General features: G+C 47.1%; 1 pseudogene; it reads right to left on the reverse strand.

Annotated features, from left to right (window-relative positions):
• Positions 1-17,288: 17,288 nt before the first annotated feature.
• Positions 17,289-54,573, reverse strand: LOC147123419 (uncharacterized; annotated as a pseudogene).
• Between the last annotated feature and the right edge of the window lie 17,516 nt (positions 54,574-72,089).

Here is a 72,089-nt window from a genome sequence, read left to right on the forward strand (position 1 = left end):
GCTAGTGCTGTTGGGGAGGGTTTAAACTAATTTGGCAGGGGGATGGGCACCAGGATGTAGCATTAGAAAGGAAAAACAAGGTGCACAAAGGATTGGGAGAGACAGATAGCACTGAAGTGTTATGGTATTAGGTGGGGTCAGACTAAGAGAGAATACAAGAAGGTCTAAGATAGGTTTACAGTGCAGGTGTGTGAATGCACAAAGTGTGGTAAATAAGGTTGGTGAGCTGCAGGTGCAAACAGGCACATGGGAATATGATATTGTGGCGATAATGGACATCTGGCTCAAAAAAGAACAGGATTGGGTATTAAATATTCCTGGATACAAGGGGGGATAAATTCAGTATCGCCCCGTTTGGGGCGCCAGTATCGGCCGTGTGCAAAGTTTAGCGCCTATCGCTAAATAGCGCCTCCGACAGCAAACTTGGCTTTTATCGCCTCTGGAGGCGATTGGAGTGCTAAATCAGGTGCTTCACACCTGTCTTAAGGCGCAAAGGCCGAGGAGTGAGGCGCTACCTCAGAGCGCTGGCGAAGCAAGGAAGGGCAAATCAAAATGAACCTTCAAAGTGCTGCTCAGTACTCAAAACTCCTTCACACAGTGTTGAATCTCTCCAGAAGCCTCTCTCTCTCTCAAGAATGCGTGGTGCAAAAATGTCACCGGCAAAAAAAGGCAGGAAGCGGTCGCCTTTAAATAGCGCTCCTCCAGTCCCTTTCTGACAGCAAAATGCTCCCCTCAACCTGTCGTTGCTAGCGTTAGGTGTTAAGGCAGGGGACGCCACTCAATATCCGGTCCGGAGCGCTAACAGGGCGCTGCGCACTCAACTGACGTCATGATCTGCCAGTGCAGGAGATCATGGCGGTAGTGTTTAGCACCGCCGCAAAATGTCTAGTTAATTTTGCGAGCGGCGCAAACATCGCCGCGCCCGGCCTCTAGTTGCTTTGCAACCCAATTGGCACTAAGGCGCTAATGGGAGGCGCAAACAACTGAATTTTTCCCCCAAGGTGTTCAGGAAAGAAAGGAAGTGGGGTGGCAGGATTGATTAAGGAGAATATTACAGTGGTAGAGAGAGAGGATGTCCTGGAGGGGTCAAGGACAGAATCTATTTGGTCAGAGTTAAGAAAAAATAGAGGTTTCCATTACACTACGAGGTGTACTCTATAGGCCACTTACTAGTGGGAAGGATATAGAGGAGCAAATTTGCTGGGAAAATACAGAGAAGTGCAAGAACTGTAGAGTAGTGATAATGGAGGATTTCAAATATCCTAATATAGACTGGGATAGTAATAGTGTAAAGGGCAGAGAGGAGGAAGAATTTCTGAAGTGTGTTCAGGAGAACTTTCTTGATCAGTACATTTCTGGCCCAGCAAGGAAGGAGGCATTGCTGGATCTGGTTCTGGGGAATGAGGTGGAGCAAGTGTCAGTAAATGAATATTTAGGGAACTGTGATCATAGTATCATAAGGTTTAGATCAACTATGGAAAAGGACAGTATTATGTCCGTGTATAATTGAGACACGGACTGCAGGAGTTGATTATAACAAGTCTTTACTGAATGGAGACTACCTGGAAACTGAAACTACAGAAGCCTGATAGGGCCTTTTATACAGGGGTGGTCACTGCCAGTACTGCAGTCTGAGACCAGTTATTCCCTTAAAGGTACATACACAACAATTCCTCCCCTTTTAGATAAACAGTATATAACATTCATTTAACAACTAAATAATAACTAATTACAATTACAATTACGGTTGCTAGATACATTGGTTGAAGTTAAGCAATTGTAAGTTCAGTCTTTGAGGAGGCTTCCTGATTCTGTCTGGATAACGCCTCTTTGGGATATCAGGTTCTTCTGGCAAGGTTAAGTCGGGATCAATGTCATTGTTTGGTTCGTCTGCTTCCAATATCACCGATTCTGTGGTAGATGCAATTGATACTTCGGTTTCATCGCCAGGCGTATCAGATCGTGGTGTGGAGTTGACGTTTTCCAGTGACTCTAGAATCTGGTCAGCATGGCACCTTACAATGCTCTCTCCAACGTCCATGGTATACATTAGAGGTCCTTGCCGTATACAGATCGTTTCTGGCTGCCATTTCTCTGTGCGGTAGTCCCGGGCCAAAACTGGTTGACCTATCTTAAAACTCCTGGTCGGCCTTTCATTCATATTCTGAAACTGCCTGTTCTCCACATCTCTTCTGACATTTGGCTTAACCAAATCCAAGCGGCATCGTAGTCTTCGATTGAAGAACATCATGGCTGGAGTTTGGTTGGTAACCGCATGTGTCGCATTCCGGTAGGCAAACATGAAGTTATCCACCTTGTGTTGTAGGGGTATATCTTCATTACACATTGCCTTGATAGCCTTCTTGAATGTTTGAACAAACCTCTCGGCCAATCCATTAGTGGCTGGATGATATGGGGCAGATGTGTAATGCTTAACACCATTGTTCTTTAAGAACCTCCGGAACTCTTCAGACACAAACTGTGGTCCATTGTCAGAGCAAATCTGTTCAGGCAGCCCATTCCTGGCGAATATGGTTCGTAAGACTGTGATAGTTTTTTCTGTGGTGGTTGAGGACATTTTTATTACCTCTGGCCACTTTGAATGTGCATCCACTGCAATTAAAAACATCGAGTCCATAAAGGGACCAGCAAAATCAATGTGCACCCTTTGCCATGGAGATGAGGGCCACTCCCATGGATGTAGAGGGGCTTGTGGTGGGGCGTTTTGGACCTTCTGGCATCCTCAGACTTATTGTTTAACGTTTTCTTCATGACAGGAACGATGGGTGTCGCCCACTCGCTCCAGTCTACCTTAGATAACATGCCTGCATTCTCCAGATTCTCCAGCTCTGCCTCGACGGCTGGGCGAATTGCAGATGGTACCGGTCTTGCTTTGAAAAACTTGGGAATTGCATTCTCCTCTATTTTTATTGAGGCGGTTACGCCTTTAAGAGTGCCCTGTTCTTGTTCAAATACCTCTTTGGCGTCAGCTAAGATTGTTGACAATCGTCCAGGAGTGACGTCATCATCCTTTTTACCAGCCACCGTCACTGCCTGAATGGAGTGCCAGTCTAAACTTATCTTTCTGATCCATTCACATCCCAATAACGGTGGTCCACCATCTTGCAGAATGTAGAGATACAATTTCCGTATTTTCTTGCTGTTGTATTCGACAGGCACCCTTATTTTTCCTCTGGGGTATACTTTTTGCCCCGTATATGTCCTCAAGACAATGGATGTCTCTCTCAAGGGTATGTGTGAGAATAGCCGCTCGTAGTCTCGTTGATTCATGACGGTTAGAGCTGATCCTGTATCCAATTCCATTTTGACTTGGGACCCTGCTATCGTGAGGGTGACCCAAATGGTTCGGTGATCCTCTTTTGCGATTACGTTGTGAAGTTTGAGACAGCTTAGTCTCTTGTTCCCGGATTCACTATCGCTCATCTGGTCTTCGGAACTACTGTCCGTCATCTTTTGTACTTTCCTGTACGGTTCCTTAGTTGCCTTTTTGTTGTCGTTGGTCTTCTTCCCAGACCTGCAAACTCGTGCAATGTGTCCCATCTTTCCGCATTGCCTGCATATTTTGTCCTTGGACCAGCAGTCCTTCTGGTCATGGTTTGTTCTGCCGCAGCGATAACATTTTGCAAATCCCCGTGTCATTTCGTGGGTGCCGTATTCCTGTGGCTTTTGTTGTATTTCCGCAGCTCCCCTTGCTGCTGCTTCGTACGATACTGCCACGCTGAAAGCCTTATCTAGCGTCAGCTCTTTCTCTGAGAGTAACCTCTTCTGGGTTCCTTCACTCAGGAGTCCACAGACAAATTTGTCCCGTAAGGTATCTGCCAGTCCTGCTCCGAACTGGCAGTGCTTTGATAGCTTGCGTAGTTCCGTAAGGTAATCAGCATTGCTCTCATTTTTATGCTGATTTCTCCTGTGGAATTTAAATCTTTCTGCTATCAGCAGCAGTGTAGGATTTAGGTGTTCCTGTAGGATAGCAACAATTTCGTTAAAACTCTTCGCCTTCAGTTTGGCTGGAGTAATCAGGTCCCGCAATAGGCCGTACGTTCTTGCGCCCATTAAATTTAGCAATACCGATGCCTTTTTCTCATCGGCTATTTCGTTTGCCTCGCAATATACCTCAACTCTTTCCACATACGTGGTCCAGTCTTCTATTGCATTATCGAAGGCAGTCTTTGGCATCTTGAAAATCTAAGATGGCGCCTCCCGCGCTTTGCCTTCGTCCCCGATGGATCAAAATGGCGCCTCCCGCGCTTTTCCTTCTTCCCCGCCGAGTTAAGATGGCGCCTCCCGCGCTTTCCCGCCGCTGCCGCTGCTCTCCGCGGTATTTTTATTTTTCTATCGCGCTTCAATATTTGCTCCGTTAATTGAAGAACTGTTCCCGTCGTGGAGCGGACCCTCTGGGACACTTCCCTCCCTTTTCTTAGGTCCGAACGCTGCCCGGCTTCGAAGCACCGGCTGTGCCCTGTGTGCTCCACCCTCTCTCTCTCTCTTTGCTTCCCGACTCGCTGCCTGGCCCCGTTGCAGAGCCACCCGATCGAGCTCTAGCCCGCCGCAGCCCAGGAAGGATCAGTGCACTACCTACCACCAGCCCGATTAGCTGGGAAACCACAGACTGGAGAACCAAGCCTTGCTCTCGACAGTCTCTCCTGCACTTTTCAATTCGATGATTTGGAGGGCGGTTACCCACGGTCGACGCCCGTTTCTCGAGTTTCTTTGGATTATTTTTTTTTCTTCTTTCTTCTGGCTTCGACCTTCAATAACGCCGTCTGAGGTGCTGCCGAGTTGCAGGTAAGTTCGTTTCTTACTCGTCGCCAGTATTATGTCCGTGTATAATTGAGACACGGACTGCAGGAGTTGATTATAACAAATCTTTACTGAATGGAGACAACCTGGAAACTGAAACTACAGAAGCCTGCTAGGGCCTTTTATACAGGGGTGGTCACTGCCGGTACTGCAGTCTGAGACCAGTTATTCCCTTAAAGGTACATACACAACAGACAGGGAGCAATCTAGAGTAAAAATACTTAATTGGAGGAAGGCCAATTTTCAGTGGGCTGAGAACGGATCTGGCCCGGGTAAATTGGAATCAAAGATTGGCAGGCAAAACTGTAGTGCAACAATGGGCTGCCTTTAAAGAGGAAATAGTTCGGGTATAGTCGAGGTACATTCCCACCAGGGGGGAAAGGCAGGGCAACTACAGTCAGAGCTCCCTGGTTGATGAAAGAGATAGAGAGTAAGATGAAGCAGAAAAAGGGGGCATATGACAGATGTCAAGTTGACAATACAAGTGAGAACCAGGCTGAATATAGAAAGTTTAGAGGGGAAGTGAAAAAGGAAATAAGAGGGGCACAGGTGGTTAAGAAGGCATACAGAATGTTTGCCTTTATTAGCCATGGCACAGAATACAAGAGCAGGGGGGTTATGCTTCAACTGAATAAAACACCAGCTAGGCCTCAGCTAGAGTACTGCGTGCAGTTCTGGTCACCACATTACAGGAAAGATGTGATTGCACTAGAGAGGGTACAGAGGAAATTTACAAGGGTGTAGCCGAGAGTAGGGAATCTTAGCTATGAGGAGAGACTGGATAGGCTGGGTTTGTTTTCCTTGGAACAGAGGAGGCTGAGGGGACACCTTATTGAGGTGTAAAAATTATAAGTTGCATAGATAAAGTGGATAGAAAGGTCCTATTTCCCTTAGCAGAGGGGTCAAAAACCAGGGAGCACAGATTTAAAGTAATTGGAGGAAGGTTTAGAGGATATTTGAGGGGAAATTTCTTCACCCAGAGGGTTGTGGGGGTCTGGAACTCACTGCCTGAAAGGGTGGTAGAGGCAGGAACCCGAAGCACATTTAAAAAGTACTTGGATGTGCACTTGGGATGCTGTAACCTGCAGGGCTACAGACCAAGAGCTGGGAAGTGGGATTAGGCTGGATAGCTCTTTGTTGGCCGGCGCAGACACGATGGGCCGAAATGGCCTCCTTCTGTGCTGTAACTTTCTATGGCCTCGAAATTCAGTTGTTTGCGCCAGCCGTTAGCGCCAGAAAAGGGTATATTTCCGGCGCTAGCCACTTAGCGCCCGGGCGCCGCCGGATCTGCGCCTACGCCGAAATTCAGTTGGGATTTAGCGCCGGCGCAAAGTGTTAGCGCCCGCTCAGCTGCGCGCGCATCTTATGACGTCATTTGGGTGTGCAACGCCGTTTGTGCGCCCCAAACCGGAAATTCAGTGGCGCCCGCCCAATGTGGGCGTGGCGCTGTTAAGAACTGTGAAGTGGAACTCAACAGAGGCCCTGTGGGATTCGGGGAGCGCTAATTAAAGGGCACATCCACTCACCCATAAAGGCCAGCCATTTCGCTGCAATGACTTTACTGCTTTGGATTTCTGGACAGAGAGCAAGGCACAGAGATTTCTGATTTCGGACAACATAGGAGAGGTATTTTTGGCTTCTAGCCAGTGCTTTGACATTTGCATCCTTGTGATTTGGCTGTTTGGAACTTTATAATGGGGGCTGTATGGGGTGCCAACCCTCAGTTGCAGCATTTTGTGCGAAGGGCTCGCAGACGCTGTGACAGAGGGCCAGCCATGCCTAGACGCAGAGGGGCCATCAGGCGTCGCCAACGTAGGCCTTACCCAGTCAGGCAATACCGGCAGCAGGTGTCCTATCTCACCATGACTGCGGCGCATTGTGTGAAGAGGCTGCACTTAAGGAGGGAGGTGGTTGCAGAGATCTGCCAGCTGCTTCACGCAGATTTGCGGCCACAGCTCATGTGTAGGACATCTCTCTCGGTGGAAGTGAAGGTCACGGTGGCTCTCAGCTTTTATGCAAGCGGCTCGTTCCAAGCCGCTGCTGCGGACATAGCGAACATCTCCCAGTTCGCCGCGCATCGCTGCATCCGGCAGGTCACCGATGCACTTTACGCGAGGAGACACCAATTCATCTCCTTCCCCATGACCCAACACAAGCAGGAGCAGCGTGCAGTCGGATTTGGCAGGATCGCGGGCTTCCCCATGGTGCAGGGCGCCATTGACTGCACGCATGTGGCTATGCGGGCACCTATCCACAATGCCGAGCATTACCGCAACCGCAAGGGCTACCATTCCCTAAATGTGCAGCTGGTGTGTGACCACAGGCAGCGCATCCTAGCTGTCAATGCCCGCTTCCCAGGAAGCAGCCACGATGCATTTATCCTGCGCCAGACTACTGTGGCTGACATGTTCGAGGCACAGCCTCCACCAAGGGGATGGCTTATCGGGGACAAGGGCTACCCTTTGTGTACATGGCTCATGACCCCGCTCCGCGCGCCCACGACCCCAGCGGAGGTGGCATACAACGAAAGCCATCAAGCCACAAGGAACCTAATAGAGCAAACGATAGGCGTCCTCAAGCAACGGTTCCGCTGCCTGGATCGTTCCGGAGGAGCTCTTCAGTATTCGCCGGATAGAGTCTCCCAGTTCGTCGTCGTGTGCTGCATGCTCCACAACCTGGCGATCCGCAGGACTCAGGCACTGCCACCTGACATTGCCCCACCACCTCAAGAGGATGAGCTGGAGGACCATGAGGAGGAGGAGGAGGAGGAGGAGCAGCCTAGGAGGGAGCGACAAGGTCCAAGGGCCGTCCGCCGGTGGCTTATTGTTCGACACTTCTAGGCCCCCTGTCAGGGAATGGCCTGGGCCAATGAACGCAGCTGAAGGCAGCCGCTCCGCAAGCCCTCAGCCGCTTAACCCAACAACCAGTTGAAACATGACACCTGCACATGGTGAAAAAATAAAAATCTTTATTTCACAAACTCAGGGCCCTTCCCACATGGAACAGCAAAACAGAGAAGACATCCAAAAAACAGTCGAAAACTTCTGTCACTCCCAAAACCTGGGGAGGACTAACAAAACTTCCACATGCAAATGGCCTTCCTCACCGGCCTTACAAAAAAACGCCCCCCCCCAACACAAACACCCCCATAAAAACAAACAAGATAATGCCCCCCAGAACAGAAGCCCCCGCATGACCAAAACCCGCGCTCGCCACACTCTACTCGGCGTGCCGAGAGGGCGAGTCCTTAGAGAGCGTTCTCTTGCCCCGGCCCGACCTGCAGCTGCGCCTCAAGCTGGGCCCTGAGGCTGGGGCAAGGCTGGGGGAAGGCTCATCAGGGCAACAATGCGTCTCGCCAGATGCCCTTGGGGGTCGCCCTACACGAGGGCCGGCCCGGGAGGGGCCGGCTGGTGGCTGCTGCAGCTGTGGGTGGCCATCTTCAGTTCCTGCAGCAGCTCGTCGCACCCTGGCTGGGGGAGTGGCAGTGTCGCCTGCACCAATGGGGACAAGCTGGCTGATGGCAGGCGCGCGCTGCTCGCCAGAGACACTGGCACTCGGCCGGCCTGGCAGGGGAGCAAGCGCACCAATGTGTTGGCCGCCAGACCACTGTGCTGCAGCAGGGTGGCGGCTCGCCTGGCGACGCCTCCGCGCCAGTGCGAGGGTGGCAGAAGTTAGTGCCCCAACTGCCCTGGCATGTGCCCGCAGCTGCTGTGCCAGTGCCTGCCCAGCACCTCGCATGTGGCGACTGGCGTGCTGCGCTGCGGCGAGTTGCTGCACCCCCCTGTCGTGCACTGCCACAAGTAGGTCCACCCCCCTGTCGTGCGCTGCCACAAGTAGGTCCACCCCCCTGGCGTGCGCTGCCGCGAATTGTTCCAGGCCCCTGGCCTGTGATTCGGCGAAAGCCACCACACTATGTGCCAGGCTCTCCATGGCGCGAGGCATCTGCTCCACCACCTGCATAAACTCCACGTGGCGCCGCTCCGACGCTGCCGACATGTCGTGCAGGAGGCGCACCTCCTGGGCGACGTCCGACTCCGGACTGGAGGGCGGACTCGCCCTCTGGGCAGAAGGCTGGCGTGGCGCCGGACCCTTGCCGCGTTCGGCCACCCTACTGGGACCAGGTTCTCCCCTCCCCTCCACCACCTGCCCCCTCTGGGCAGAAGGGCGGCGTGGTGCTGGACCCTTCCCGCGTGCGTCGACGCCACTGGTACCAGGTTCTGGCCTCCCCTCCACCGCCTCCCCCCTCTGGCCAGAAGGCTGCCCTGCTGCCGGGGCCTTGCCGCGTGCGTCCACGCCACTGGTACCAAGTTCTGGCCTCCCCTCCACCGCCTCCCCCCGGCTCTCCTGCACGCCAGACGTCTCCCCTCCATTGCCATCTGCTGGCGCGGAGGAGGGTTCCCCGGAGGTGCCGCCTTCCTCCTGGTCCTCCACGTCCTCCTCCTCCGAGGGCCTGGCTCTCTGTGCTTCAGGGAGCACCTCCTCCTCAGCAGCTGAAAGCAGGAAGGCACAAGTGTAGCTTTAGAGTGAGGACAGGCCGACAGCCGGGGAGGCCGCAGTGGTGCATTATGCGCATTTTGCGGTCAGTGGGGAAGGATGTACATCTGATGCGCGAGGGCAAGGAGAGAGGTGCACCCGGTCATGTCCTTACCAGTGGGTTCCAGTACAGGGTCCGCATCGCCGATCGCGACAGGGCCTGTCACCCGGGCACGCAGGAGTCGTGCCACCCTCTCCTCCAGATCAGTCAGCTCTTGGTAGTCGGGACGCCCTCCACCAGTCGCTACCTGGCTCCTGGCGTTCCTCGCCAGCTTGGCCTGCAAGAGAAAGGAGGGCCTCTAAGTACAGTGTGGTGCCCTGCTGCTGTGTGTGAGGCCTCCCATGGTTGAATAGCTTGGACAGTGTGCTGCCCTGTTGCTGTGTGGGAGCCCTCCCATGGCTGAATAGCTTGGACAGTGTGCTGCCCTGTTGCTATGTGGGAGCCCTCCTATGGCTGAATAGCTTGGACAGTGTGATAAGTGCAGAAAGAGCTTTGATTAACATGCAAGTGCCATTGCAGCGGGAGGAGGGCTGGGCATTAGGCCTTTGATGTCCCTTTGGCCCTAATGGGAGGTGCACATGCAAGGATGAGGGGGACAGTGGAAAGGGTACTCACCTTCACCATCCGACTGAGGTCATTGAATTTCTTGCGGCACTGGTCCGCACTCCTGGGAACATCGCAGTTGGATGAGACCCTGCGGGCAATTCTGCTCCAGGCGTTCCTGAACTGGCTCCTGGGAGCCTTCCTGCCACTAGCCGGGCACACAATCCGTCTTTTCTTGTGTACCCCATGGATGAGCACACTCAGCGCATGCTCAGAGAAGCGCTGTGCTCTGTCACGGGCCCTCTCCATTCCTCCAGGCGCTGTTTTGGCACACCACCAGTGCTGAGGCCTAGTTGCAGCGCTACAGCATGCAGGGCGTGGCAGCAGTCAAAGTTGACCCTTCCCCCTTTAAGAGCTGGCCGGCGTCAGGGTGTCTGCTGACACTCAACACATGACCGCACCTGCGCTGCGCCCGGAATCGGCGATATCAAGCCGCATCGCCGGATTAGCGCCTGAACACAGCATTGCAGCGCCAGTTTCAGCGCTCGGCCAGAATCTGGTCCAACTTCACTGAATTTCGGCGAGTTGGCCTGCAGTTTCCGGCGGGCGCTAAATTTACCGAGCGCCCGACTTTAGCGCCCCAAAACTGTGCAAACTGAATTTCTAGGCCTATGATTCTATGATTAGAGTCATGGCCTAGAAATTCGGTTGGTAGCGCCAGCGATTAGCGCCTAAAGAGCCTGAGAATTGGGGCTTTACCCAATTTTCGGGCGGGCACAGTGAATATAGCGCCACCTCCCATATTGAGTATCCTTTTAGCACCGGCGCTAACTCTTTGCGCGCGCCCGCGGGCGCAGGCAGATCATGACGTCATTTCAGTGTGCAACACCTTTTTGGCGCCCCGGACCGGATATTCGGTGGCGCCCGCAACCTTTCCGCCTGGCGCTAATAGTGACAGTTGGATGGAGCATTCCCAGGCCCTTCTTGGACTCGGGGGGCGTTATTTAAAGGGGACAGCACTAGTATAAAAGCTGCAGCCATTTGGGCTGGCCATTCTGATCTTCGCTGGAGAGAGTTGCTGACCTTCTGTTGGACAGTACTTTTCTCATTGAGCCTTTGGAGGCACTGGCACTGGCAGCTTGAGGGCCCGGCTCCTGAGCTGGTGATGCAGCATCTGAAAGCAGGGAGGTGGAAGAGTGGCTTTAGCAAAAGGACAGCTTGGCAGCAAGGGATGCCAGATTGCGGCAAGGCTATGACATGGGTCCACAGTAAGAAAGCATGCTGGCGGGGGGAACAAGTGGAAGGAGACAGTTGTAAAAGGTGAGAACCTTACCATCGCTGTCGACAATGGGGTCGGCAGCTGCAGTGGTTACAGGACCACTCAGACGTCCTCCAAGAATCTGGTGGACTCTCTCCTCGAGGTCCGTGAGAGTGACCACTTGCGGAGGTCCTCCACCGGTGCGAAGCTGGTCTTTGCCAATCCTCGCCAGCTTGGACTGCAGGGGAAAGGAGGGGAAGTTATGTTACCTGATGCCCTGAGTGATCATCTCATGCCCCCCATGGTGGAAGAGCCCTTACATGATGCCCTGAGTGATCATCTCATGCCCCCCATGGTGCTAGAGCCCTTACATGATGCCTTGAGTCAAATGTGCATGTGTGTGCCCAGAAAGGGCCATGGGTGCTTGCTGGCAGATGGCCAATGGGGCACAGGCCACCCTGTAGCCATAAAGTCAGGTGCAAATGAAGGGATGCAGAAGTTTGCAGAAACAACACCCACCCTCACGACCCGAGTGAGGTCGTTGAATTTCTTTCTGCATTGGACAGGGCTCCTGGTCACCATGCTGCTGGAGTTGACCCTCTGGCATACATCCCTCCAAGCTCGTCGATAGTCCTTATGATTCGGCCTCCTGCCATTGTCTGGGTAGAGAACATCTCGCTGGCGCTCCACTGCGGCCACCAATTGCTCCAGAGCCTCATTGGTGAAGCGCTCTGCTCTCTGTCTCACCTTCTCCATCTGGTCCAAGTTTTTAGCGCCAGAGAAGGGCCTGCGCCGATTCTGATGCCTGCAAGGCGAAGAGTGTGGATGCTGAAGCTGACTGACCCACCCCTTTAAGAGCTGGCCGGCGCCTGGAAGTCTTGTGGTCATCAGTAATTGAGAGCACCTGCGCTGCGCCCGTCCGCTGGGATATTGGGTTGCGGCAGAAGTTTAGCACCTTAGGGCCTAGAAATTCAGTTGTTTGCGCCAGCCGCTAGCACCTTAGGAGGAGGAGATGTGGGGCGCTAGGCGGCTAGCGGCCGGGCGCATCGCGATCTGCGCCTCTCTCCAACTTCAGTAAAGATTTAGCAGCGGCGCAAAGCCTTTGCGCGCGCTCAGCTGCGCGCGCAGATCCTGACGTCATTTCATCGTGCAACGCCCTTTTGTGCGCCCCAAACTGGAAATTCAGTGGCGCCGGCCTACTGTGCGCCTGGCGCCCATAGCGACTGGTAGAGGGGAACGGTTCCCAGTCGCTGCGGGGCGAGGGGGGCGCAAATTAAAGGGCACTCCTCCTGCAGTAGAAATGGCAGCCATTTTGCAACACTCCTTCTTTGTGAGAGACGGATCTTTGCAGAGAGACAAAGGTAGAGAGCTTTCTGGTTTGGCTCAACACTCGCACAGGTACTTGTGGCTTCAGGCCACAGCTTTGCACTTGTCTTTACCTTCAGAGCCATAGCATTGATTGGAAACATATAATGGGGGCTGCAATGGGTGCAAACGTTGGCCTTCTCCATAGTCCTGGGCGTTGTACAGATCAAGCAGCAGTGGTCAGGCCTTGCTTCAGGGCTGCAGTGTGCAGGGCGTGGCAGGCAAACAAATCCACCCTCCCCCTTTAAGAGCTGACCGGCGCCAGAGTGTCTGCCGTCAATCAGCAACTCGCCGCACCTGCGCTGCACCCACCCTCGGGGGTATCGCCCCGGGCCGCCGGCTTAGCGCCTAATGATAGTCGTGCATCGCCTGTTTTAGCGCAGCAGCAACCTCTTGGGGCGATGCCACTGAATATCGGCGAAGGTGGCGCGAAGTTGCGCCGGGCGCAAACTTTAGCGGCCGCCCAGCTGTAGCGCCCTAAACATGGCTATACTGAATTTCTAGGCCCAGGAGTCCCGTGTAACGCCTGAATTCGCGCCTCAATCACCTTTAGGGGCGATGCAACCCAATATCGCGCCAGGTGGCGATAAGTTGCGTCTGGCTATAAACTTTGCACTGCGCCAATTCTAACGCCCCAAGCTGGGCTATACCCAATTTCTAGGCCATAGAGTCATAGGGGGAGAAATTCGATTGATAGCGCCACCGATTAACGCCTAAAGAGGCTGAGAAGTGGGGCGCTAGTCAATTTCCGGGCGGGCGCAAGGCGCCTAGCGCCTCGCCCCATATTGAGCATGCATTTAGTGCCGGCGCTAAATCTTAGCGCCCGCTCATGGGCGCAGGCTGATTATGATGTCATTTGAGTGTGCAACGCCTTTTGGGTACCCCGGACCGGAAATTCAGTGGCGCCCCCCTCCGTAGAGCCTGGCGCTAATAGTGACAGCTTACCTGGGCCTTACCAAGTCGCTCTCGGGCTGGAGGAGCGTTATTTAAAGGGGGCTGGTGTGGTTTAAACGCGGCAGCCATTTTTGGAGCACAACTTCCTCGAGAGCTACAAAGAGTTGCTGAGCTGCACACTGAGAGCCATTTGACCACTGAGCCAGCGCAGGCAGATGATCTTCAGCCTTCTGACCATCACCTTGCTGTTGGTGAGCCTTGACAACGGGGAACCTTCCTGTGGGCACTTATTATGGGGGCTGCATTGGAGGGGAACGTCCTGCTGCTGAATCATCTGGAAAGGGCACTGAGATGCAGGGAGAGGGGGGCGGGCATGGCCAGACGGAGGAGGGCCAACAGACGTCGCCACAGCAGACCTTACGCTGGCAGGGTTATCCAACAGCAGTTTTCCTACATGAACATGCCAGAGGAGCAGTGTGTCAGAAGGCTGCGATTTAGAAAGGAGTTGGTGACTGAGCTGTGCCAGCTGCTTCAGCCAGATCTGCAGCCTCAGATAAGGTGCAGGACATCTCTGTCGGCGGCTGAGAAGATGGCTGCTGGCCTGAACTTCTACGCGAGTGGCTCTTCTCAGGCTGCGCGTCAGAGGCTGATCAGAAGTAGCTTCTAGGCCCCTCTCACGGAATGCTTGCTGCCATTCCAAGAACAGGAATGGAACCGGTCTGATACCCCCAAGCCTGTGAAGGGCAAGATGCATGTAAATAGAAGGCATGGCCATTGTAAATGAAGAAAGTGTTTCATTACACAAATGTGGTTCCTTCAAACATGAGAAAGCTATGGCAACAGAAAGCAAAACTAATACACTGACACATAACTGGCTCTCACACCTGGGAGACTGTCCAAAACATAAATCACATTCCGACCATCTTCCTTGGCCTTGATTCCACTGTGCCAACCAAAGCATCCAATGCCCCATCAGCGAGGCGTTCCGCCCTATGCCTCACCCTTTCCATGTCTTGCTAGGCTGGTGTGCCACAGGTAGGCTCCCACCGTTTTGAAGGCCTACAAGGCAGTGAGTGTGTCTGGTGATGCCAATTGACCTGCCCCTTTAAGAGCTGGCTGGCGCCACTGTGTCTCAGGGAAAGTGATTATTGACAGCACCCTCGCTGCGCTCCGCCGCCACAAAATTGGGTTGCGCCGCCGGGCTAGCGCCTTAAGAGTAGCGTGCAGCGCCTGATTTAGCGCCGCAATCACCTTTAGGGGCGCTGCAACCCAATATCGCGCTAGGTGGCGCTAAGTTGCGCCTGGCGCTAAACTTTGCGCATCGCCAGGACTAGCGCCCCAAACGCGGCTATACCGAATTTCTAGCTCATAGAGTTATACAGCACAGAAAGAGGCCCTTTGGCCCATCGCGTCCACGCTGGCCATCAAGCCCTGTCTAATCTAATCCCATTTTCCAGCATTTGGCCCATAGCCTTGTATGCTATGGCATTTCAAGTGCTCATCCAAATGCTTCTTGAATGTTGTGAGGGTTCCTGCCTCTACCACCCTTTCAGGCAGTGAGTTCCAGATTCCAACCCTCTCCCTGGGTGAAAAAGTTCTTCCTCAAATCCCCTCTAAACCTCCTGCCCCTTACCTTGAATCTATGCCCCCTTGTTATTGACCCCTCTACTAAGGGAAAAAGTTCCTTTCTATCTCCCCTATCTATGCCGCTCATAATTTTATACACCTCAATCAGGTCCCCCCTCAGCCTTCTCTGCTCCAAGGAAAACAACCCCAGCCTGTCCACTCTCTCTTCATAGCTGAAGCGCTCCAGCCCAGGTAACATCCTGGTGAATCTCCTCTGCACCCTCTCCAAAGCAATCACATCCTTCCTATAGTGTGGCGACCAGAACTGCACACAGTATTCCAGCTGTGGCCTAACCAGCGTTTTGTACAGCTCCATCATAACCTCCCTGCTCTTATATTTTATGCCTCGGCTAATGAAGGCAAGTATCCCATATGCCTTTTTAACCACCTTATCCACCTGTTCTGCTGCCTTCAGGGATCTATGTACATGCACACCAAGGTCCCTCTGATCCTCTGTCTTTCCTAGGGTCTTACCATTCATTGTGTATTCCCTTGCCTTGTTAGTCCCTCCAAAATGCATCACCTCACACTTTTCAGGGTTAAATTCCATTAGCCACTGTTCCGCCCATCTGACCAACCCATCTATATCGTCCTGCAGACTGAGGTTACCCTCCTTGCTATTTACCACCCCACCAATTTTTGTGTCATCTGCGAACTTACTGATCATACCTTTTACATTCACATCCAAATCATTAATGTAGACCACAAACAGCAAGGGACCCAGCAGCGATCCCTGTGGTACCCCACTGGACACAGGCTTCCAGTCACAAAAACAACCTTCGACCATCACCCTCTGCCTTCTGCCACTAAGCCAGATTCTATGACTTCAAGTGGACATAGACAGGCTGGTGGAATGGGCGGACACGTGGCAGATGAAATCTAACGCAGAAAATTGCGAAGTGATACATTTTGATAGGAACAACGAGGAGAGGCAATATAAACTAAAGGTTATACAGTAGTTCTAAAGGGGGTGCATGAACAGGGAGACCTGGGGCTATATATGCACAAATCATTGAAGGTGGCAGTCCAGGTTGAGAAAGTGGTTAAAAAAGCATATGGGACCCTGGGCTTCATAAATAGAGGCATAGAATACAAAAGCAAGGCAGTTATGATGAAGCTTTATAAAACACTGTTTCTGCCTCAACTGGAGTTTTGTGTCCAATTCTGGGCACCGCACTTTAGGAAGGCTGTGAAGGCCTTAGAGAGGGTGCAGAAAAGATTTACAAGAATGGTTCCAGGGATGAGGGACTTCAGTTACGTGGATAGACTGGAGAACCTGGGGTTGTTCTCCTTAGAGCAGAGAAGGTTGCGAGGAGATTTGATAGAGGTATTCAAAATCATTAGGGGTTTAGACAGAGTAAATAGAGAGAAACTGTTCCCATTAGCGGAAGGGTCGAGAACCAGAGGACACAGATTTAAGGTGATTGGCAGAAGAACCAAAGGCGACATGAGGAAAAACATTTTTACGCAGCGAGTGGTTAGGACCTGGAATGCACTGCCTGACAGGGTGGTGGAGGCAGACTCAATCGTGGCTTTCAAAAGGGAGTTGGATAAGTACCTGAAGGAAAAATATTTGCAGGGCTATGGGGAAGGAGCTGGGGAGTGGGACTAGCTGAGGTGCTCTTGCGGAGACCTGGCATGGGTTCGATGGGCCGAATGCTGTGACCGTTCTATGATTCTCTGATTCTAACGAGCGAGCTGCAATGGGGTGCCTGCTTGGTGCCTGCAGGTCACCTGTGGCATTGAAACAAGGCCCGGCGTCACCTTTGGGCAGGCGTGCAGCCCGGCTGCTGACTTTGTTTGTTTCTCCGAAACTTAAAGCTGAGGTAAAATAATGAAATAATTGTATTTAACTGTTCCAGCAGCTGCAGATGTGAACATTATTTAATAGTCTATAATACCACAGAGTGGTACTTGTAAATAAATAAATAAATAAAAATGCTGCTCTCAACCAGATATCAACAGTCTCTTGCTCCTGATGTCCTCGTTCAAGTAACCATTAGCCCCATTGAGAATCCTTCCACTTGATAGCCTGATTTTTCTAATTTGCTGTCCTGGCTTTTTTTTCTTGTATAATAGTTTTTACAGTAATGTTATTCTGGTCCGTCAGGTGTGATCTCCCACTGTGCTCTTTGAAGTCGGCCCAATGCATGTCTGCCCCCGATATAATAATTCTATGTGTGCCGGCTACAGTCCTGGTTTCTGTCATTTTTAGTTACCTTTCCTCCAATTTCCTTTTTGTATCTTTTATTTCCACAGCTTTCTCTGAACTCCGACTCTCAGCATCTCAGAGTCCAGCACATTCCCATTATCTGATTAAGAAGCATGTATGCAAATCAAAGCCCACAGATTACACTAATTACTAATTGGGCTGGATCTTGATGGAGCAGGGCATTTTGTAGCATGCCCCAGTAGTTAGGCTTTTTTCTGCACCCTTCAACTCAAAAAGTTTTTGCGGTGTAACTTGCTGGAAATGCGAGCTGATAATGGTGTGGCGAGGGCAGCAGGGCATATGGGGCCTTAATGAATGACGGGACTAACAGTATCTCTCCTTAACCAATGAGATTTAAGGAGTGTGAAAGAACCAGAGGAAAGACTGAGAATGGGGGTAAATTAGAGTGGGTGAATTAAAGTCAAATCAGGTACAGAAAGAGAAATAAAGAGAGGAAAGGAAAGATTGGATTAAGAAAGAAAGAAAAAAGAGGCAGAAAGGAAAAGTAATAAAACATTTAAAAATTAAAAATTTGACATTTTTAAAATGTCTAACAACAATTGACTACATGCAGGAATGAGATTGAACACCTTAAATTGTTTCCATTCTGGGCCAGAGAGGTCAATTGGCAATGTATTAAAAATGATCATGTTGTTAGAAAGGTACTTTCGCTCTTAATTATAAGACTTAACTTTCTGTGGCAAGTTTAATGGGCAATTAATGTGCAAATTCAGCAAGTTCTTAAAAATAATGGGTAGGCTAAGGGCAAAATGCCGTTTGTGTGAAGCAAATGGCAGAGAAATGTAAATCGACCAGCAAGTTCTGGAAATTCGCAACTCACGGCATATCTCTTAATCCCCTGAACTTACTGGGCGATTTGCATGTTAATAACAGTGTGTATCGTTAACATGCCATTATTTTTCCAGCAAGATCCGGCCCATTCTTTTACAATTTACTGGGGTAGAAATTGTGTGGGTGTTCTCCCAATTTTCAACCGCAATTCCGGTGGAAGATCAGCAGAAACTCTGCAGAAATTATGTAAATGGCCATTTATGCTAATTTTAAAAATAAAAGAAGGAAAAGGAGAGAGAGAAGCAAAAAATAGGATGAGAGAAGAGAAGAGAGAGACAGAAGCAAAGAAGAAAGATAGAGGAAAATAGTTGCTAAAAGACATAAGAGACAGATTAGAAATTGACCTTTTTGTATTTACCATGTGCAATGCCACAGAAGATTGACTGGTGTATTACAGACATTAGTGTGACACTGTGCATCTGCTGCATTTTGCTTATTAGGAATAATTTCCTCTCAGTGAAAATGAGCCCAAGTTAATACAAACAAGCTTGGACCAGGTCAGATTTATGTTTCAGATTTAGCACTGACTATGTTAAAGGAAGCTGGGACTAATTGATTTATAGATGCTAATGACACTGTCTGACTAATCCCAATTGGAAAATCTACGGCCGCGATTTCGCCGACCGAGGCAGGTCCGGGGTGGCCAGGGTCGGTGTCGCAGTCCCAGCCCGCTGCCTACTGCAGCCTGCACTCTCCAAGCAATTTTTCATTGATTGGGCTTGTTAGGCCCGCCCTGCGAGGTTCCCAGCCAATTAATAGGAAGCGGGTCTGGTGATGTCATTTGATGACGCGTCATCAGCTGGTTTCCTTAAATGGACCATGTCCAAATTGATCTTGACATTTGAGCTGTCAGTGTTCTACAGCATTAAGGTGCTGCAAACACTGACAAACACTGCACAGAGGTGCATGGCTGCACCCAGGCTCTCCCATGACTCCCTCCATATGCTTATGGAGGGAGTCACAGCACGCAGGGAGGTCCTCTTCCCTTCCCATGGACAGAAGAGACCTCTCTAGGAGATCAACACAGCCTGGTTGCACATTGCACAGGAGGGCAGAAACAAGGAGGTCGTCAGGATGACTAGGCTGCTGTGGCGCAAACCTTTCAATGATCTGAGCAGATCGCGAAACGTTACTGCCAAGCCACACTCAACCTCATCCTGCTGTGCCACTTATCACATCCACATCACTCTGCCTTCCCCACCCTACTCCTGCACATCTTTACTCACATCAACTTACCTTGCACCTCCGCCCACCCCTCTCTATCTACATTATCACTTCTCCATCTCACTAGCCACCCCTCACACTCCCCCTCAACCTACTGCAAGCATACAAACTAACAACACACAAGGGTAGGCACTTGGGTGGTTTAGCCAATGTTCGTGTGAAATTTCTGTTAATGTGTTGTCAAACATTGAAATCTATATTTTTAACAGTTTAGCTTATTGAACAGCTCTGCGCTCACCTTTGGAAGTGTCTTAGTGAGTTCCAGTGAATGTTGGGACATAACTTCTCTCCCCCCCACCCCACCCCCTGCCCCGCAATTGTGATGAGTGTGAAAGGAATGGCTTGGACTTTGTAGGGATGCTTTATGCTGCTGGTGTGGGGTGGTGTCAATCTGGTGCATCATGTGGCAAGTGTTAAGTGAAGTAAATCTGGCCATGGTGATGCCATCACTGGCCTCCTGGGCAGCAGTGATGTCGGGTGCTGATGCCCTGTGTCCTGTGATTGCGAAGAAGGTTGGTGTTGTTATTGGTGCTATTGGTGTGCCTGGTGATGTTGGTGTGGGGCTGATCTTGGAACAATTCAGAGGACCAAGGTGAGATTATTTCAAGGGCAAAGATATTGCTTGAATAGATGGCAGCTGAAGTTGAGATGACAGAAGCGATCTGTCAATGGTGAGAGAGCTTGCCCCAAGGAGGTGACAGCGGATAGAGAGTTTACTCCAAACACTTCCAAACTGCATAAAGCTCAAAAGTGTCTTCCAAGTCCTGAAGGCTCAAGCTTCTGGCATTGGAAAGTGACCAGCTGTGAAATGGTAGCTTTCATACCACTTTTGCAGCTGTCACCAATTCACAGCAATGAGGAGACATGGAGAACCTGACGTGATCTCTGAACGACGTGAACCCTGTTAAAAAAGTGGGAAAATAGAACTAGGCTGGCAAAATTTTAGTTAACAAGTATTTAACAAGTAGTTAACTATCTTAAATGCCTCCCCCGCTGCTTGGTGTCAGGTCTGTTCTGAAATCGCAAACTCGACACTTTGGAAACTTACATGGAGGAGGGTTTGTAGCAGGTTCCCAACCCGCTGTCAATCATTTCAATTTTGACAGCGGACCCGCCTCCGAACCCGCACTCTGGGCGCTGGCAAAATTGCTTCCTACTGTTAAGTATGTGTATTGTATTGAACAATTAACACAAAGACTTAAACGTATAACTCAAACAGGCCTTTACTGGTTGGAGGTAGGGACTGCACATAGGTCTTTACTTCATGCCCACAGGCGGGAACTGAGGGGAATCAGTACCCACAGTACTATTTATACCCCTATGGCCAGGAGTGGTACTGCGTATCACTACGCCCAACAAGTAGTGCAGTCCTGTCCATAGGTTCAAAGTAGCACACATATTACATACACAACATTCCTCCCTTCCTAGCTTTACAGTCATCTCCCCATTTAACATAACGTAATAACATATATACATATATAACTTCAGGTTTACATAACAGAATAACATAGATACATAGATAACTTCATGTCAAAAACAGATCACAGATTCAGTCTCTGCGGAAAACAATTCACAGATTCAATCTCTGTGGTGTAGTCGGTTCACGTTGCTAGAGTGACTCATTCAATAGTCCTTCCATGGATTTAACAGTTTGAACTTCCGAACTGAATTGGCTCCGTTCGGAGGGACCACGTGTGTGATCTGGTAGAGGTGATAATGGTTCAGATGGGTCATCTTCTGTTTTTACTTTTCCTTTTCTGCTTCTTGGAGACTCTCTGGGCTCCATTGTCAGCTGCCACAGCTGCCAGCTGCATGCGCAGTTCCTCCTTCTCTTCCTCCTGTTTCCGTCGTAGAGCCAGCTTCTCCCGATGTTCCGTAGACTTTTGGTGCTCCTCCATGATTTCTGCACTTTGGGAGTCGAAGTTACAAGCTGGGCAGGACAGGACATCGTAATATTCGGTGTCGTCCTGAGCTAGACCAGTGAGAGGGTCGTCTATTTCCTCCATACCTAGCTGGACGTTAGCCAGCTCTTGTTCCAAATCCAGACATCTTTCCTGAAGAGACTTCTTCATGTGTACCTCTGCATCCAGCTTTTTCTGGGCTTTCAGCAAGTCGTTTACTAATGACCTCATTTGTGATTTTAATACTTCAACTTCCTTTGGAGATTGATTGATCGGACTATGCAATCCCTCTACCGGAGCAGCTGTTTCAGCGGTCTGTTGTTCTACGTTGACGTGAGTCAGCGTACTTTTGGCATCCAAGGGCTGCTCTGTTGCAGTCATCTCAGTCTGTGTTGCCACCTCAGCTCTTCCAATAACCTTTGAGAGCTCCGAACCCCTTTCGTTTGAATATTGAAGTTCATGTTCAAGTTTTTCCCATTTCAGAGTCCTGTCCTTCAGCATATGCAGGAGTTGGCTGACCGTTAACTCCTCTGACATCAGACGTTTTGTGTGCTCCTGCTCCATTTTCTCCATCAGCTGCTTCTGTTGTCTTTCCAGATTCTCCAACTCTATATCAAAGAACTCTTTCGTTGCATTCAACTCTTGCTCAAAACGGCGAAGCATTTGTTCTAATTGCTGTTGTAGTTTGAAATGGAGTTGAGTTCGAGCCCAGTGTCCCTCAGAAATGGGCACATCAGTAGACTTGCCAGACTCAGAATCCACAGTTAAACTATGTTGTTGTTGCTCAGTGGAATTCTGTGCTGAAACTTTGTCTTTTGCACCTGAGTTGGGCTTACCATCATCCGTTCCAGAGTCTGGGCCGACTATCTTCACCGAGTTCTCACTCGTTATTGTTTGTAGGAAATGCCAGTCCATATTCATTTTCCTAATCCACTCCCGTCCTAGTAGTGGAGGACCTCCTTCAGATATCACATATAAGTCCATTATTTGACTGTCTTCGCCCTTGTGGGCCACTGCAACCTCTATTTTCCCGATGGGGTACACTCTTTGCCCCGTGTATGTTTTCAATATAATCCCCGTATCCTGTAGGGGAATATGTTGGAATAACTTTCCGTAATCTTTCTTATTTATGACCGTCAATGCCGATCCAGTGTCCAATTCCAGTTTTACTTGGACTCCTTCTATCTGAAGAGTGACCCAAATTGTCTGGAGGTCTGCACCCTTACCAGCGTTGAGTACTCTTAAGCTAGCCAGTTCATTACAGCTTAAGCTAGCCAGTTCATTACTGCTAGCGTCTGAATCGGACTCCTGTTCGGTCACCTTGTGTACCTTTGCGTATTTTCCTTGCGGTGACTTCTTGTTGCTGGTCTTCTTCCCTGACCTGCATACTCTAGCTATATGTCCAAGCCTACCACAAGTTCTACATTCTTGGTTTTTAAACCAACACTGGTTCTGATCATGCGTTGTCTTTCCACAACGATAACATTTGCCAGAACTCACACCCAATTTGTGTGCACTGAGCTCCGGTGACCGTAGCTGCATTACTGCCGTGCCTCTCGCTGCGGCTTCGTGTGCTGCTGCCATAGTGACCGCCTTCTCAAGCGTCAGCTCATTCTCCTCGAGCAGTCGCTTTTGTGTATCCTGTTTAAATAAACCACACACAAATTTGTCTCGTAGTGCATCTGTCAATCCCGTTCCAAACTGGCAATATTTCGCTAATTTACGCAATTCCAGCAAATATTCAGCATTGCTTTCATGCTGTAGCTGCCTTCTGTCGTAAAATTTAAATCGTTCCGCTAGCATCAGCGGCGTGGGGTTTAGATGATCTTTCAGGACAGTAACAATCTCATCGAACGTCTTATCCGCCGGTTCATCTGGTGATAACAGGTGTTTCAATTGCCCGTACGTCTTCGCACCCATTAAATTTAATAATGTTAGAGCTTTATCTTGGTCACGAATTTTATTGGCCTTACAATAATTTTTTACTCTTTCAACATATATGGCCCAATCTTCGAGGTTACTATCAAAGGTGCTAATATTCCCGTGTTTAGGCATTGTAGATTTGCAATTTCTCAGATTTTATTTTCTTTACTTGTTATCAAAGATGGCGGCTTCCCGCTCTTGCCGTCGTCCTCCGCCCACAAAATGGCGGTTTTCCCGCGCTTGGCGGTCTTCACCCGTCCCCCGACGCCGTCTCCCTTCAGCCCTCGAGTGCGGCCCTTATCTTCGCCGCGATCGATAGCCCGCGCTGTGCACCGCGACTCTCGCACCTTGAGCTTCTGCAGCCGCCGCGCCTTTCAGTCCGAGTGCGGCTCTTATCTTTGGTCCCGATCGCTGGCCCGGCTGCGCCCCTCACTTCAAAGCGGCCCGGCCCTTATCTGCCGATCGCTATCGCCCTACCTCTCTCTCTTCCCCAGTCCTGTCTTTACTCCGGTTCACAAGCTGATGGAGGCTTCAGGGTCCTAATGCCTGTCACTTCCAGTCGCTGGAAGCTGTCAGGATTTCTGCTGCCCTTCAATTTTGAGTGGGGTGTTGAGGATTGAAACCTCTCTTCAACGTCCTGTCTTTGGACGAAGCCGCCTGGAATAACTGCCGCAGGGTAAGAGCCTGACTCGTCGCCAGTGTTAAGTATGTGTATTGTATTGAACAATTAACACAAAGACTTAAACGTATAACTCAAACAGGCCTTTACTGGTTGGAGGTAGGGACTGCACATAGGTCTTTACTTCATGCCCACAGGCGGGAACTGAGGGGAATCAGTACCCACAGTACTATTTATACCCCTATGGCCAGGAGTGGTACTGCGTATCACTACGCCCAACAAGTAGTGCAGTCCTGTCCATAGGTTCAAAGTAGCACACATATTACATACACAACACCTACCTCTTTATCTCACCAATACTTCTAGAAGTGCTAGACAAATAACTATTATTATCACCAACTTGTGGCTTTATGCACCACTGTGCATGAAGAGCATGCCATAAGCCTATTGGTGATGTAGTTTGGTTTTCAGCACAATGGATTGTCAAACACAATAGGTGACAAAATAAAGTAAACACACTCGTCATCAGAAAAGATAACAGGTGTGCAATTTATCTTCAGATAATTAAGAACTGAAATGACATTTCCTGGAAACATTTTTTTTAGATGCCTAGTACCGTTGTATTACAGAGGGTTTCACATTACGGTTGGATAAGACTCTGTGGACTTCTAGACCACAGGTTACTTAGCATAAGTTGAACTGCACAAAGAGAGCTTACAGGTAACAGCCATGAGGTCACATTCCCCTCCATAAGGTACTGGAGAGAGATCATGTGGACACATCTCCATGACATGTTTACCCCCTCATCATTAGGCTGTCAATGATCAGACATACACACCTCCCTCTTCACTACCCTAATAGATACAGCACAGATGACTGCTCATCATGAGGCTGCATATCTCTACCCCCTTCAAAGATTATTAAGGATTAAAAGAAGTATCTGGATTTATGCTCTCCCTGGATTTTGACATTGTCCATTCGACATGCAAGAACTAACATTCCCCTATTAGTCCACTGGATAGAAATAATTTTTAAAACTTAACTTTGTCACTGTGGCTTTTGCCATAGATTCTCCTCCAGCAGCCAACCTGACAGTAGGGTCACTTGTGTTGGTTCAGGAAACTGCTGGAGTGCATTTGCAAAGGGACAAGATACATTGCACATCAACCCAGAGTCAGGCTTGGCCACCCAGATGAAAAGCCTGCTGACACGCATTAGCTAGAACCACTCATGGGGAATGGCCACTTGGAGCGATGTGCTGAAAGACTCTCAGCACCTGTGGAGCATTACAACAGTACAACGTCATTGACTTCAAGAGAGGAGAAAGGGAGAAAGTAGATGGGGAAAAAAAGGCAGGTAAAATGAAATATGAGATTTTATCAAACTCAACTGAACTAATTTAACTCTAACTAAGCGAACACGAGTCAGTTTGATAGAGAGCTTGTTCCCAGCACACATTTAGATTTGAACTTATAACCTCAGCTATTTGTCTAGTGGCTGTCTGGTGCAGTGTGGTAACACCAGTATACGGTTCAATTGCTCCACCCTCAGCTTTGAGTTATAAAATCCAACTTCTGAATTTTCATGTAAATATTTATTATTTTCAGGAGGCCAACAACAAATTATATATATTGCATAAATATAGCTGGCAAATGTAGTAAAATTATGGGTTCTATTAAGAAGACTGGTAAAAAAAGGAGCCAGAGCACAATGAAAATATTAAATGACAAAGTTTAATTCAAACTGTAACTTCCAGTTTGAATATACAACAATTTCAATGTTAGACTTTGCAGCAATTCTTGAGTAATTACACTTTGCGTTACTAAAGCTGATGAAGTGTTACTAAGGCTGATGATAAGGGTGCTTCAATTTTCTCTTTTTTCTAAATGTGCAGACCTGTTGCACATATAATTATGCTCAGACAACTCTCATTTATACACCATATTATACAGGAAACCTTTCAGGAACCTTTAGCACTTAGATTGCTGGCAAATCCAGGGAAATTCCAGTCTTCCGAGGTCAACTGGGTTTCATGAGTTCTCAGCTCACACACTCTTACTGAAACAAACATTAGTATTACAGTACTGAAGCTTTCCAATATGAGGAATACCTTTATCACTGTAATATTGGGCTGGATTTTGCTGTAAAAATAATAGTGAAACTATCATCCCTCACTGTTATTTATGCGCAAAACAGACAGAAACCTCTAGCCACCACACATGCTCAGGTTAATGCGGAAATCCGGAAGTTGCTGGCTGAGGTGCCCTGCTCCTCCAAAAGCTACCCAAAAACACCATCTCTCCATCTGGTTTGCTATTCAAATGTATTGAATGGTATGAAGTTGCTGCACTTACCTCATAGATACAGACTAAACTCGTCAGAAAATGTTAGGGTTTGTCCATTCCAGTGTCAGTATCCTTTTAACAGTGTGGTAAGTCTTAATTACTGCCAAATAACCCCTCTGGCACTGAAAAGTAACTTTTACAAGTGTGGAGTCACATTCCTTCAGCTTTAAATTATTGCTGGAAATTAAAAAATTTAAAAAATAAAAACATGTTACTACTTTTCCTTTCTGCCTCTTTTATCTCTCTCTTAATCTAATCATAGGAACATAGGAACAGGAGTAGGACATTTAACCCCTCGAGCCTGTTTTGCCATTCAATGAGATCATAGCTGATCTTTCTTTCCCTCTCTTTATTTTGCTTTCTGTACATGATTTGACAGTGAGTTCACAATTCTAACTGAAATTTCCTGGTTCAGACTTGGCTTTGCTCGTTAATGATTTTTAAATCTAATTGGTTAAGGAGATACAAAGTTGCTCACCACAGGTCCCCAGAGGAACTTCCAGTGCAAAAGCCCACAGACAGTCTACGGGCAAGTGCAAGTCTAATGAATGTTTCGCTGCTCAGAGCAAGTTCCGGCCCATTAAGTCTGTAAGCATAAAGCACAATCCTAAATCTAAAGAAAAATTCTCAAACACTTTTCTTCTGCTAGCTCTATCTTCCTTTTTCACTCCTTTTCTCTCTTGTTCCACATTTTTGCTTGTACCACATTTTTTCTCTCTAGCTGCTACTTTTATTATGTTAACTTTAATTTCATATTTCTATCTAATACACCTCTCCTTACCCCTTTCTCCTTAAAAAACTGTCATCCAAGGTTGGAGCAATTTGCAGAATCCTGGCTAAGAAACAGCTACAAAGGCAGGCTAACAGGCCAATGGAAAGTCAGAAGATCAAAGGTTAAATCATAGACTCACGGTTAACCTCTGATGCACAAATACATGTCAAAATAGGAATGTCTGTTATCTCAGTGTAGCCCACAGAACCTGATTCCACCAGTTCAAGAATGGTAAGTGTTGATATTAAAAGTGAGCTTTCTGAACTCAAGTATATCATTAAATGGAGTGCTGTGCACATGAAGACAATGATTATTTTTTTAAACTAGAACAGCTGTCATTATTTTCTCAGCTGTATGAAACACACACCTCTGCCCACAGTTTGTTATTTTATTTACATATTTAAGGTCTAATTTTCCAACTGTGTGCTCCTCACTGCTGCCTAAGGGAGGGTACAGAAGCTCTCTATGCACAGAGAGACAGCTTCATCTCATTCTCTCTTGCCAGTGACAAGCAGGCGGAGCGAGCATGAAGGTTTGTACGGAATGCAGGCTGACTGCCTGCACATTGCCTTGTGTGCGCCTCATATGAACTCAGCCATTTTCATGATCCGAAGGAGATTTCACTCCCTCAATGTGCAACTGGTGTGCGACCACAGACAGCTCAAAATGCAGGTGAACGCCCATTATCCTGCCAGCAGTCATGATTCCTTAATTCTGCGGCAGTCCTCTGTGCCACCTGTATTTGACCCACCACGCCAACTCAAAGGCTGACTGTTGAACAACAAGGGTTATCCATTCATGACTGGCTCATGACCCTGGTCCGGAACCCACACACATGTGCACAGCAGTGTGAGGGGTTTTACTGTGTGGGTGTCTTGGGTTCGTCAGTTATGCCTCTGACTACCCCCTTTGAGCGGTTCAAATCGCTCGCCCCTTTGAGTTCTGACCACTGGACTTATTTGCAGGTAGCGATTTAGAAAACGAGCAGACCAGTGGTTTGGTGCAAAGAAAAACCAAGATTTTATTACCAGAGAACAATTCTATACAAAGGATAATATGGATGCAGTACACTTACACTTAACAGGGATGGGAAATAAATGGCACATCGAGGAAAAATGACAATTTTAGCAATCCCCTTAACTCCCACCCTCTAAACCTCGCTAGGCTATCTTATGAGGGGTCAGAATTCCATGCTCAACAGTCCGAGTCGTTTAAACAGATGATAATCTTGCTTCTTTGCCCTGCTGCCTTTCGATGTCACGTGGTTTCAACGCTGCACAGGGTACTGTCCAGGTGAAAATACCCCAGTAATAAAATAGTCTCTGGCAGGGTATTTCACCTCTCAGGATGGGCTCTTCGTCGTAGGTCCTCTTCCTGGGGTGGTGGCAGGCAGGGCGTGGGAGGCGAGGAGCGAGAGCAAGCATGGCTTCCTGAGGGGCTATAGTTATACTCCTCTCGGTAGCCCTTATCTCACGCGCTAAATCAGCTCATCCTTTGTCTGATTTGAGCAGGTTGGAATTAAACAAAAGGTGTCGATCTTGGCCCATCGACTTAGATGGCCGGTGATAGCTTCTAACGGTCCCATAACTGCTCTCCTTTGTTCAACAGATTCCTTGATGGGGTCGGCCTAACCTGGATGGCTCCACTGATCGTTTGGATCATTTGAGTAAACAAGCTTGATGGCCTGTAAACGGGGGCCTGAATGTAACAGAGTTTGCTCCCAATACATAAATGTAAAAGTTCTGTCTGGTTTCATGATTTTGCAGACATCAAAAATACCCAAGCTGTTAGCTTGTCACAGAGTCCACAATTGGAACTTACAGGCTTTTGGTCACGAGGTTGACCGCAGCCATTTTGTGTGCCCTTGGATTTTTAAAATCAGTCCAACCAGGGTCTCTTTTAATTAAATAATCTTCGGGGGGGGGGGGAACTGCCTGAATTTTGCGAAACTTACAGTCCCCCCTAGGATACTAAAACTTGGTTGCAGTATCCATGTTCCAAAAATGAGCAAGATTTTCTGACCCTCCATAAACAACCTTCCCCTGTATTTACCTATCCATAATCCCTCGACACATGTATTTCCCGTACTTAGAGAAAGCGCAGTGTGCGATAGGCATCTATAGATGAAAATACGGTTCATTACGAAATCCAAGGGCGGAGGGGGTCCAACACCCCTGCACCACTTGGTACATTACAAATGTTTTATTCTGTAGTATCAGTCACAATCTTTATTAAAATAACGCAATAAAACGAAGAAACAATCTTTATTAAAAATAACAAACAATGACCATCACGTTTAAGTGATGCGACGCAAAACTCAAACAGGTGTCTCTTCTTCCACCCGGGCATAATGTTCCTTCCACACCTTTTTAGTTTTAAACTCTAATCTGGGACCCTTTCTCCTACACTGGATGCACACCAGGTAGAGAACTATCCCTAACTGACACACCACCAGGATGTGGGATGCCATACGGATCCAGGATGGGACCTCTATATTTTCAAAAGCGTCCCACTAGGGTGGGGTCGTAATATCTAAAATGTCGGCCCCTATCTGGACAGTCTTCTGTTCCAGAGTATAGAAGTGTTTTTGTGACACTAAAACGGCTTTCAGCAATTTGGTGAGGTGTTCTGGGAGAGGGGGAATCTGATAACCGAAATGCACAACATATTTCTGCAGGTGGGAGAAATGCAACTCGGAACCCACCATCTCATTCTCATCGGTTAATATTTTCTTTAATTGCGTTTTTAAACCATTAAACTGGGTCTGCAGCTCGATGTCGTCTAAGCTGTTGATGACAGAAGACCCCGTGTTAAAACCAGTTAAAACATCATTAAAAGCACCCCTTCTTTGTCTCCCAATCCCTCCAAAAGCTCGTGGGTGTATAGTCCGGTTCTGTCAATGTCTGAAAAATCAAACTCATGAAATTTACGGAACATATCTTTTAAGAGGGCTTGATACAACTGCGCGGTCTCTGTGGGGCACCATGTGGGTAGGTGTACATCGGTGAGGTTTAAAATCATGGAGGCTACCGCGTAGTGCACCCCTTGATACAGCACCTGGTCTGTAGTTACTAGCACCAAGCCGTTCCCTGGTCCCTTGGTGGTGGCGGGGCATCCCTCTACTATCGTCCATGATGTCGCGATCGTGCGCAGGGGCTGTCGGGGGTGGGTCACTAGTTCAGTGGCATTAACTGAGATTGGGGAGTATGGGATCGCGCATGCGTCCAGGTAAGACTCCGAGTCCATCCCCCTCCCGTTATCTTGCCACTGGCTGCGGAAAATGATGGAAATGCCTGTGGGGCAGGCTTTCTCTGATCCCCACATACAGACACAGATCCCCTGATCCGGTTCCCACCATTTATCCCAGCACACACTTAACCCCCCGTGGGTCCCTGTGAAAGTCCGATGAGTGTCGTTCCCCAATTGTTCCTACTCAACTCTGAGGTTCCCCATGTCTTTATTTAATTTCCTGAGCCACCACCACCTATCCAGGGGAACGTGTCCCTTGCATGTTAAGCATATCCTTTTGCCCACGGTGACGCTAATCCTGGGAGTAACGATCCGTATCCTGGGGCATTGGAGGGAGGCCTCCCTGTAGGTGAACCCAGTCTGGCTGGAGTACTGGGATGAATTGGATCCCAGCCACCCCGGCCACGTTCCCTCATGGAAGTAAGTGGTGGTCTCCTCCGCCTCCCGTACGCCGCTACCGTCGACCGCCACTGGCACCCTGTTCCCCGAGCACCCGAAGATGTGGTGGTCCTTGATGTCCCCTCTCCTACCGATGCTCAGCCCGAGCAGGGCGAGCAGGATTACGCCTCCGTACATTCCGAAATTTCCTGCAATAGACATAAATGCATCTAGCCAGGTTCCCTGGAGACTCGCTGGCTTGGGTGACGTATGGTCAGGTCCCGCGACCTCGACTCAGATGGACAATACTCTGAGATGGCTTCATACTTAAATCGAAACTAACTGTTCCTTGTAATGTTATCTTAGTAACGTAATTACGAGTCTCACAAGCAGTTGTTGAGGAGAACCATTTTATTCAGTCCTGCTTCTGTGTCTCCCAGTACAGTCTGAAAGCATGGCCAAGATGGCGTCGGATCCCGCCCCCAGATATGACATCAGCCGTCAACCAACTGTCAATCAAACCCCCGCTGTCCTTACAACAGCTACGGTTATCCTTACATCTTCCCCCTTCAATGAAGACATAACACAGTAACAACGTAACATAACATAACACATAGAACTTGTTAACATCATATAGAACCAGTCAGTGTAACTAATTGCAGGTAGGTATAAACCTTACCCACACCCATGAGTCCATTAACTGTTTACAGTCTTATCAATCCCTGTCTACAGGTTAAGTTTAACTACAGGCTTTCTGTTGCGCTGTGACCTGCGTGGTTGGATGGGTGTTTGCTGAACCACCCCAGTTGTATCCACATTATCACTATTGTGTCCTTCGTCTCTTTGTGGCATTTCCCTCATCTCGTCTCTTTATGGCATTTCCCTCATCTCGTCTCTTTGTGGCATTTTCCTCATCTCGTCATCCTCTCCGTCCTCCTGAGGCTGAAAGGTCTCTGTGGTTTTGCCGTTCTCTGTCATGACACTGTATGACCTGGGGGCGACCTGTTGTAGAACTGTGGCTCTTGTAGGCCATGACTCAGGCCCTTCAATGCGAACTATATCCTTCGCCTGTAGCAGCACTAGTGTAGTGGCTGTGCGGTCGTGAAGTGTTTTTTGTTTCTGTTGTAGCTTACGAGCCTTGTCTGCCCACACCTCATCTCTGTGGTCAGGTGTGACATAACTGGGAAGTCGTGTACGGATTTTCCGACCCAGTAAGAGCTCAGCTGGAGACTTGCCACTTGCTAGCGGGCCCGCCCTGTATGACATCAGGGCCAGATATGGGTCAGTGTTGCTGTGTGCTGCTTTCTTTAATAGTCTTTTCACAATCTGTACCCCCTTCTCCGCCTTTCCATTAGCCTGAGGATAGAGCGGGCTGGAGGTTACATGATTAAACTCATACTCTGAAGCAAATAACTGAAACTCATGACTGGCATAGGGAGGGCCATTATCAGAGACCAGGGTTAGAGGGATGCCCTGCCTGGCAAAGATTGACTTCAGGTGAGTTATCACAGCTCTTGATGTAGTACTGGACAAGAGAGCAATCTCCGGATAATTGGAATAATAATCAATAACTAACAAATAGTCTTTTCCTTCACAGTGAAATATATCAGTTCCGACCTTTTCCCAAGGTTGTGATGGGAGCTCTGTGGTAATGAGGGGCTCTTTTACTTGCTTGTAGTGATACTCCTGACATGTAGCACACTCGCTGATCAACTGGTCAATATCAGAGTTCATGTTTGGCCAGTAGAGTGCCTCACGTGCTCTCCTTTTTGACTTTTCTGCACCCAGATGCCCTTCGTGTATCCTGTTGAGCATTTCTCGTTGCCTAGAGGTGGGCACTACTATCCTGTCACACTTAAGCAGTAATCCATTGACCACAGAGAGCTCAGACTGAATGTGATAATATTGTTTACATGACCCTTTCTTCCAGCCCTCTTGAAGATTTCTCATTACTTTACTCAGGACTGGGTCCTTTGATGTCTCTGTGACTATCACTGATAGTTTCTCCTGTGTGGCGGGCAATGCTGCGTAGACCATATCCACATGAAGAGCGACATCCTCTTCTGTTTTACTGTTTTGTGTGGCATACGGCGCAGCCCTGGATAGTGTGTCTGCAATGAACGCTTGTGTCCCTGGCACGTATGTTAGCTCGAAATCGTAATGTTGAAGTCTCATCATCAGGCGTTGTATCCGTGGTGACATGTCACACAGATTCTTCTTTGCGATCCCTAGCAGTGGCTTATGGTCCATTTCTAGGATAACCTTGGGAAGACCATAGATGTAGGTATGAAATTTTTCACACCCAAATGCCAAGCCAAGGCACTCCTTCTTGATCTGCGCGTACCGGCACTCTGTAGCCGTCATGGAGCATGACGCATACGCCACTGGTCGCCATTCTCCTTCATCTTCCTGTAGAAGGACAGCCCCTAATCCATTCTTAGAGGCATCTGTGGACACTTTTGTCCTCTTTTTAGGGCAGAAGAACTTCAGTAGGGGTTCACTTGCTAGAATGTGTAGCAGCCCCTTCCATTCTCTCTCATGTTCATGTCCCCATTGGAACTCAGTCTCTTGGTGCAGCAGTTTTCTCAGATGAACAGTTTTCTCTGTTAGATTTGGAATGAATTTTCCTAGGTAGTTAACCATGCCAAGGGCCCGCTGAACCCCTTTCTTGTCCTTTGGTTTCTCCATGTCATGTATAGCTTTTACCTTTGACTTGTTTGGCTGAATCTCCTCTGCAGAGATCTTGTCTCCGAGGAATGTGATTTCATTGACACCGAACTGACATTTGTCTTTATTTAGTTTGAGTCCATACTGCTGTATTCTCTGAAGTGTTTTCTCCAGTCTGGTGTCGTGCTCCCCTTGAGTGGAGCCCCATACTACCAGATCATCCACGTACACCCGCACTCCCTCCAGGCCCTCGATGATTTGCTCCATTGCTCTGTGAAAGATTTCTGGGGCGGAGCTAATACCAAAGGACAGACGTTGGTAGGAGTATCAACCAAACGGGGTGTTAAAAGTGCACAGCTTAGCACTTTCTTCATCAAGTTTCAACTGCCAGAAACCATGTGAGGCGTCCATTTTGGAGAAGACTTTCGCTTCTGTCATTTCGCTGACTATTTCCTCTCTCTTTGGAATTTGGTAGTGCTTTCTTTTGATATTGGCATTAAGGTCCTTGGGATCCATGCAGACACGCAATTTATAAGTTTTCTTTGAATTGACGCAGACCATGGAATTTACCCAGTCAGTCGGTTCCTCAATCTTCTTTATGACAGCTAGTCCCTCCATGCGGTCTAACTCTTTCCTCAGTTTTTCACGGAGAGCCACTGGAACTCTCCTGGGTGTGTGAATCACAGGTTGTGCATCCTCTCTCAGTTTGATGGGGTATGTAAAGGGCAGTGCTCTGAAACCCTGAAAGACATCTGCATATTTGTGTGCTATAGTCTCATGAGTCAGATTTGTAGTATCTTGGGGGGCACTCTGCACACAGTTCTGTTCATTGATAGTATAGATTCGTTTTACCAAGCCCAAATCCACACAGGCCTTGTCCCCCAACAGTGACTCATGTCCTTCAGGCACTATAACAGAGGTCAGAGGGTGAATGTGATTTTTTACCTTAACATTCAGCCTACACGTTCCTTTTGTTTCAATGCTTTGTCCATTGTATGCCTTCAAAGACACAGGCCTAGAGATTCAGTGGGCTGCGCCACCAGTTAGCGCCCAAAGAGGGCACTCAGTGGCTTTAGCGCCACTGGCCACACCTCCCGCGATATTTAGCGGGGCGCTAATGGCGGCGTTAGCCTGTAGTGCTGCGCCGCCACCGATGACGTCATCGGTGTGCGCAGCACCCCGCTCCCGCCCCGATCACCATATTTGGTCGTGCCCGCCTCTTTAACGCCGGTCGCAAATCGCGACCGGTTCACAGGGCCTACCTGTGGCGGTAGTGGCGCAAATTAAGGTGGAGGTGCGGGGCGGCCGCTTTTTCGGCAGCCGCCTGCCAGCACCTCCGTCCCCGGCCTCCTAAACCCCCCCCCCCCCGTGGCATTGCCGGCTGTTTCCCGAGAGGCCGGCACTTCTCCTTGGTGCCGGGCTCATTTGCTGGCACTCGCGAGCGGGGCTCGCGCTGTTGCAGGCACCTCCCCCTTAACAGTGGGAGGAAGGCCTGCAGTACCGCAGTGTGCTGTGCCGCAGCGTGTGGCGCTGCGGCACGTTGCGCTGCGATAATCAGTTTCAGCGCCCCAAGCGGGACGCGGGGAGCCTCGATTAGCGGCCCGCCTCCGTTTGGGGCGCTGAAACTGAATATCGGGATGGCGCTAGTGGCTCCGCTCGCAGCGGTAATTCCGGCGCCCAGGCGAGCTTGGCGCCCCAAACGGGGCCCAACTGAATTTCTAGGCCACAGTCTTGTTCAGTATTTTAGGTCGCACTTTGAGATTCCGTGCATCACTCCAACTTATGAGGTTTGCCTTAGCACCTGTATCTAGCTTAAAGGGAACAATGGTGCCATTTACCAGCAAGGGAGCTATCCAAGCTTCAGTCTGTGGTCCTACAGAGTGCACTTCATTAGCATTGTTGCCCTGTTTTGACTCATTTTGCACCATTCCAGCAAACAAAGTCTCCGCTCCTGTCTCTTCAGTCGCAATAGCACGCACTGTCTTTTTACCTTCAGTTTTCTCTTCTAAAAAACACATCTTGGCAAAGTGATTCCTGCCTTTACATTTTGCACTGTTCTTCCCATAAGCAGGACACTGTCTGGCCACGTGTTTATAACTGCACCGTCTGCATTCATAAGGCATATTCGTCTTGAACTCCGTGGGCCCTCTTGTGTCCCTTTTGTGTATCACATCCACTGGCAGGTTTTTTAGCCCCAGGGCGCTCTCTTCTGCTATGCTGCTCCCTTCGAACGTTTTCGTGTGCATGGCTGAGAGTTCACTAGCATGACAAATTTTCACTGCTGCATCCAAATTTAGGTTATTATCTCTAAGCATTCTCTCCCTCACCTTCTTGTCGAGTATTCCAAAAACGACTTGATTACGTATCATGGATTCCTTCAGGTCCCTAAAGTTGCATGTTTGTGCTTTTATTTTCAAGTCCGTCAAAAAAAATCAAAGGATTCTCCTTGCTTTTGCACGTGGGAGCGAAACACGAATCTCTCATACGTTTCATTCTTTTTTGGAGTGCAGTATTCATCGAACCATTCTATCACCTTGTCCAGATCATTTTTATCATCTTCGGCTGCAAACATAAATGTGTTAACAGCTCGATTGCCTGCGAGCCAGCCACTGTTAGCAACAAAGCTACTTTATGTGTTCCAGAGCTAGTCGAAGCGTCAATCGCTGTGAGGTAGAGAAGAAAGCATTGCTTGAAGACATGCCAATTTTCATCCACATTTCCTTCTAGTTGCAGATTAGCCGGAGGTTTAATTCCTTCCATTGTTGTAGTATCTCCTTATCGTGAGTTCTATAAATCCTGGTACCATGTAATGTTATCTTAGTAACTTAATTACGAGTCTCACAAGCAGTTGTTGAGGAGAACCATTTTATTCAGTCCTGCTTCTGTGTCTCCCAGTACAGTCTGAAAGCATGGCCAAGATGGCGTCAGATCCTGCCCCCGGATATGACATAAGTCATCAACCAGCTGTCAATCAAACCCCCGCTATCCTTACAACAGCTATGGTTATCCTTACAATTAAATTAAATTAAAATAGCCTAACTTAACTGTGATAAATCCAGAAAGTGGAACAAGGAACTCAAAGAGGCTAAATGTTAGACGAGTACTTTATTAACAACTGGGAAACACATTTACAGACAGCCTGCATCAGCATCCTGGCATTCCACCTTGTGCTGACCTATACAGGAAGCGAAACCCCTGACCTTAGCAGCAGCATTGGCTACAGCACCACCCAGTGGACAACCCCAACCATAACAACCCAGATCACTATATCCCTCCCCCCTTAAGATTTCAGTATGAATTTCTTAACAAACAACCATTCCTAAGGGTCACATAAGAAGTCTCCATTCACCATGTTCCATACTTGACGAATCTAACAGGTCAGTATCAATCTCTCTGGTGGCTTGCGAGGCCTTTGTGAATGTCTGACAGTAAAGTCCCTGCTTGTTTGTGGTGAAGCCACCAGCTGCTCCTGAGCAGTGCTCGGAGTATCTGACTCTGCAACGATAGTTCCCTCTTGACGAATGGGTTCCTGTGGAATTGTCGCTGTCCCTGGTGGTGTCACCACAGATGCGCTTGAATAACTGGGGGCCAACCTGTCCTCAGCCATTGCATCTGGAACCTTCATTTCAATTTCCCCTTGTCTGGTAAGTATCTGATCTACATGTCTGCGTACTACCCTACCATCTCCCAACATGACCTTGTATGATACTGGACCGGTCATTGAGTCTATGAAACCAGGAATCCACTTAGGTCCATAACTGAAATTCCTGGTAAGGACCGCATCTCCTTCTCCAAAACTTCGGCTCTTTGTTCTTTTGTCATGGTTCTCTTTTTGTTTGTTTTGTCTGTTTTCCATTTTCCTTTTTAGGTCTGGGTGGACAAGGTCAAGAGTGGAGCGTAGTCTATGACCTAATAACATCTCAGCAGGAGAGAGTCCTGTGGTGGATTGAGGTGTTATTCTGCAGCTGAACAGAATCTGTGACACTTTGGCTGCTAAACTCCCTTCTGCACGTTTTTTCATCATCTCTTTAAATGTTTGTATGGCTCTCTCCACAAGTCCATTTGAGGATGGATGATATAGAGATGAGGTCACCTGCACTATGCCATTTTCCTCAAGAACTCTTTTGTCTCTGTACTCACAAAACAAGTGGCATTGTCACTTACCACGATCTCCAGTAGCCCTTGATTTCTGAAGCTCCGACACAGGCAGTCTATAGTAGTAGTGGCGGAAGCAGAATTTACAGGATAAACATCCATCCATTTGGAATGTGCATCAATGATTATGAGGAACATCTTCCCCATGAATGGACCCGCATAATCTAAGTGCAATCTTCTCCATGGTTTATCCGGCCACTCCCAGGGGTGGAGATGAGCCGCTGCTGGTGCCTTCCGGTGTTCCTGACAAGTGCTGCATGTCTTGACTAGATTTTCTATCTCCTTATCTAGCTTTGGCCACCACAAGTAACTCCTAGCCAAGGCTTTCATACGCGAGACCCCAGGATGACACTGATGTAGTTGCTCTAGGATAGACTGTCGTGCTGGCTATGGAATAATCACTCGTGCTCCCCACAACACGCAACCATCCTGCACACTCAGCTCTGTTTTCCTGACACTGTAGGGTGTGAAGTCAGCCCCTTCCGGATGCTGTGGCCATCCCCTCACCACATATTCTCGAACACTAGACAGTCCTGGATCTTTACCTGTCCATGTTCTTACTTGCTCTGCAGTCACAAGTGCTGTGTCAGTGTCCTCCAACATCAACACTCTGTCCTCTGGAGCTGCACGGATAGGTGTGCCTGGCAGTGGAAGACGGTTCAAGGCATCTGCGTTCCCATGGTGCTTGCCCGCCTTGTAGACGATGACATACTCATACGCCCTCAATGTCACGACCCACCTCTAGATCTGGGGTGACACCATCTGTGGAACTGCTTTCATTTCATTGAAAAGAGAGAGAAGAGGTTTATGATCGGTGCATATTGTGAACTTCCTGCCATATATGTACTTGTGGAACCTCTGTAACCCAAACATTACTGCTAACCCCTCTTTGTCTAACTGGGAAGTTTTTATCCGCTGGTGTTAGAGTTCGGGACATAAACCCTATTGGTCTTTCAGTTCCATCTTCCATGCAGTGTGAAAGAACTGCTCCCACCCCGTAAGATGAAGCGTCACAAGAGAGTATTATGTTATTCTCTGCATTGTAGTGAACCAGCACATCCGACAACAGCATCAATTTCTTGGACTGTTCAAATGAAACCCCCTGCTCCTCTCCCCGCTGCCACGGTGTCTCCTTGCGCAGTAGTTTGTGAAGAGGTGCTAACACTGTTGACAAGTTTGGTAAAAACCTGTTATAATAGTTCAGCAGTCCCAGGTAAGCTTTTAACTCAGCCACATTTGTAGGAGCAGGGGTGTCCTGCAGTGCTTGTACCTTCTCCTTGAGTGGATGGAGCCCAGTGGTGTCCACTCTGTGTCCCAGGAACACTGCCTCATTCCCCAGGAAAGTGCACTTACTCCTCTTGAGCCGGAACCCTGCCCTCTCCAATCTCTGTAGTACCTCTCTGAGTGCTCAGATGCTCCTGGTTGGTTCTTCCCGTCACCAGAATGTCATCCAGATAGATGGAAACATGTGGAATCCCTTGCAGTACACCTTCGATTGTCCTCTGGAAGATAGCTGGACTAGATGAGACACCAAACGGTAAGCGGTTATATGTAAACAAGCCCTTGTGTGTATTTATGGTGACATACTTCTTTGATTCATCATCCAGTGTAATCTGCAAGTAGGCATGACTCATATCCAACTTTGTGAATTTCTTTCCTCCAGCCAGGTTTGCAAAGAGATCCTCTGTTTTGGGAATAGGATACTGCTCTAGTTTGGACACCCGATTGACAGTCAATTTATAGTCTCCACAGAGTCTTACCGAATTGTCCGGTTTTAAAACAGGTACTATGGGAGCTGCACATTCCGAACATTTCACCGGCTCCAGTATGTTCTCTCTCAATAGATGGTCAAGCTCAGCCTCTACCTTTGGCTTCATGGCATAAGGCACAGGTCGTTGTTTAAAAAACCTTGGCGGTGCCTCCTTGTCTACATAAATCTTAGCTGGGGGGCCATTAAATGTGCCAAGTTCCTCCTTGAACACACTCTCATGTTCACTCAACACTTTTTGCAAAGTCAACTGTTTGCCCGCATCTATTTGATGTACTGCTCCCCAGTCTAATTTAAGTTCTTTTATCCAGCCCCGACCTAACAGGTTTGGTCCGGTACCCGATACTATAACTACAGGTAGCTGTTCCACCATGTCCCTGTGTTGCACAGTTACCTTAGCTGTACCTAATGTCACTACTCATTCACCTGTATACGTTTTAAGATGCAGGGAGCAAGGCTTTAACTCTGGAACTTTTGCACGGTTCCACAATTTTGAGTACTCTGCCTTGTTCATTATGGTCACGCCACACCCTGTATCCACTTCAAAGTTCACCTTAGAGTCATTTACTGTCAGTTGCAATGTGATAGGAGCCACTTTTGGAATGTTCTCTAACATGCTATACATTATGAAAATGTCCTCTTCTTCCTCAGCTTCCCCGCTGATGTGGTGTGCTCCATGTTTTTTCACTTCTCTCCCTTGGTTTTGTTGTCCTCCCCGTTTTGGTTTTGATTCCTCCACAGGTGATTTCGCCCTGCAAGCTCATTTTATGTGTCCTTGTTTCCCACACTTGTAGCACTTTTCCTCCAGAAACCGGCATTCACTCGCCAGTTGATCGCCCTTGCATCTATAACATGCCTTCACATGCTCATGTTGTGGTTTCTGACGCATGTTCAACTTGTGCACAACAACCTGACCTGCAACTTGCGTAGCATTAGCCCTGTCTGAACCCTGTATTTCTTTTACATCTCGGTTCGCTGTCTCTATGGCTTGAGCAAGTTCCAATGCTTTTTCATAAGTAAGCCCAGTCTCGGATAATAATCTACGCTGCATTTGGTTGTCCATAATTCCGCAAACTAGCCTATCTCGCAGCATTTCCTTCAGGTTGTTCCCATAATTGCAATCTTGTGCTAATTTACGCAACACCGCTACATAGTCCATTACGCTCTCTTCCTCTTTTCTGTTCCTTGAATTAAACTTGAACCGCTGTACAATCTCACTAGGCTTAGGGTTGAAATGTTCTTTTAGCAAGGCCACTAATTCAACAAATGATTTGTCTCCAGGCTTTTCAGGACTGAGCAGATTTTTCATCAAACTGTAGGTTTGGCTTCCCACTGAACTAAGCAGAATGGCTTTCCTTTTTCCGGCATCATTTATTTCATTTGCTTCGAAAAAATAACCCAACACTTCACAGTATCTTCCCAGGTTTGTGCTTGAATATCAAAAGCGGAAACCATTCCTATCGTGGCAGCCATGCTCTCTTCCAGCTTGTAGCTAACTTTAGCTCGTGATTTTGTTCTTTAAATGTCCCGGCAGACTTTTCTTCTTTATGCAGGGTCCTTTAGTTGCCTCGTTGCCAAATGTGATAAATCCAGAAAGTGGAACAAGGAGCTCAAAGAGGCTAGATGTTAGAATTAACACGAGTACTTTATTAACAACTGGGAAACACATTTACAGACAGCCTGCATCAGCATCCTGGCATTCCACCTTGTGCTGACCTATATAGGAAGCGAAACCCCTGACCTTAGCAGCAGCATTGGCTACAGCACCACCCGGTGGACAACCCCAACCATAAAAACCCAGATCACTATATTAACACTATAAACTTAAACTACTAAAGCTATATACATCTGCCGCCCGTCTCCGAGCGGCCAGCCTAATTCCTGTCTGGGCTGTTGCAGGCTGCTCCCTGCAGCGTGGCTGCACTGACCTGCACTTCCGATCCCTTGCAGTCTGTAGCTGCTAGCTGGGGACCTTTGTCTTTCGGCTTCTCCCTGGCTCGGGAGGCTGTCGTTTTAAGCTGGGGAGCTGGTGACCATACCTTTCTGGGCTGGGGTGTTTGAGGGGACGTTCTAGGGAGGGCTACTGGTGGGGCCACCTTGGTGAGTGGACCTTTTACTCGGACCCCAGCCTTTGTGGGCGCAGCCTGTGGGTTTCCCACGACCGCTGGCTGAGGGTCCTCTCCCTTGAGTCCCACCCCTCCCGAACCTAAGCTGGGGACAGGTAATCCCTCACTGCTGGCTGCCGGTGGCTGAGGGTCTCCGCCTTCAGGTTCAAAACCTGTGTTGTAGGTGGGGTCATCTGGCTCGGGCTCCTCCTCCTCCCCACCTGAATCCCAGAAGATGGGGGGAGTGGTCTGAACAGGGGGCTGGGTGACTCCTCCCCTGACGCACGCGACTGCGCCTGCTTGCACAGCCTGTGTACTTGAACTTGTTGCGGGCTGGGGATTTTTAACCTCGGGTTGGATCCCGGCTGCCTGTTTCTTTGCCTCCAGCCTGAACAGCTTGCATTGGTTTACATGAAACCATATTGTGCGCTGGGGCAATTTTACTGCATACACCATGGGGCTGGCTTTATCCACTATGCTATAGGGTCCCATATAGTGGCTCTAAACTCCCCACTCGGGCGTAGTTCCTCACCATTACCTGGTCCCCTATCTCCCACTGGTGACTTTTGTTAGGTTCGAGCTGCAATCGGTTATTCCGATGCTGCTTCCCCATGCTCGTAGACCTGCTTTTGGTCCGGGGCCAAAGCTACCCCCTGTGTGCCTCCCTTGTCCCGGATTGCTGCTATCGGGCCTGCTCCACAGGGGTCCCAGAACTCTCCTTCCCTGTCCCCCTGCTTGGCCAACTCGTCGGTCTTTTGGTTACCCTCCCACGTGGTATGGAGGGATCCTAAATCTATGGCCAAAGGTTTTGACCTTCCCCCAGCCTGCTCGTTCCCTGTGGATCCCATTAAGCTAAATGGGACCTTGTTAGACCGGGGTGAATTGGTCAGGTCTTCCAAATGGACCACCGTGCTGGAAGCTCCAGTGTCCACCGAATATCTCCCCTGCACCATCTTCACCCCCATCTTAACATAGGGCCTGCTCCCCTCAGCATTTTCGCGGGGACACAGGTCGACAGGCTGCGCTGGTTCTAGTCATTGCTGGGAGTTGGATGGGGCAGACGGGGTCAAAGCATCAGTGGTGGCTGCTACATTTCCCTGGCTGATCAGGAAAACCCGCATCGACTCTAACAGTGATTCGACCGTGGGAACTCCTGCCTCTGCCTTTTGGGCTGGGGGTGGTGAATTCTTCCCTTTATTATCCTTCCAAGGATTTTTACAATCCTTGCGCCAATGGCCGTCCTTCCCGCACCCATAGCAATTTAGCTTGATTTGAGAGGGACGGTTCCCTTCCTGGTGCCACTCTTTCTTATTTTGGACCCAAGGTTTAACCTCATAAACTTTGCCCTTTTGCTGGGACGCCTTGTTACTTCTGCCGTTTTTATAGGCTACCGTGAGCTGACGGATTACGGTCTCTTCGGTAGTTTGGGGGCTTCGGGGGTCGAACGAGGCCTCGGCCTTGGCTTGGATCTGGGGTAGGCAGTTCGACACCAGGCAACGAAGCCAGTGGGTCAACTGCGGCCGGGTCAGGAATGCCCGATCCGCCACTCCCAGACGCGCTATTGTAGACTGGCCACAGCCTGTCTGCGAACGCCTGCGGGGCCTCCCCTGCGAGCTGTACTGTCCTCTTCACTCAGGAGAACGGACTGCCGTCGTTCATACCCATGGCCTCCAGTATCTCATCTTTCAAATCGTCATACCCCTTCTGCCCTTTTTTGCACTCATCCAAAAGGGTCTGGAGGAGCTTACCCTCCAGAGAGAATAGCAACATCTTGGCCTGCTCTGCGTCATCACAATCGTTGACGCAGGCTGCCTGCTCTACCTCTCGGAAGTGCAGTGAGGGGTCTCCCGTTTCGGAGAGCTTGGGGATATGACTCACCATGGCCGAGCTGTTGGGTGCCATGAGGTAAGACGAATTGGTTTTGGATGGCCCCGGGTTCATCGTCCTCCCCGGGCGGGCCGTACCTCTGCTGTCGGATGGGGCACATCGGTCCCGGTCCCGACCCATCTAATGGGGGCTGCTGTACCTCCCCTACCACTTCATCTTCCACCCCCCTTTGTCGCCAGACCTGCTGAAATTTCGGCGCTATGGGTGGTGGCCGTGAAACCTCTGGTTCCCTGACTAGCTCGTCCCCAGGCGCTGCCTGCGGGACTGTTCTGCTTGGGTTGCCGGTAAAGTCCGACTGGCCTGCCTTCGGGCTTATGAGGCACACCATGCCATTTGCCTTCCTTAGAGCCAGGCTCAGATTTTCAATTTCCTCTCTGCAGGGGCCATGATCTGCGTCTTCAAACCCCTGTTCTCTCGCATACCTATACGCTGCCTCAACCTCCTTAACTTTCTCCTCCTGCTCTCGTATTTCTTGGGTAAGGTGGGCGTTCTTCTCCCGCAACCTTATCTCACTATTCTTGGCCTCAGTAACCTGGCACTCCAGCTTGTGCCTCGTGTTACTTTTGCCCTCACTAATCTGGCGCTCCAGGCGCTCTATTTTGGCCTGGTGTTCCCTTGCCGTCTGCGCTCGTTCCTGATTTAGCGTCCTAAGGGCAATCAACAATTTCTCCTCCGCTAGGGCCTTATCCTGAATCTCTATTTCCTTATCCTGGACTTCCAGGGCTGCTTCCTTAAGCTTGGCAGCCTGTGCCGCTACAACTCCGTCCAACAGTAGGAACTGCTTCTTGTAGCACATTAGCCACACTGCTTTCTCTATTGATCTTTCATGTTTCTTACTCTCTGTCCACTGGGCGGCAGCATCTATCGGACGCTCAGCCTTTAACAGAGTGCTTATCCACTTCTTGGTGATATTCACCTTTCTAAAAACATAATCGGACAACCTCTCTTCCATAGCTGTTCCTTCCTCCGCACCACTGACTGCTATATCGTTTACTGCTGTCGCTGGTCGCTCGCCCCTTTGAGTTCTGACCACCGGACTTATTTGCAGGTAGCGATATAGAAAACGAGCAGACCAGTGGTTTGGTGCAAAGAAAACCCAAGATTTTATTACCAGAGAACAATTCTATACAAAGGATAATATGGATGCAGTACACTTACACTTAACAGGGATGGTAAATAAATGGCACATCGAGGGAAAATGACTAAAATGACAATTTTAGCAATCCCCTTAACTCCCACCCTCTAAACCTCGCTAGGCTATCTTATGAGGGGTCAGAATTCCATGCTCACCAGTCCGAGTCGTTTAAACAGATGAGAATCTTGCATTGAGTTTAAGCAGACTTTGGTAAGTGGCAGAAAAAGTCTTTTAAGTGCATTTACTGAATTTTAGTGAGTAAAAAAGTGAATTATTTGAAGTAAGTTTAACTTTTTAAAGTAAATTAAGCTGTTGGGGAGTTTAAACCGGAAGTAGAATCCGGGTATAAAAAGGGGCGGGCTTAGTGCTGCAGGCTGAGTGCAATCACATTGAGTTTAAGCAGACTTTGGTAAGTGGCAGAAAACGTCTTTTAAGTGCATTTACTGAATTTTAGTGAGTAAAAAAGTGAATTATTTGAAGTAAGTTTAATTTTTAGAGTAAATTAAGCTGTTGGGGAGTTTAAACCAGAAGTAGAATCTAGGTATAAAAAGGGGCGGGCTTAGTGCGGTAGCGCTGAGTGCGGTCGCATTGAGTGTAAGTAGAGTTTGGTAAGTGGCAGAGTTCAGGCAAGTGGCAGGTGAGGGGGTGCTTGTTGCTCTGTTTTGCTTCCCTCTCTCAGGCTAATCAAACACTGCGGACACGGAGCAGCGAGACAATTCAACCAGACAGGTCCCCCAGACAGCTTCCACGAGGGAGGTTGGTGATCAGCTGGTTGGTAGGTTCTCTTCCTTCTCTTCTATACCTTTAAGTTGGTAAGTCCTATTAAATAGTGGTGTAATATTATCATCTATATCAAGGCAGAGGGTCTGCATAACTAATAATAAGAAATTAAATTAATTACACAGATATGGATGAACAGGTGATGTGTCACTGTTGCGAAATGTGGGAGCTGGTGGACCCCATTGAGGCTCACGGTGATTACATTTACGATAAGTGTTTGCTGCTAGAGGAACTCAAGCTCCATGTTAAAGAGCTTGAGACCGAGCTTCAGACACTGCGACACATCAGGGAGGGGGAGAAGTTCCTGGACTCTATGTTTCAGGAGGTGGTCACACCTATGAAATTAATTACTGCAGATGTAGTCCGTGGTCAGGGACAGGACGGTGTGACTATGAGTGAGGAAGGTACAGGGATCCAGGATGTAGTGTTGAAGGAGCCGCAGCCCTTGCTCTTGTCAAGCAGGATCGAGGTTCTTACTCCCTGTGAGGGCGGGAGCGGGGACTGCAGGGAGGATGAGCAACCTGGCCACAGCACCGTGGTACAGGGGGCTATTCAAGTGGAGCGAGTAAAAAGAAATGTTGTAGTGGTAGGGGATAGTATCATTAGGGGGATAGATAGGGTTCTCTGCAGTCAAGAGCGGGAGTCCCGAAGGCTGTGTTGCCTGCCCGGTGCCAGGGTTAAGGACATCTCTTCTGGGCTGGAAAGAAACTTGGAGTGGGAGGGGGAGGATCCAGCTGTCGTGGTCCATGTTGGTACAAACGATGTAGATAGGACAAGGAAGAAGGTTCTGTTAAAGGAGTATGAGCGGCTAGGGGTCAAATTAAAAAACAGAACCTCAAGGGTAATAATCTCTGGATTATTACCTGAGCCATGAGCGAATTTGGCTAGGATAAATAAAATTAAAGATTTAAATGGGTGGCTCAAAGACTGGTGTGAGAGAAATGGGTTTTGCTTCTTGGGACACTGGCACCAGTACTGGGACAGGAGGGAGCTGTTCCATTGGGACGGACTCCACTTGGCCAGTGCTGGGACTAGAGTCCTGGCGAATCATATAACTAGGGCTGTAGAGAGGGCTTTAAACTAATTAGTGGGGTGGGGAGGTTTCTAGAGAGCAAATAACAGAAATGACAATGGAGAAGGTCATAGACTTAGGTAGCAGTGGGGAAATTAAAAAACAGAACGTGTCAGGAAGGGACAGAAGGTATGGAGTAAAAGGTAAAGTAGTAAAAGGGGAAAAAACAGGAACTAAGTGTCACAAAACATATTTGAAAGTTCTTTATCTGAATGCACGTAGCATTCGTAACAAAATGAATGAGTTAACGGCACAAATAACTACATATGGGTATGATCTTGTGGCCATTACAGAAACATGGCTGCAGGGTGACCATGACTGGGAATTAAACATATCGGGTTATTTAACAATCAGGAAGGACAGGCAGGAAGGGAGGGGGGGTGAGGTGGCTATGTTAATAAAGGAAGGAATCACTATAATACAGAGAAATGATATTGGGTCAAAGGAGCAGGATAGTGAAACAGTTTGGGTAGAGATAAGGAATAATAAGTGGAAAAAAACACTAGTGGGCATAGTCTATAGGTCTCCGAACAGTTGCAAATCTGTTGGACGGAGTATTAATCAGGAAATAGTTGAGGCTTGTAATAAGGGAACAGCTATAATTATGGGGGATTTTAACTATCATATTAACTGGACAAATCAAATTGGGCAGAGCAGCCTTGAGGATGAGTTCATTGAGTGTATTAGGGATGGGTTTCTTGAGCAGTAAGTAACTGAACCGACCAGGGGGCAAGCAACCTTAGATTTGGTCCTGTGTAATGAGACAGGATTAATTAAAAATGTCCTAGTAAAGGATCCCCTTGGAATGAGTGACCATAACATGGTTGAATTCCATATTCAAGTAGAGGGTGAGAAGGTTGGATCTCAAACAAGCGTGCTGAGCTTGAATAAAGGAGAATATGAAGGTATGAGAGTGGAATTGATTAGAGTGGACTAAGAAAATAGATTAAAGGGTAAGATGGTACATGATCAGTGGTGTACATTTAAGGAGTTATTTTACAACTTCCAAAAAATATATATTCCACTGAGGAAAAAAGGGTGTAAAAGAAAAGATAGCCATCCGTGGCTAAGTAAAGTAATTAAGGATAGTATCCGACTAAAAACAAGGGCATATAAGGTAGCCAAATCTAGTGGGAGGATAGAAGATTGGGAAGTCTTTAAAAGACAGCAAAAAATAACTAAAAGATTGATTAAGAAAGGGAAGATAGATTATGAAAGTAAATTAGCAAAAAATATAAAAACAGATAGCAAAAGTTTCTATAGTTATATAAAAAGAAAAAGGGTGGCTAAAGTAAATGTTGGTCCCTTAGAGGATGAGACCGGGAAATTAATGGTGGGAAACATGGAGATGGCAAAAACGCTGAACAAATATTTTGTATCAGTCTTTACAGTAGAGGACACTAAGAATATCCCAACACTGGACAAACAGGGGGCTCCAGGGGGGGAGGAGCTAAATACGATTAAAATCACTAAGGAAGTGGTACTTGGTAAAATAATGGGACTTAAGCCGGATAAATCCCCTGGACCTGATGGCTTACATCCTAGGGTCTTGAGGGAAGTGGCGGTAGGGATTGTGGATGCATTGGTAATAATTTTCCAAAACTCCCTGGACTCAGCAAAGGTCCCGGCAGATTGGAAAACTGCTAATGTAACACCCTTATTTAAAAAGGGTAGTAGGCAGAAGGCTGGAAACTGTAGACCTGTTAGCCTAATATCTGTGGTTGGTAAAATGTTAGAGTCCATTATTAAGGAGACAGTAATGGGACATTTGGATGAACATAATTTAATAGGACAAACTCAGCATGGTTTCATGAAGGGGAAGTCATGTTTGACAAATTTGCTTGAGTTCTTTGAGGAAGTAACATACAGGGTGGATAAAGGAGAACCAGTGAACGTAGTGTATTTAGACTTCCAAAAGGCATTTGACAAGGTGCCACACAAAAGAATATTGCTCAAGATAAAAAATCACGGGATTGGGGGCAATATTCTGGTGTGGCTCTCTAACAGAAAGCAGAGAGTTGGGATAAATGGTTCATTCTCAGACTGGCAATCAGTAACTAGTGGTGTTCCGCAGGGGTCAGTGCTGGGTCCCCAACTCTTTACAATCTATATTAACGATTTGGAGGAGGGGAACGAATCTATATTAACGATTTGGAGGAGGGGACCGAGTGTAACATATCAAAGTTTGCAGATGATACAAAGATGGGAGGGAAAGTAGTGAGTGAGGAGGACATAAAAAACCTGAAAAGTGACATAGACAGGCTAAGTAAGTGGGCAGAGATTTGGCAGATGGAATACAATACTGGAAAGTGTGAGGTTATGCACTTTGGCAGGAAAAATCATAGAGCAAGATATTATCTTAATGGCAAGAAACTGGAAAGTACTGTAGTACAAAGGGATCTGGGGGTCCTGGTGCACGAAACTCAAAAGGTTAGTATGCAGGTGCAGCAAGTGATCAAGAAGGCCAATCGAATGTTGGCTTTTATTGCTAGGGGGATAGAATATAAAAACAGGGAGGTATTGCTGCAGTTATACAAGGTATTGGTGAGACCGTACCTGGAATACTGCATACAGTTTTGGTGTCCATACTTAAGAAAAGACATACTTGCTCTCGAGTCAGTACAAAGAAGGTTCACTCGGTTAATCCCGGGGATGAGGGGGTGGTCATATGAGGAGAGGTTGAGTAGATTGGGACTCTACTCATTGGAGTTCAGAAGAATGAGAGGCGATCTTATTGAAACATATAAGATTGTGAAGGGGCTTGATCGGGTCGATGCGGTGAGGATGTTCCCAATGATGGGTGAAACGAGAACTAGGGGGCATAATCTTAAAATAAGGGGCTGCTCTTTCAAAACTGAGATGAGGAGAAACTTCTTCACTCAGGGGGTGGTAGGTTTGTGGAATTTGCTGCCCCAGAAAGCTGTGGAAGCTACATCATTAAATAAATTTAAAACAGAAATAGATAGTTTCCTAGAAGTAAAGGGAATTAAGGGTTACGGGGAGCGGGCAAGAAATTGGACATGAGTCTAGGTTCGGAATGGTCATGGCCCTGTGGGTAGTGGAGCGGGCCCAGGGGCCGTGTAGCCTGGTTCTGCTCCTACTTCTTGTGTTCTAATTCTGTGTTAGATTTCAGGAGATGGTTTTATTCCTGTTCCTGGCTGGGGTGAAGATCGCTTTTACAGAAGGTAAGTACTGTAAAAAATATAGGGACAGAGTGATCTCCTGGAAGAGTTTCGATCGCCTAGATGGGTCGGAGAGGAATTTCCCAGATTTTTTCTCCCAAATTGGCCATGAGGTTTTTTAGCTGGTTTTTCGCCTCTCCCGGGAGATCACATGGGTTCGGGTGGGATGGAGAGTGATAGAAGATTTGAGGTTAGGATCAGATCAGCCATGATCTTATTGAATGGTGGAGCAGGCTCGAGGGGCCGATTTGCCTACTCCTGCTCCTATTTCTTATGTTCTTATGTTCTAATGTTCTTTGCCCTGCTGCCTTTCGATGCCACGTGGTTTCAATGCTGCACAGGGTAACGTCCAGGTGAAAATACCCCAGTAATAAAATAGTCTCTGGCAGGGTATTTCACCTCTCGGGACGGGCTCTTCTTCGTAGGTCCTCTTCCTGGGGTGGTGGCAGGCAGGGCGTGGGAGGCGAGGAGACAGAGAGCATGGCTTCCTGAGGGGCTATAGTTATACTCCTCTCGGTAGCCCTTATCTCACGCGCTAAATCAGCTCATCCTTTGTCTGATTTGAGCAGGTTGGAATTGAACAAAAGGTGTCGATCTTGACCCATCGACGTAGATGGCCGGTAATAGCTTCGAACGGTCCCATAACTGCTCTCCTTTGTTGAACAGATTCCTTGATGGGGCCAGCCTAACCTGGATGGCTCTGCTGATCATTTGGTTCGTTTGAGTAAACAAGCTTGATGGTCTGTAAGCGGGGGCCTGAATATAACAGAGTTTGCTCCCAATACATAAATGTAAAAGTTCTGTCTGGTTTCGTGATCTCGCAGATATCAAAAATACCCAAGCTGTTAGCTTGTCACAGAGTCCATAATTGGAACTTACAGGCTTTTGGTCACGAGGTTGACAGCAGCCATTTTGTGTGCCCCTGGATTTTTAAAATCAGTCCAACCAGGGTCTCTTTTAATGAAATAATCCTTGGTGGGGGGGAACTGCCTGAATTTTGCGAAACTTACAACAGGCCTAAAATGAGATCCACCCAGCCATGAGGAGCATGATAGAGCACACCATCGCCATCCTTACGCAACGCTTCCGCTGCCTGCACTGTTCTGGAGGAGCCCTGCAGTACTCAGCTGAGTGGGTATCAAGATTTGTCGTAGTATGCTGCATGCTGCACAATCTGGCCATTATGTGGGATCAGCTCTTGCCACTACCTAGCAGGTGCAAAGCAGAGGAGAATTGCATTTGGAAGAGGAGGAAGAGGAGGAGGAAGTGGAGAAACACAAAGAGGAAGGGAGGCTACAATGTAGACTGCCCCTTTCTGCCTGGGCTCTACGTGACCAATTAATTTTAACCTCAACCACAACTCCCCATTCACCAACAGTCCCACATTCCTTACCTTTCCTGTATCACTGACCATCGCATCATCCTCTTTCTGACAACAAAAAAATAAAAACCACCAGAAAATACACATTCTAATCCAATTTTGAGGATGTAACTGGTAAAATAGATAAGGAAGAACCAGTGGATGTGGTGTATTTGGACTTTCATAAGGCTTTCAATAAGGTCGCGCGTAAGAGATTAGCATGTAAAGTTAAGGCACATGGGATTGGGGGCAAGTCATTGACTTGGATAGAGAACTGGTTGGCAGACAGAAAGCAAAGAGTTGGAATAAACAGGTCTTTTTCCAAGTAGCAGGCAGTGACTAGTGGGGTACCGCAGGGATCGGTCCTTGGACCCCAGCTATTCACAATATATATTAATGATCTAGACAAGGGAACTAGATGTAATGTCTCCAAGTTTGCAGACGACACAAAGCTGGGTGGGCGTGTGTGCTGTGAGGAGGATGCTGAGAAACTCCAGGATGATTTGGACAGGTTGGGTGATTGGGCAGAAGCATGGCAGATGCAATATAACATGGATAAATGTGAGGTTATCCACTTTGGTGGCAAAAACAGGAAGGCAGATTATTATCTGAACGGCAATAGATTGGGAGAAGGGGAAGTGCAACGAGACCTGGGTATCCTTGTGCACCAGTCGCTGAAGGTAAGCATGCAGGTTCAGCAGGCGGTTAAGAAGGCAAATGGTATGTTGGCCTTCGTAGCGAGAGGGTTTGAGTACAGGAACAAGGATGTCTTGCTCCAGTTGTACAGGGCCTTGGTGAGATCACATCTTGAGTATTGTGTGCAGTTTTGGTCACCTTATCTGAGGAAGGATGTTCTTGCCATGGAAGGAGTTCAGCGAAGATTCACCAGGCTGATACCTGGGATGGCAGGAATGACGTATGAGGAGAGATTGGGTCGATTGGCCTTGTACTCGCTGGAGTTTAGAAGAATGAGTGGGGATCTCATTGAAACTTATAAAATTCTGACAGGACTGGACAGACTAGATGCAGGAAGGATGTTCCCGATGGTCGGGGAGTCCAGAACCAGAGGTCACAGTCTAAGGATAAGGGGTAGGCCATTTAGGACAGAAATGAGGAGGAATTTCTTCACCCAGAGAGTGGTGAACCTGTGGAATTCTCTACCACAGAAGGCAGTAGAGGCCAATTCATTAAATATATTCAAGAAGGAGTTGGATATATTTCTTAAAGCTAAAGGGATAAAGGGGTATGGGGAGAAAGCAGGGACCGGGTACTGAATTTGGATCATCAGCCATGATCGGATTGAATGGCGGAGCAGGCTCGAGGGGCCGAATGGCCTACTCCTGCTCCTAGCTTCTATGTTTCTATGTTTGTATTTTATTAATTCAACCATGCATGCAAAAATAAACTAATCACCCTTGTGCATTCCCTTAGTGCCTGTCTTCCGTGTGCCTTTGCCTATTCTAGTGCTCCTATGAGGTGCTCCCCCATGGCTGCAGTATGGGTGGTGAAAGGCTGCTGACCTTCAATTGAGGAGACTGCAGATGAACTTGGAGGGTGACCTCGAGCAGCTCTGGACCTAGAAAGTAAAGCTTCTGACCTACACCATCTTGGCCTGGGCTGCAGCAGTCTGGGCTGGCTGACAGGCAACAGCAAGGGCACTGGCAGACTAGCAGGGGTGGGAGCAGGAATGCTGTCATCCTAAGAGAAGACAGCAGGTTCGTGCTCCATGGAGCCACTGCTATGCTCTCGGGATGCACTCCAGCAATCCTACTGATCTGATGGAGAACAGACTGATGGACTGCTGTGATACCCTGGAAGCTCCTTTGAACAGCGGTATCCAGAGTCATGATGGCAGCAGTCTGAGCTTGCAAGGTAGCAGTCTGAGATTCAACTGCAGCACTCAGATCTTTCATTGAAGCTGTTTGTGCTGCATTGGAAGCTATGACATCGGCCGTCAGACATTTCATCATTGTGGGTTCCATAGGTGTGCTGATAGAGGTGACCACCCATTCCATGTTGGAAAAGATGGGCTCAAGGTCTGTGCAAAGCTCTGTGCCAAGCTGGTGCTGGACTCCTTCATGCTCCTTGACATTGAGCATAGGCTTTCTGGCAGGCTTTCCAGTGCACCAAGCATTTGGTTATATACACCCATCAGCCTTCTTCTGTAGCTTGGCCCATTGAAGTCCTCATCTTATTTCTCTGCAGCAGAACTAATGTGCGACATCATCCCCCGGTGAGCTGGCATCTGCGCTATCCTATCCCCCTGCCCTGGCACCTGCGCACTGGTGCCCAGTGTCTCACCACCTGCAGATCCCTCCTCTATTCTAACCTCTAAAATACGCGCAGTGTCAGTGTCTGAGCTTCTTGCTGCAAGTGTAAGATCGAGTGACGTTGTCTCTTCATCTTCACTGTCTTCTTCCTCTTCTTTCACTGACAGGGAAGGTTCAATTTCTTGGGTATCTGAAATGAAAATGAAGTGCTTACACCATTTGCAGCTTGTGTATCAAAAGCGATTGTGAGATGAGGGAGAAGTGGGATTAGAGAAGACAGATTAGGTATGCAGATACCCTCATCATCGATCCCTCCAGCCCCGCTAGTGGCCACGGCCTCAGTGATGCTGCTTCCAATGAGAGCCAGCACTGTCTCCTCCATGGGGGTTAAAATATGCAGGTGCACTTGTCCTTCTCCAGTTCTTTGCTGCTTCCTGCTGTTATGCACCAACTTCTCCTGCAAGAAAGAGGGAAGTGTGTCAGTGAGTGTCCTGCAATATGTTTGGGTGATATAGCTGTCATGGTTGAATAGCTGCCATTGTCTGCAACCTGTGAGTTGTGGGGGTGAGGCTTGCAACAGTGTTAAGTGTGTGAGGGTGAGGTAAAGCATATGAATTTTAGTGTTGAGTACTGATTGATAGAGATTGTTGATAGGTGGGTGATGGGGGTGTAGATAATTGAGCAGTGGCTGAGGCTAGTGATGCAGTTGGTAGGATATGCCATTTGAAGATGAACTCATTCACCTTGACATCCTTGTTCTTGGAACACACCAGGCATTAATCTCCGCGCTACTTCTTCCCACTGCCTCCTGAGCGTATGTCTGGAGGGCCTCCTGCCCTCCTACAGATGCAGGATGTCTCTACTTCATTCCACCTCTTGCACCAAGACTTCCAGTGCATTGTCTGAGAACCTTGTTGCTCGCTCTTTCGCATGTTCAACCTTTCCTCAAAGTATCACAGCCCAGATTCACTTTTCAAAAAACTCCCACCACTTCTTGCCGCCACAATGCACCTCCCCTTCAGGAGGTGTAGACTGCCTTTAAGTAGCACTAGCCACTCGCGATATTGGGCAGATTGCTGATGCGTGCAGCCAATGAACAGCACAGGGAGCATGCTGCAAACATACCTTTCACCCGCCTAGTAATTGCCCTTAACTTTGGAGCGCGCTGGGCGTCACAGGCAAGCTGTAGGCTTTAGGCCTCTGTGCTAAATAATATGGCAAAGGTGCACCAATTTAACATACAAGACAATGAACGGATGCGATTAATTGTGTACCACAATCCCCACACCCGTTTTTGGGGGTTAGCCAATTTCTCCCCCAATATCTTTTATGTTAAATATCTTTGTCTAAAAATGTTTGACAAGCATTTGTTTCTACATGCAAAAGTGCAACTCAATACGATTGATACCAAAATTACATTGTGTCCCAAGATTGAATGCTTCAAGTACTTCTGTGGTGAAAACTAGCCAAACACAATCAGCTTCCCTGATTTGTTCACTGTCTCTGCTGTGGGTAAACAACCAAGCATATATACTAGGAATTACATTTTGAGCTCCCTTTCAGGTTAAATTACAGTTCACCAGTTAAACCTTCACATTCACCTGTCAACACCTTGTGATCACCAGGACCTATCTGCTACTTACTTTTTAGGACTCACACATACCTTCTCCGAGCATTCACTAGCCTCCCATCTAACTGCCCTCAACTCGTGTCTGTTGCTTTTCCTCTAACCTGCCGCTACCCTGCTTTTTCACTTGCTCCAAGACTTCTACCCTTGGGCTGGGATATGTACCAGTGTAAGCCTCAGTCCAGAAGGTGAGCATATAACTTGAAGAGGACCCCTCAATGAAGGAGTGCTGCATTATTGAAGGTACTGTCTTTCAGATCAGATTTTAAACCGGCACCCCATCTGCCTGTACACTATTTTCAGAAGAGTAGGAGAGTTCTCCTAATGTCCCGGCCGTTAGCAGTTTGTGAAACGTTACTTTGCATTAATCGGCTGCTGCCGGTTGCCTAATAACAATAGTGTCTGGACTTCAAAAGAAACTTATTGGTCCAAAAGCACTTTAGGATGTCCTGAGAATATGAAACATAACATAGAAACACAGAAGATAGGAGCAGGAGAAGGCCATTCGGCCCCTCGAGCCTGCTCCACCATTTAATGAGATCATGGCTGAACATCCAAATTCAGTAACCTGTCCTTGCTTTCTCCCCATATCCCTTGATCCCATTAGCCTTAAGAAATATATCTAACTCCTTCTTGAATATATTTAATGAATTGGCCTCTACTGCCTTCTGTGGTAGATAATTCCACAGGTTCACCACTTTCTGGATGAAGAAATTCCTCCTCATCTCTGTCCTAAATGGCTTACCCCTTATCTTTAGACTGTGACCCCTGATTCTGGAATCCCCCGCCATCGGGAACATCCTTCCTGCATCTAGTCTATCTAGTCCTGTTAGAATTTTATAAGATTCAGAGATCCCCTCTCATTCTTCTAAACTCCAGCGAGTATATTCCCAATCGACCCAATCTCTCCTCATACGTCATTCCTGCCATCCCAGGTATCAGTCTGGTGAATCTTTGCTGCACTCCATCCATGGAAAGAACATCCTTCCTCAGATAAGGCGACCAAAACTGCACACAATAGACATCCTTGCTCCTGTACTCGAACCCTCTCGCTACGAAGGCCAACATACCATTTGCCTTCTTAACCGCCTGCTGAACCTGCATGCTTACCTTCAGCGACTGGTGCACAAGGACACCCAGGTCTCGTTGCAATTCCCCTTCTCCCAATCTATTGCCATTCAGATAATAATCTGCCTTCCTGTTTTTGCCACCAAAGTGGATAACCTCGCATTTATCCACATTATACTGCATCTGCCATACATCTGCCCAATTACCCAACCTGTCCAAATCATCCTGGAGTTTCTCAGCATCCTCCTCACAGCACACACGCCCACCTAGCTTTGTGTCGTCTGCAAACTTGGAGATATTACATCTAGTTCCCACGTCGAGATCATTAATATATATTGTGAATAGCTGGGGTCCTAGCACCGATCCCTGCAGTACCCCACTAGTCACTGCCTGCCACTCGGAAAAAGACCCGTATATTCCAACCCTTTGCTTCCTGTCTGCTAACCAGTTCTCTATCCAAGTCAGTACCTTACCCCCAATCCCATGTGCTTTAACTTTACACACTAATCTCTTATGTGGGACCTTATTGAAAGCCTTCTGAAAGTCCAATACACCACATCCACTGGTTCTCCCTTATCTATTCTACCAGTTACATCCTCAAAAAATTCCAGTAGATTAGTCAAGTACAATTTACCTTTTGTAAATCCATGTTGACTTTGTCCGATCCTGTCACTGTTTTCCAGGTGCTCTGCTATTACATCTTTTATAATGGACTCTACCATTTTCCCCACTACCGATGTAAGGCTTATCGGTCTATAATTCCCTGTTTTCTCTCTACCACCTTTCTTGAATAGTGGGGTTACATTAGCTACCCTCCAATCCATGGAACTGTTCCAGAGTCTGTAGAATTTTGGAACATGACGAGCAATGCATCTATTATTTGTAGAGCCACTTCCTTATGTACCCTAGGATGTAGATTATCAGATCCTGGGGATTTATCGGCCTTCAATCCCGTCAATTTCCCTAACCCCATTTCCCTACAAATACTAATTTCATTCAGTTCCTCCCTCTCATTAGACCCTATGTTCCCCGACATTTCTGGGAGGTTATTTGTGTCCTCCTTTGCGAAGCCAGAAGCAAAGTATGTATTTAATTGGTCTGCCATTTCTTTGTTCCCCATTATAAATTCCCCTGATTCTGACTGCAAGGGACCTATGCTTGACTTCACCAACCTTTTTCTCTTCACATATCTATAGAAGCTTTTACAGTCAGTTTTTTTTGTTCCCTGCAAACTTACTCTCATACTCTATTTTCCCCCTCTTAATTAATCCCTTTGTCCTCCTTTGCTGAATCCTAAACTGCTCCCAATCCTCAAGTTTGCTGCTTTTTCTGGCCAATTTTTATGTCCTCTCCTTGGATCTCATGCTATCCCTAATTTCCCTTGTTAGCCACGGTTGAGTCACCTTCTTTGTTTTATTTTTATGCCAAACAGGGATGAACAAATTCTGTAGTTCATCCATGCGATCTTTAAATGTTTGCCATTGCCTATCCACTGTCAACCTTTAAGTAACATTCCCCAATCCATCCTAGCCAACTCGCGCCTCATACCATCGTAGTTCCCTTTATTAAATTCAGGACCCTAGTCTGTGAGTCAAATACTTCACTCTCCATCTTATGAAGAATTCTATCATATTATGATCGCTCCGCCCCAAGGGGCGTTGCAAAACAAGATTGCTAATTAATCCTTTCTCATTACATAATACCCAGTCTAAGATGACCTGATCTCTAGTTGGTTCCTTGACATATTGGTCCAGGAAATCATCCCGTATTCACTCCAGGAATTCCTCCTCCACAGTATTGTTACTAATTTGGTTAGCCCAATCTATATGTTGATTAAAGTCACCCATGATAACTGCTGTGCCCTTATTGCACGCATCTCTAATTTCCCATTTAATGCCATCCCCAACATCAGCATTGCTGTTTGCAGGTCTGTATACAACTCCCACTAATATTTTCTGCCCCTTGGTATTTCTCAGCTCTACCCATATAGATTCCACATCATCAGAGCTAATATCCTTCCTTACTATTGTGTTAATCTCCTCTTTAACTAGCAATGCTACTCCACCTCCTTTTCCTTTTTGCCTGTCTTTCCTGAATATTGAATACCCCTGGATGTTGAATTCCCAGCCTTGGTCACCCTGGAGCCATGTTTCTGTAATCCCAATTATATCTTATCCGTTTACATCTATTTGCGCAGCTAATTCATCCACCTTATTACGAATGCTCCTCGCTTTAAGACACAAGGCCTTCAGGCTTTTTTTTTAACACGCTTAGACATTTTAGAATTATTATTTACTGTGGCCATGTTTGATTTAAACCCTTGATTTCTCTGACTGCCACTTTTGCTTTTCTGCTTCCTGTCTTTTGCTTCTATCCTTACTTCCCTTTCCTCTGTCTCCCTGCACAGGTTCCCAACCCCCTGCCATTTTAGTTTAAACCCTCCCCAACAGCACTAGCAAACACTCCCCCTAGGACACCAGTCCTGGTCCTACCCACATGCAAACCATGTGTACTGGTCCCACCTCCCCCAGAACCTGTTCCAATGTCCCAGGAATTTGAATCCCTCCCCCTTGCACCATTCCTCTAGCCACATATTCAGCTGAAATATCCTTCTATTCCTACTCTGACTAGCACGTGGCACTGGTAGCAATCCTGAGATTGCTACCTTTGAGGTCCTTTTTAAAAAATTTACCTCCACCTCCCTATATTCAGCTTTTTGGACCTCATCCTGCTTTTTACCTATATCGTTGGTACCTATATGCACCACGACAACTGGCTGTTCACCCTCCACCTCCAGAATGCCCTGCAGCCGCTTCGAAAGATGCTACAAAAATACAGGTTCATTCTTTACTCTTATATAAGACTAGTAAGATTTTATTTTTGTAGCCAATATCGCAGTAATATTTAATAAGTTATATTAAAGTAGCTATGAGTATTATAAAGAGAGATAAGAAAAGCCAACCCTCTAAAACTGAATACCCTTTCTGAGATATCTAAAGGATATTCTTTAAATCAATATTAATTCCTTACAAAGATTTCACTGCAGCCAACCCTGGGAATACTTCGAGCTGCTTTCGACAAAGGTGTTTGATAAAGTGCCACATAATAGGCTTGCCAGCAAAATTGAAGCCCATGGAATAAAAGGGACAGTGGCAGCATTGATTCAAAATTGGCTAAGTGACAGGAAACAGAGAATAGTGGTGAATGGTTGTTTTTCGGACTGGAGGAAGCTATACAGTGGTGTTCCCCAGGGGTCGGTACTAGGACCACTGCTTTTCTTGATATATATTAATGACTTGGACTTGGGAGTCCAGGGTAAAATTTCAAAATTTTCAGATGACACAAAACTTGGAAGTATAGTGAGGAGGAGAGTGATAGATTTCAGGAAGACATGAACAGGCTAGTGAAATGGGCAGACACATGGCAGATGAATTTTAACACAGAAAAGTATGAAGTGATGCTTTTTGGAAGAAAGAATGAGAAGAGGACATATACACTAAATAGTACAATCCTAAAGGGGGTGCATGAACAGAGAGACCTGGGGGTATGTGTGCATATATCGTTGAAGGTGACAGGGCAGGTTGAGAAAGCCGTTAAAAAGGCTTACGGGATCCTGGGCTTCATAAATAGAGGTATAGAGTACAAAAGTGTGGAAATTATGATGAACCTGTATAAAATACTGGTTCGGTCCCAACTGGAGTACTGTGTTGAATTCTGGGTGCCACACTTTAGGAAGCATGTGAAGGCCTTAGAGAGGGTGCAGAAAAGATTTATGAGAATGATTCCAGGGATGAGGGACTTCAGTTATGTTGATAGACTGGAGAAGCTGGGCTTGTTCTCCTTGGAGCAGAGAAGATTGAGAGGAGATTTGATAGAGGTGTTCAAAATCATGAGGGGACTGGACAGGGTAGATAGAGAGAAACTGTTCCCATTGGCAGAAGGGTCAAGAATCAGAGGACACAGATTTAAGGTGATTGGCAAAAGAACCAAAGGTGACGTAAGAAAAAACTTTTTTACGCAGCGAGTGGTTAAGATCTGGAATGCACTGCCTGAAAGGGTGGTGGAGGCAGATTCAATCTTATCTTTCAAAACGGAGTTGGATAAGTATTTGAAGGAAAAAAGTTGCAGGGCTACGGGGAAAGGACAGGGGAGTTGGACTAGCTGAGAGCCCAGTCCATGCTCGACGGGCCAAATGGCCTTCTTCCGTGCTGCAACCATTCTATGATTCTATGCTTCTCCCTCTTTTCCTTCTCAGAAATCTTCATTCCACAACTCAGACTTCTTAGCACTAGGTGAGGTAATCTTCTAGACCATGGAATCTTTATGACTGCTGATTATTAGCCAATGGGAAATACAATTATAGCTGAATGACACTGGGCAGCCCCATTTTTTCCTCACTTATGAGGCACTATTCCATGTTCACAAGGAGCTCCATCTAGAGATCCAAATGAGAACTGATGAAACTTGTGAAATATGACTGACAATATCCATGAAATTTAAACCTGAAACTATCTGTCTGGTAACATATTGCTGACCTTCTGACAGTACTGGAATAGGTTACATTTATTTTTGATGCCCATTCATTACAGGTAACTGAAGAGCTATTACAGGTAAATCATATAAAATCATGCTCCCAGTTTGAAGCCTTGTCTGTCAGGGGTGTATTTCAGGAATTCAGACATGTTTCGCCATCGTTCATCATTTTCCATCCATTCATTTGAACAATGGCAGCTGGGAATTTAAATTCAGTTAATTAAATAAATCTGGAATAAAAAGCTAGTATCAGTAATGGTGACCATGAAACTATCGGATTGTAGTAAAAACCTATCTGGTTCACTCATGTCCTTTAGGGAAGGAAATCTGCCATCCTTACCCGGTTTGGCCTATATGTGACTCCAAACCCACAGCAATGTGGTTGGCTCTTAACTGCCCTCTTAAATGGCCTAGCAAGCCACTCAGTTGTAACAAACTGCTACGAAACTAAAATAATAAAAATGAAACCGGACGGACTACCCGACATCGACCTCGGCACTGGCTACGGACATGACAACGGCACACCCAGCCCAGTCAACCCTGCAAAGTCCTCCTCACTAACATCTGTGGACTTGTGCCAAAATTGGGAGAGCTGTCCCACAGACTAGTCAAGCAACAGCCTGACATAGTCATACTCACAGAATCATACCTTTCAGCCAATGTCCCAAACTCTTCCATCACCATCCCTAGGTATGTCCGGTCGCACCGGCAGGACAGACCCACAAGGGGTGGCAGCACAGTGGTATACAGTTGGGAAGGAGTGGCCCTGGGAGTCCTCAACATTGACTCTGGACCCCATGAAGTCTCATAGCTTCAGGTCAAGCATGGGCAAGGAAACCTCCTGCCCTCCCTCAGCTATTGAATCAGTATTCCATGTTGAACACCACTTGGAAGAAGCACTGAGAGTAGCAAGGGCACAGAATGTACTCTGGGTGGGGGACTTCAATGTCTATCACCAAGAATGGCTCGGTAGCACCACTACTGACCAAGCTTGCCGAATCCTGAAGGACATAGCTGCAAGTCTGGGCCTGCGACAGGTGGTGAGAGAACCAACATGAGGGAAAAACCTACTTGACCTCATCCTCACCAATCTACCTGTCACAGATGCATCTGACAATTAACAGTATTGGTAGCAGTTACCACTGCACAGTCATTGTGGAGACGAAGTCCCATCTTCACACTGAGGACACCCTCCATCATGTTGTGTGGCATGACCACCATGCTAAATGGGATAGATTCAGAACAGATCTAGCAGCTCAAAACTGGGCATCCATGAGGCGCTGTGGGCCATCAGCATCAGCAGAATTGTATTCCACCAGAATCTGTAACCTCGTGGCTTGGCATATCCCTCACTCTACCATTACCATCAAGCCAGGGGACCAACCCTGGTTCAATAAGGAGTGTAGAAGAGCATGCCAGGAGCAGCACCAGGCATATCTAAAAATGAGCTGCCAACCTGGGGGAGCTGCAACACAGGACTACATGCATGCTAAAAAGCAGAAGCAGCATGCTATAGACAGAGTTAAGTGATCCTAAAATCAACAGATCAGATCAAAGCTCTGCAGTCCTGCCATATCCAGTCGTGAATAGTGGTGGACCATTAAACAGCTAACGGAAAGAGGAGGCTCCATGAATATCCCCATCCTCAATGATGGTGGAGCCCAGCACTTGAGTGCAAAAGACAAGGCTGAAGCGTTTGCAACCATCTTCAGCCAGAAGTGCCGAGTGGATGATCCATATCGGCCTCCTCCTGAGGTCCCCAACATCACAGAAGCCAGTCTTCAGCCAATTCAATTCACTCCACGTGATATCAAGAAACGGTTGAGCGCACTGGATACAGCAAAGGCTATGGGCCCTGACAACATGCCGGCTATCGTGCTGAAGACTTGTGCTCCAGAACTAGCTGCGCCTCTAGCCAATCTGTTCCAGTACAGCTACAACAATGGCATCTATGCAACAATGTGGAAAACTGCCCAGGTATGTCCTGTCCACAAAAAGCAGGACAAATCCAATCCAGCCAATTACCGCCCCATCAGTCTACTCTCAATCATCAGAAAAGTGATGGAAGGTGTCATTGACCGTGCTATCAAGCAGCACTTACTCACTAATAACCTGCTCACTGATGCCCAGTTTGGGTTCCGCCAAGACCATTCGGCTGCCGACCTCATTACAGCTTTGGTCCAAACATGGACAAAGGAGCTGAATTCCAGAGGTGAGGTGAGAGTGACTGCCCTTGACATCAAGACAACATTTGACCAGGTGTGGCATGAAGGAGCCCTAGTAAAACTGAAGTCAATGGGAATCAGGGGGAACACTCTCCACTTGCTGGAGTTATACTTAGCACAAAGGAAGCTGGTTGTGGTGATTGAAGGTCAATCATCACAGCCCCAGGACATCGCTGCAGGAGTTCCTCAGGACAGTGTCCTAGGCCCAACCATCTTCAGCTGCTTCATCAATGACCTTTCCTCCAACATAAGGTCAGAAATGGGGATGTTCGCTGATGACTGCACAGTGTTCAGCGCCATTCACAACTCCTCAGATAGTGAAGCAGTCCATGCCCGCATGCAACAAGACCTGAACAATGTTCAGGCTAGGGCTGATAAGTGGCAGATTACATTCGCGCCACAGAAGTGCCAGGCAATGACTATCTCCAACAAGCGAGTGTCTAACCACCACCCCTTGACATTCAACCGCATTACTATCACCAAATTCCCCACCATCAACATCCTGGGGTCACCATTGACCAGAAACTTATCTGGACCAGCCACATAAATACTGTGGCAACAAGAGCAGGTCAAAGGCTAGGTATTCTGTGACGAGTGTCTCACCTCCTGACTCCCCAAAGCCTTTCTACCACCTACAAGGCACAAGTAACTATTGTGATGGAATACTCTCCACTTGCCTGGATGAGTGCAGCTCCAACACTCAAGAAGCTCAACACCATCCAGGGCAAAGTAACCCATTTGATTGGCACCCCATATACCACCTTAAACATGGGATGGGAGAACTACGGGACATGCATATAAAGTACACAGGCAAAGAATTAGGCTGGATGTTAGCAAGTATTTTTCACAGTGAGTCATCTGAGCAGACTACAGGAATATTCAGTTTAGCACATGCGCAGATAAACGCAGAATTCATGAATTTGCAGTAGTCATTCACTGCTCCATCACAGGTTCCGCTGTGGAACTCCACAGAGTCAGCAATCAGTTGAAATCACATATAAGGATGAAAACTTCCACTATTACGTTGAAATATCGCTGTTAAACCCCCCCACCTCTGAAAAAGAAAAGCCTTTTTGAAAGAGGGGTAACTGGGTTTTTAAACAGTGTATTGACTGCTGAACAACCATTCTGTCTCTGAAAAACTAATTTTATATTTGCGGAATGTCAAATTTTCCCATTAATATGATTAAGAATTACATGGTTTTTAAAACAATATTTAAAAAAAAAAGTTTGTTTATGATATTTCAGCTTTTACCTTAATCCTATGTATATGTCCCAATCTTTATTTTGCTCTCTGTAAAATTTATAAAAAGTAAATTAAAATCTGTGCATTTTACTTCTTGGTTTGCTGTCAGTGAGAATTCTTCAATATGATTGGCTGCTAAGCCAGCTTGGTGACATCACAGTTGCTGGATATTGGAGATTCACCTAATTTGACACCAGATTCAAACAAAGATTGGGAGAGCTGTAATTCATACCACAGAGATCGCTAGATCTTTGTGGGCAGCTTTCTTCAAGGTCAGTGTCAAGCACTGTCACTTCGCCGCTGACCGCAAACTCTGGGCCAATATATAATATAACGCAAGTTGCATCAGCAGCCATTAACATTTCTGTGGCAATCCTCATTACAGAGAGACAACTCTGAGTACTTCACACAGAGAAGAAAACGTTGTTATTCAGCATGTCTGTAATTCCTTCATCTTGCAAGCAACTCCAGTTTTGTCGGGCAGCCTTTCCTTCAGTTTATTTGAGGTAGAATTTCTGCGAGGGTTCTCATGATTTCCCACTGTAACTTTGGCAGAAAATCAGTGAAAATCCTGGAGAAACAGTGTCACCTGCCACTGAAATATAATGGGAGCTCAGGAGAATCCCCATGGAAATTCCAGGCTTTTCTAATCTTTTCTAACATTTGCTTCTTTTGCTGTTCAGTTTTCAAAGCTCATAGTTGCACTCTTTTAGTTTGGCATGATTTTGTTTCAAAAGTATTCATACATCAATGCCACCTCTTTATTTTAACTGAGCATCTGGAGCAGCCTTTCTACGGGAGATCTCCTGATCTCCTGCCGTAAATTTGGCGGAAGATCGGCAGAAACCCTGGCAATATGGCGCAAATGGCGAAAAAGTTAACTGTTATAAAACTTTCTAAGTAAGAATGTCTTCAGAAGAGTTATTCCATACTGATACACAATTTGAATCTTAATTCTATTATATAAGAAAGTGTCCCAGTCTACCTCAGTCAAAATGAACCTGGCAGATTCTCCCTTCCACTGAAATACCAAAAAATAAATCCTTTGGAGTTTTTGGAACACTCATAAAGATCTTTAAATGCCGCCATCATCAACAGATTGTTTATTCATAACATAATGCTTCACCTCAATTACAGCTATAACTGAATAAAGGTAGTCATTTCTTTCTGGTCATGACCTGCCAGATCTTATAAAGCAATGAGTATAGTTTACATGAACTTTCCAGTGAAAAACACAGGGTTCCAGGCTTTGCTAAGATCATTGTAACCTGGGCTTATCCACATCTGTCTTGACACACCAACAGTTTGAAGGGAGCGCTTCTGTTTTATTCCAATTCACCAGATATGTGCCGACAACACTATATTTTTTAATTAAGTTGAGGTGGACTGACTTTTGGATCACACAAAACAATTAAAATGTCATCTGTGTAGGTCTCAATGATAGCTTGTGAAATTACTCGCAGGCCTTATATGTGGCTGAACGTCCTCACAGCAATAGCCAAGCTTTACAATGTTAAAATAAATAGCAGAAAAGACAAACAGCATCAATCCCAAATGAAAGGACAATAAAAGTAATCCGTGGACAAGTCTCAGCCTATGCTATTAAAGTCCTACTCACGCTGCTTTTCTGTGGAATTCAGCCTCACCAACTCTCAATGCCTGCCTTAACCTTCTCTTCTCTTTCAGAACAGTGCAGAACATCCTTCTCCTTTTATTCATCATTTTTGTTGGCCGTTTTTTCAGATTTTAGTTTCTTTCCATCTTTAAGTGACTTCTTATTTCACTGTTGTGCTCTATTTACTTTTTATTCCTTCCCATGTATTTTTCCAGTCTTTAGTTTATTTTACTTGTGCTGATTCTAGCTAGGTTTTCCACTATTGTCTTAGTTTGGACCCAAGTAGCTAGTGATGGGTTTTAGACAGTATGGAAGTATATGGGAGCACGCTAGTTGTCGGAAAAGAACTAAATGAGATTCATGTCCGTATGGCCTACTCCTGCTCCTAATTCTTATGTTCTGAAGGGAAGGAACAATTTAAGGGTTGTAATATATGTGGGTAGAACAAATGAAGGACAGAGACACGATGAGTTGCTAGTCCATGTGCTTGCTTTACCAGGCCAGAGTGAACTGAGCATGTTCATACTAAACCATGTGACAAACCATGTGAATATACATTACACTGCTTCCCCCTGAAAAAATGTACATATTCCTCTCTCAAATACAACAAAACTATGGTCCCACCTTTCCCAGCATATCTCCTGGCTTTTTTTCTTTTAAATGAACTACAAATCCAGTTTAATAACAGGTTTGCGAAACCTTCCTGATCTCCTTACAAAAGGTTTTGGGGTTGAACGAATTTTCGGGCTGTTTTGTTCTGGTTCCAAACTCAAAGATGATCCTGTTTGTATCTCTGATTTGTTTGAACCTGGTACTTCAGTTTCTGAGGTCTGAACGGAGTCAAACTCATGTATGTGTTCATGATCAAGTGGTTCAAGATCACATCTTGGTTCATCTGTAGCAGAGATCATTTGATCTACATGAACACTTCGGATGTTGTCACTAATTTCAACCACCTGTCTCTTTGGCTCCACTAGACATCCTTCTTGAGGAGCTCGTGCAATGGAGCTAACATGGTCGCTAACTCAGTTAGAAACGTGTGTAGTACTGAACCATTCCAAGGAAAGATCTTAACTCAGACACATTCTGTGGCTTTGGAGCATTGATGACAGCATCAACCTTTTCCTTAATTGGTTGCAAGCCATTTGCATCAACTTTCAGGCCAAGATACACAACCTTGGGCTGCACAAAAGCACATTTGCTCCTTTTCAATTTGACATTGTGGGAATTCAACCTTTGAAGCACTAAATCTAACACTTCTAGATATCCTTCCTCACTGCTTGTTGCAATCAGCACATCGTCTTGATTGCATAAGTAATTTGGAATTCCTTGCAAAATCTTATCCATCGTAGCTGGGAAGATTTTGGGGAAGGACTTTACACCATACGGCAGCTTGGTGTGTAAGTACAGTCGCTTGTGTGTGTTGATAGTGAGATACTGCTGACTCTCTTTGTCAACATTCAGCTGAGCATAAGCAGGTGACAGGTTAAGCTTAGAGAAAACCTTTGACCCAGAGATGGCGGCATACAAATCTTGTGATGCAGGTAATGGGTACTGCTCATCGTCAACTGCTTGGTTGATAGTAACTTTGTAGTCACCACACAAGTATACAGTTTTGTCAGCTTTGGGCACTACCACAATCGGGGTAGCTCATTCACTTTTGTCAGTTTTTACTAGCACTCCGTTCTCTCTCAGTTTCTCACGCTTTTCCTCCACCTGGCTTTTCAACGCTTAGTGGACTGGCCTTGCCTTATAATAGACAAGTTTCGCGTTGGACTTGATGTGGCTATGCGCGCCATACCTCCCAGTGATGCCCTCATAACTGTCTGAGAACATGCTTTTATACTTGTTCAGCATTGTGCCGAGTCGCTTTTTTGAAGCATCTACACTGAAGATGTTTTTCCAGTCTAGTTTCTCAACCAATCTTTGCCTATCAGAGTTGGCCTGTTGTTGTAACTCACTACAGTAATAGGCAGCTTTACCGACTGGCCATTGTGTTGAACTGTGCATTCTATTTGTCCACATGTCTCTAGGATTTCTCCAGAGTAGGTTTTTAATAGGTTTTAAACTAAATCTTCTCTTAGGCAGTCCCTCGGAACCGAGGATGACTTGCTTCCACATTAAAAATGAGTTCTCAGGTGACTGATGAGTCCAATGGGGGACCTACAGTCTCTGTCACAGGTGGGGCAGACAGTGGTTGAAGGGGCAGACAGTGGTTGAAGGGGCGGGTAGGTGGGGTGCTTGGGTTGACGTGCGCTCCTTGCGCTGCCTGCGCTTGGCTTCCACTTGCTCCCGGCGAAGAGACTCGAAGTGTTCGGCACCTTCCCGGATGCTTCTCCTCCACTAAATACAGGAAACTCTTTGGTATCCGGCACCAATGGGACCGGCATGTTGCCGGTTGATTAAAAATTCCAGATGACGGAGAGGGTTATCTACCGAGGCTATTTTCAACAAACAAAAATGTAAAAAATCAAGAAATGTGCAGTATACAGTAATTGGCGGATCAGAAAAGACTCCCGGCAGTGCGGGAGAGTCAGACTCCTGTTATTGAGGTGTTCGGACTTCCGACAGCGCCAAGAAGCCGAGTAGAGGCAGTTTGGAGAACTACCCCCACTGACTAACTCGGCCACCGCAGGAGACTCGGCCTCGGCAACATTTCCGGTTATTGAGGTGTTGTTTTCGGAGTATGAATTTTGCCGATTAATAGAGAATTACGGATATTTAGGTGCCGTTTAAACGAGAGTTTCCTGTAGTGGGGGGGGGAGGGTTCAGGTGAGGGGAAATTTAGAAAGTTAAAGAAAAAGGACAAGGCAATTGTGCAGGATAGTGATATGAGCAATGATAACCAGAATGCGACAGGAAGGGGCAGAACGTACAAACATACGACTGCACCGGCAAATAGGGTAACAGTTGGGAAAAATGGTGAAAAGACAACATTAAAGGCACTTTATCTGAATGCATGCAACATTCGTAACAAGATAGATGAATTGATGGCACAAATAGAAATAAATTTGTATGATCTAATAGCCATTACAGAGATGTAGTTGCAAGGTGACCGAAGCTGGGAACTGAATATTCAGAGGTATTTAACATTTCAGAAGGATAGGCAGAAAGGAAAAGGAGGTGGGGAAGCTCTGTTAATAAAGGATGAGATCAGTACAGTAGTGAGAAATGATGTTGGCTCGGAAGATGAAGATATAGAATCAGTTTGGGTGGAGATAAGAAATAGTAAGGGAAATAAGTCACTGGTGGGAGTAATCTACAGGCCCCCTAACAGTAGCTACACAGTAGGACAGAGTATAAATCAAGAAATAATGGGGGTTTAAAGGAAAGGTACAGGTACACTATCCCTTATCCGAAAGCCTTGGGACCAGCTGAGTTTCGGTTTTCGGAATTTTTCGGATTTCAGAAAGTATTATTATAAGACTGGGAAATTTGTATTTAATATAAATTTTTAAAGTTCAGGCTACCTCTTGCGACTGTTTCGTGTCTCATTCTCCTTCCTGCTTCTCTGGAAAGCTGGATATCGGCTGACTCCTACTAAGCTGGCCCACAAATCAGGTTGGGGGTCAGGTGGGGGGGGGAGAAAAGAATATCGGACGGGCCGCGGTTCGGGTTGGGTGTCGGGGGTCGGGGGGGGAGAAAAGAATATCGGATGGGCCGCGGTTCGGGTTGGGGGTCGGGTCGGGTGGCGGGGGGGAGAAAAGAATATCGGGGGGGTCGGGTCGGGTCGGGTGGGGGGGGAGAAAAGAATATCGGACAGGCCGCGGTTCGGTTCAGGTCGGGTCGGGAGGAGAAAAGAATATCGGACGGGCCGCTGCAGCTATCGGACCGGCCGCTGTACTGTTGGGTTCACTCTCCCGGTACCTCCTTCACACTGCCTGGCTTGGCCTGCAATCTCCTATCCAGGAGGGAACTCTGTGACCCTCTGCCCTGCTCAGCGTAAGTCGTGCGCCACTCTGGTCATGTCGTGTGCATGACTTACGCTGAACGAAAAAACTTTCGGTTTTTAGAGGTTTTCGGTTTTCGGAAGTTCGGATAAAGGATAGTCTACCTGTACTGCAATAATCATGGGCGATTTTAATCTTCATATAGATTGGACAAATCAAATTGGCAAAGGTAGCCTTGAGGACAAGTTTATAGAGTGTATTTGGGATGGTTTCTTAGCATAATACATTGTGGAACCAACCAGGGAGCAGGCTATTTTAGATCTGGTAATGTGTAATGAGGCAGAATTAATTAATGATCTCATAGTAAAGGATCCTCTCGGGAAGAGTGATCATAACATGACAGAAATTCACATTCAGTTTGAGGGTGAGAAACTTGGGTCTTAAACTTAAATAAAGGCAATTGCAAAGGTATGAAGACAGAGTTGGCTAAAGTGGACTGGGAAAATAGGTTAAAGGGTAAGATGGTAGATAAGCAGTGGCAGACACTTAAGGAGATATTTCATAACTCTCAGCAAATGTATATTCCAGTGAGAAGGAAAGACTCTAAGAGAAGGATGAACCATCTGTGGCTAACTAAGGAAGTTAAGGATGGTAGCAAATTGAAAGAAAAGGCATACAATGTTGCAAAGATTAGTGGTAGGCCAGAGGATTGGGAAAATTTTGGAAACCAGCAAAGGATGACTAAAAGAATAATAGAGGGAGAAGATAGATTACGAGAGTAAACTAGCAAGAAAGATGAAAAAAGACAGTAAGAGTTTCTACAGGTATATAAAAAGGAAGAGAGTAGCAAAGTAAATGTTCGTCCCTTAGAGGATGAGACTAGGGAATTAATAATGGGAAACTGGGAAATGGCAGAGACTTTGAACAAATATTTTGTATCTGTTTTCATGGTAGAAGACACTAAAAGCATCCCAACAATAGTAGATAATCAAGGGGCAAAAGGGAGGGAGGAACGTAGAACAATCACTATCACTAGAGAAAAAGTACTTGGCAAACTAATGGGACTAAAGGCTGACAAATCCCCTGGACCTGATGGCCTGCATCCTAGGGTCTTAAAAGAAGTGGCTGCAGAGATAGTGGATATATTGGTTGTAATCTACCAAATCATAGACTACAGCTCAGCATTCAACACTATCGTCCCCAACAAGCTGGCCACCAAACTCCAAACTCTTGGCCTGAACACTTTCCTCTGCAACTGGACCCTGGACTTGCTAACAAACAGACCCCAGTCTGTCAAATTAGGTAACCACACCTCCCCCCCCTGACCCTGAACACGGGGGCCCCACAAGGATGTGTGCTGAGCCCCCTCCTCTACTCCCTCTTCACCCACGACTGTGTGGCTGTTCATGGTTCCAACACCATCATCAAGTTTGCGGATGATACCACGGTAGTAGGCCAGATCACCAACAACGATGAGTCAGCCTATAGGGAGGAGGTCCAGCATCTCGTGAAGTGGTGCGCCGATAACAACCTGGCCCTTAACATCAAGAAAACCAAAGAAATCATTGTGGACTTCAGGAAGTCTAAAGGCGGAAGTCACACCCCCATCCACATCAATGGGGCTGTGGTGGAAAGGGTGGACAGCTTTAAGTTCCTCGGAGTCCACATCACGGAAGACCTCTCCTGGTCCCTCAATACCTCCTCTCTGGTGAAGAAGGCCCAGCAGCGCCTATATTTCCTAAGGAGGTTGAAGGGATGTAACCTGTCACCCCTGATCCTCTCTAACTTTTACCGCTGCACAATAGAGAGCATCCTGACAAACTGTATCACAGTATGGTATGGCAGCTGTAGCTACTATGACCGGAAAGCCCTGCAGCGGGTAGTCAAAACTGCCCAATGCATTACCGGCACCCGGCTACCGACCATAGAGCACATATACCAGAAACGCTGTTTACGGAGGTCACGGTCCATCATCAAAGACCCTACCCACCCCAGCCACCGTCTGTTCGCCCTCCTGCCATCTGGGAGACGCTACAGATGCATTCGCACCCGTACGACCAGATTTAGGAACAGCTTCTTTCCCAGGGCTGTCATCCTACTGAACTCCACAAATAAACTCTAAAGCCTGCACATCTGCCAATGCACTTTATTATGGTTATGTTTATGTTAATGTATTACAAGCCAAATGTATGTTGAATGTTTAAATGTCTTAATCTAAATGTACACTCTCGGGAGCTGCAAGCCTACATTTTGTTGTACTGCAATTGTGCACTAACAATGACAATAAAAGTTGATTTGATTTGATTTTTTGATTTGATTTGAAATTCCCTGGATTCTGGAAAGGTCCCAGCGGATTGGAAAACCGCAAATGTAATGCCCCTATTCAAGAAAGGAGGGAGACAGAAAGCAGGAAACTATAGGCCAGTTAGCCTAACATCTGTCATTGGGAAAATGACTGATTCATGTCAAACGGCACTTCCAATCTGTCAAGAATCCTCTTGACAGATCATCTGCCGGCCCGGGAAAAGGGCCTCCGCGGGCAGAGAGTTCCGCTTTCTGCACAACCTTCACCCGCTGAAAACCTTTAAAAATCTTACGCCTGGTAAGGCCTGCTTTTACCAGCATGAGTTTAAAAAACTAAAAAAATAATTTTTTTTCACTCATTTATAATTTAAAAATACTTTTAAAAAAGGGAAGTTTATTTTTAGCCCCTTAAAAAACTTTAATTATTTATTCCAAAAAATTAAATTTTTGTTTAAAATATTTAATTTAATGTAGTTTTAACTAATTTTAAATACATGATGTTTTTAAAAAATGTATTTAATGTTTAACTGTTTTTTAAGTGATCCCAATTCATACTTTTGACAGATCTATGCATAGAGACCTGTCAAAAGTGTGAAGGGGATTCCCTTCTTTGATTGGTTCCCCATGGCACACGTGATCCCAGGGACGCTTGTGAACTGCCTGTGTCCCTGGGATACCTGGGCC

The sequence above is a fragment of the Somniosus microcephalus genome, chromosome 2 (assembly GCF_052327205.1).
Source record: "Somniosus microcephalus isolate GS21.2 chromosome 2, FLI_Smic_1.0, whole genome shotgun sequence".
Classification (NCBI taxonomy): domain Eukaryota; kingdom Metazoa; phylum Chordata; class Chondrichthyes; order Squaliformes; family Somniosidae; genus Somniosus; species Somniosus microcephalus.